The sequence below is a fragment of the Antechinus flavipes genome, chromosome 4 (assembly GCF_016432865.1).
Source record: "Antechinus flavipes isolate AdamAnt ecotype Samford, QLD, Australia chromosome 4, AdamAnt_v2, whole genome shotgun sequence".
In the NCBI taxonomy this organism is placed as follows: domain Eukaryota; kingdom Metazoa; phylum Chordata; class Mammalia; order Dasyuromorphia; family Dasyuridae; genus Antechinus; species Antechinus flavipes.
The window spans coordinates 50,455,354-50,527,442 of NC_067401.1; the positions used below are offsets into that span (position 1 = coordinate 50,455,354).

The 72,089-nt window shown below is 36.8% G+C and overlaps 1 protein-coding gene across 1 annotated transcript; it reads right to left on the bottom strand.

Moving 5' to 3' along the window:
• Window positions 1–28,279: 28,279 nt before the first annotated feature.
• Window positions 28,280–56,156, bottom strand: LRIG2 (leucine rich repeats and immunoglobulin like domains 2). Its single transcript, XM_051993003.1, has 17 exons — window positions 55,170–56,156; window positions 53,428–53,502; window positions 52,837–52,971; window positions 52,353–52,496; window positions 52,098–52,241; window positions 51,411–51,554; window positions 51,056–51,199; window positions 48,837–48,917; window positions 47,739–47,810; window positions 47,504–47,572; window positions 37,555–37,718; window positions 36,607–36,927; window positions 33,834–34,115; window positions 32,943–33,392; window positions 31,813–31,962; window positions 30,460–30,753; window positions 28,280–29,457 (listed from the first exon to the last, which is right to left on the bottom strand). The coding sequence occupies exons 2-17, from the start codon at window positions 53,496–53,498 to the stop codon at window positions 29,231–29,233; spliced, it is 2,892 nt and encodes a 963-aa protein (XP_051848963.1). The 5' UTR covers window positions 53,499–53,502; window positions 55,170–56,156; the 3' UTR covers window positions 28,280–29,230.
• Window positions 56,157–72,089: the final 15,933 nt, after the last annotated feature.

Consider the following 72,089-nt stretch of genomic DNA (forward strand, 5'->3'; position numbering starts at 1 on the left):
CATGTATACATATATTGTATTTAACATATACTTTAACATATTTAACATGTATTGGTCAACCTGCCATCTAGGGGAGAGGGTGGAGGGAAGGAGGAGAAAAATTGGAACAAAAGGTTTGGCAATTGTCAATACTGAAAAATTACCCATGCATATGTTTTGTAAATAAAAAGCTATTTTAAAAAAAGAGATTTAAGTCTTTTTTACCAAGTTCTTCTCTTACCCACTACACCATATAAGGAGTCTTTCTGCTTAGATCTATTAACTCTGAAAGAATTTATATTAGCATTAAGCTAATGAAAACTAAAAATGGAGCTTTGAGTAGTGGAAAGAACTCAAGACTTTGAGTCAGAAGTTTTAGATTTGTTATTTATCACCCAGGTATCTATGGGCAAGTCATTTTATGTTGCTGGATCTCAGTTTCCCCAGCTGAAAATGTAGATAAACTAGATGATTTCTAAGGTTCTCTCTAGCTCTGCATCCCATGAATTATTATGAAACTTCCAACTGGATGACATGTAAGATATCTTTTAACTTTAACATCCTGTGATACTCTGGAAATGTAGAGTGACAATATTCACTTCACACTGTGATTCCTTCCTCGGCCACTGTGGACCCCAAAGAGATTGGCAGCACTTTTCGTTGCTATTGCTCATTTTGTGGTCAGAGCTGCCACCTGATAATTACCTTTCTTCCACCTGCACAGACAGCTCAGTCCTGGTCAGTCACTTTGGGAATGAAACTCAGTGGAGAGGGAAGAAAAAGAAAGGCAGCTTTAGGCAGGACTGATTGCTCTGGGAGAAAGCCTGTTCTTTTCCAGCAAATTTAAAGCATCGGGCAGATCTATTTGGGCCTTGTTCACTAAAATAACAAGAGTTATGGCTGTTGTATTGGAGAGTAGCAATATAGCTTGTTGGAAAGAGTCATGAATTTGAGTCAGGAGACTCAAGATTGGATCTTACTTCAGTACTAACTAACCCTGTATCTTGAGCAGCTCACTTCTCCCTGAATCTCAGTTTCCCCATCAATAAAATGAAAAAGTTAGTATCTATTGTCTCAAAGGTAGAACTGACAGGACTGACATAGTAATTAATTGAATATGGATACTGATGAGCCAAAAATATTTCTATATCTACCATATTCTTTGTGATCATCTGAAAAACCTCTGGCTTTTTGTGCCTAATCTTTTCTGGAAAAAAACTTGAAAAAAAATCTGCTTTAGATATACCTTTTCCTTGACTGAGAAGGACCTCACACTCCCTTTTTAGAACCCTCCATTTTTGTAAATCCCCATGCTCTATGCATCCTTGCTAATTAGTGCAAAAGTGGAGAACCAAGCAGAAGCAGGCATCTGACCTTCCTTAGATCACATCTGGCCTTCTTTTGTATCTGTGTCTCTATAGTGTAAGACTCAAGAGTTCTCTTGTCCTGAACTTGGAAAAGCAGTGGCGGTCTGGAATAAATTTGGCACTGGTCATGAGAACTGCCTCTCATGAGGCTATCGATCCCCCTTCTTCCTCTGTTGCATTCAAAAGCAAAACCCTGTGCTGGGCTGAGTTGTGCATGTATCCTGACCCAGAGGGACCCACTTATTTCTCTATCTCTCCAGTGAACTGTGATCCAGGAGCTGAATGCCCCAAGTGAGCTACAAGTCTTCCTTTGTGAGTTCGACTGCTGAGTACGGATCTATTGCTTTTAAAATTATTGGCTCATTTGGAAAACGTCTAAGTCCCCTCCCACTCCCCCAAGAGTAGCTGCAATGGCTTGAGACATTGTCCTATTAGATTATAAAGATCCTGCCTTATTCATTTCTGTGTCTTGTCGAGAGTCTAAGCAAAGCTCTGTGCATAATATGTACTTAATAAAAATTTGTTGAACTGAATTGAGATTTTAATCCAAGGGACTGGATGTCATTTTTAATGGAAACCAAGAAGACCTCAGTTCAAATCTCATTTCTATCACTTACCACCTATATATTTTGAGCAAATCTCTTGACCTATCTGGTCTGGTCAAAATGAAAGGCTTGCATTATATATTGTCTGGGGGCCCTCCCAACCCTAAATCTGCTTGGTTTGGGATTGCACAACCTCACGTTTTACAGAAAATAGTTGTCGTCAGACCAGCATTGGGTAGAATAATGGTCATTCCTGAGTATTTCACTGAGTGCAACATTTTTTTAAAATTTCTTTAGCATTTCCCATTTGCTTTCCTATAAAAAAAAATGAATGTCTTTTGTTTTTATATCACCTTCATTTCCAGATAGATCATTTGTTACTCCCTACTCATCATTCCTTATAAGAATTTTTTAAAGAGAAAAATGAAGCAGTTTAACAGAAATAACTGACATGTAAATTGAATTTAATAGTGTATGTAGTATTTCTTTAATGGGAGCAATACTCTTGAGACCCTGCTTCATGAAAGCAAGGCTTTAGTTCTGCTGAGTCATTTTTAGTTGTGTCCAACTCTAGGTGACCTCATTTTTCTCCCCACAAAGATCCTGGAATGCTTTGCTATTTCCTCCTCCCGCTCATTTTACAGATGAGGAAACTGAAGCAAGCAGGGTTAAGTGACTTGCCCAAGGTCACAAAATTAGGAAGTGTCTGAGATCAGATTTGAACTCAGGGATTCCTGATGCCGGGGCCACTTTATGTACTACAGCATCACCTAGAGTCCTGACTGCCCTGAACTGACATAATAGCTGAATCTCAAGGAGTATGGAGGAACAATAATCCTAAAACCCTGCCCCATAAAGGTAAGAAAGGTTTTTCCTCAAAACATCTATACATACATGAACTGATGCTAAGTGCAATGGCAGAACCAGGAGATCATTATATACCTCAACAACGACACTGTTTGAGGATGTATTCTGATGGAAGTGGATCTCTTCGATAAAGAGAGCTAATTCAGTTTCAATTGATCAAAGAAGCAGCTACACCCAAAGAAAGAACACTGGGAGATGAATATAAACTACTTGCATTTTTGTTTTTCCTCCGGGATTATTTCTACCTTCTGAATCCAATTCTTCCTGTGCAACAAGAAAACTGTTCGGTTCTGCACACATATATTGTATCTAGGATATACTATAACCTATTCAACATATAAAGGATTGCTTGCCATCTGGGGGAGGGGGTGGAGGGAGGGAGGGAAAAAATAGGAACAGAAGTGAATGCAAGGGATAATGCTGTAAAAAATTACCCTGGCATGAGTTCTATCAATAAAAAGCTATTTAAAAAAAACATCTGTACATAGTTTATATATGTTTGATGACTAACTGACAAAACTGGCTCAGAGAAATAAAGGTTCAACCATGACCTAATACCTTAGTGCCCTAAATATGAGACCCCGGGAGAAAGTATTGGTTTAGCTCCTCCCCTTCTGACACAAACTTAACCAATGATGCCCAATGGAATCATGTTTGCTGAATAGAATTGCCTTTGCTCAGAATCCCCTACTCCAGCTATGACCAATCACATCTCCTCTTATTAACAGTCAGCATCTCTGCAAAGAAGGGAAGGAAGGACATTTTCCAATTAAGATCCAACATAGACAATAGGCAAATCATTTAATCTCAGAATCCCAGTTTACTCATCTGTAAAAGGGAATAATAATACTTTTCAAGGAGGATAGTTGTGAGAATCAGAGAAGAGAATGTAGCAGGTTTCTCAAACTTTGAAGAGACAGTCAGTTATTATTATCCTTTCTCCTCATATTAGTTCTCTAATCTCTCCTTGGAGCTCCAGACCTTTTTCCAACTGCTGGAAATATTCATTTCCTGTCATCTTCTCAATAACAGCCTTTCTGTTTGGACCAGAAACTATACCCTAGAGGCCAGCTTCTTAAACTGTGGGTTATGCTCCCATATGGGTTCTCATAACTGAATGTGAGGGTCATGAAATTATGATTTAGCATCAGAAAATGTTTATTTGTATGCTTATTTTATATACCTACATATCTGGGGTCATATAAAAATTTCTCAGGTAAAAAAAGGTCAAAGTAAAAAAAGTTTAAGATACCCTATCCTAGAAGATTTAAAACTTAACCAATCTGGATCTTCCCCACTCCACACATTAATGACTCATAACATCTAAATCCAGCTCCATTTATGTTTCACATCACAGCTTAGCCACCTTCTAGACAGCAGCTTGTCACACTTTGCCCTCCCTACTTCCTTTCTAGTTCTAGAACTGTAATGGGCTGAGGCTTGAGATGATGCACTGAGGTCCCAAGCACATAGTGCATCATCTCAAGCCTCAGCCCATTACATAGAACCATAATCAATAAAACCTTGTTTCTGGTATGGATGTATTCATCTCTTCCCTTCCAGCTCTACTCACGATTCCTGTAGCCTTCCAAAACAAATCCTTCTTGTCTTCCCCTATTACAATGTAAGATCTTTGAAGGCAGGAGATACTCTTTGTCTTAGTATCCCAGAATTAAGCACTCCATCTCCAGACTCCAGGACTCCTGGTATCTTCACTGGATGTCCTCCAAGCCTGAAATTTCTCTCCTTCCTTATATTTGCCTTTGATTGCCCTGTCTTTGGTCAAGCCCTAACTTCTATAAGAAGTCTTCCTTGATCCCCCTAAAACCTAGGGCCTCTCCATTGATCTCCGTCAATTCACTCCATATAATTCTTGTTTGTGCATAGTTGCTTGTATGTTTTTTTTTGTTATACATGTTAAAAATATGTTAAATCCAATATAGGCAAACAAATTTATAGAATTTTCTTGCTGCATAAGAAAAATCAGATCAAAAAGGAAAGGAAATGAATAAGAAACAAAATGAAAGTGAACAACAACAGAAAGAGTGAGAATGCTATGTTGTGATCCACCCTCAGTTCCCACAATCCTTTCTCTGGGTGCAGATGTCTCTCTCCATCACAAGATCATTGGAAGTGGCCTGAATCATCTCATTGTTGAAGAGAGCCACATCCATCAGAATTGATCATCATATAATCTTGCTGTTGCCATGTACAATGATCTCCTGGTTTTGCTCATTTCACTTAGCATCAGTTCATATAAGTTTGTATTTTTCTCCCATTGGATTGTGAGCTCCTTGAGAAAAGAGACTGTCTTTTGTCTTTTTTTAAAAAAATCCCTAGCACTTATCATAGTGCCTGGCACATAGTGGGTGCTTAATAAATGTTTATTGTCTAACTGGCATATAGTGAGCAGTTTAAAATAGGTTTTCCACTTGTTCAAATAAATTTTAACTTTTATCTATCATATGTATTCATGCAGCTGCTCTTTCCCCTTTATCAGATTGCTAGGTGTTTGGGGGCGGGATGTGTCTTACTTCATCTTTATATAGCTATTGTCTAACACGGTACCTGACATACTCTAAGTGCTTTGTAAATGCTTGTTGAGTTGAATTGAATCATATTGTGCACAGTCCTGTCAGAGCTTCAGTTATGGAGAGCATAAAGTTCCTCTCCTTAAAAAATCCATGGTGACATTGCTGAAATCAAATGTGTCGAAAGACATTGGGAGGGAAAGTAAAAGCCTGGGTCTACAGCTTCCTAATTTCTCATAGAAGAAAGAAGCAGTAGCAAAAGGAAGAGGAAGAGATGTTTGGGGTCTCACAGCTGTAGATCCGTCTATCTCCTTCTAGTTACATTAAGTTTCCTTCTTAAGATCATGGGTGGACTTATTCTGGAAAACAATTTGGAATTATAGGAAAGACGTCACTGAACAATTCTTTGTCCCAGTCACCTCACTATTGGACATATACCTTAAGAAGGTAAAAACAAAACAAAACAAAAAGGCTCCATATACACTGAAATATTCATCACAGCCCTTTTAGTGGCAATGAAAACCTGAAACTGGCAAGGGTCCCCATTGATTGGGGAAATATTCAAACCAATTATGTTATATAAACATAGGAACAGAATTACAGAATATCAGTTCAGAGAAACAAAGATAGACTTGTATGAAGTGATGCAAAGTGAAACAAGCAGAATCAGGGGAACTACATATATAAATGATTTGTTCTTGTTGTTCATGACCCCATGCACTTTGTCCTATAAGTTTGGATTTTGGGGTTTGGTTTTTGTTTTGTTTTTTGAGGCAATCAGGATTAAGTGACATGGCCAGGATCACACAGCTAGTAAGTGACTGTCTGAGGCTACCTTTGAACTCAGGTCCTCCTGACTCCAGGTCTAGCAGTCTATCCACTTTATCGTCTAGCTGCTCCACATAAATGATTACAAAAATATAAACTAAAAGGAAACAGAACTGATTAATTGCAATGACCTGTCTTGGTCCCAAATATCTGATCTAGTTCTGGTTTATTGCAAAACAATAGAGTCTGAACTGATCACTTTCTAATTCTAATCATTTAGACTTCATTTTTATGAATTAATCTAAGCAGAAATTCAGTACGATTCAACTTATCATCAACACATAAGCAACTAACATATTATTCAGTTATGCTTGGTGCTGGTGATACAAGATAAAAATGAAATGGTCCCTGATCACAAGAAATATGTATTTTACTAAAGATTTCAGATATAGCTCTGAAAAGGTTCTTAGAGATCTGCTAGTCAAAACCTTCTCATTTTAACTGAGGTTTAGAGACATTAACTGATTAGTGTGTCTCTATAAGTTCACATAAATAGTTATATAAGTGTAAAAATATAAGGTGATAAGCATAATTAAATAATATATATGTATGTAGTAATATAAGCATTAAGTGACAGGATTTGAATCCAAGTCTTTTGATTCTAAATTCAGTGCTCTCTTCATTGTATTGATATAGCTCTCAACATGTAAGGGCTAGCAAGAATGTACACACAAAACTAAGACTGGAATTTTATGTAGCCCTCATCTTTGTCTTAACAACAAATAGCCTCTTTCTTTTGAGCAGCAATGGAAACAAAACCTTTAACCTAGCTGAATCATAGGGTCATAATATTATTAAAGTTATTAAAAGTTTTCAAAAAAACTTTGCCTAGAGAAAGTTGGCAAGGCAAATGGTACAAAGAATTCTATTTTTATTTTACAAATGAGGAAACTGAGGCTCAGAGAATCAACTGGTTAGTGTCAGAACCCTTCAAATGATCCCTTACAGCCCTCTGAAGAAGGCAATGGGACTACCATTAAGTAGATGTATGTCCTGAACTAAGTCACAATCTCTCGGGGCCTCAAATTTCCTCACCTGCAGAATAAAGGAATTGGAATAAATGATCTCCAAGGTCCCTACCAATTCTAAATCTTGTGTTTCCTACCTGAGAATTGCCCAGAAGTAGTGTTGAAAGGCAACATCACATAGTAAATGGGGACTAGACCTGGAGTTCAAATCTCATTTCAAACACTTATCCTCTGTGTGATCCTGAGCAAGTCACTTAACCCAATCTGCCTCAATTTCCTCATTTGTAAAATAAGGAGGTTGGATTTGATGGCTTCTACAGTTCCACTCAGCTAAAAATCTATGAACTTATGATTTACCTGACACGCATCCTGTTGTGTTTCAATATAGTACCTATGCATTCAATTCTTGACAAAAATCAAAGTGAGATACTTTGGAAGCAACTTGGTCCTGGGCAATATAGAAAGGGAAAGGGTCAACAAGTCAGGAAAGGAACCTAAACCATCAGGAACCTCTTTAGCTTGGTATCTGAGCATTCCAGCTTCTCTGTTCTTTTTTTGCTCCTTCAGGCTGATCCCATTCCCATGATGTTCTCCTTGCTCTGTCAGACATCACTAGGGAAGAGTTTCTACTCTTTGGGGACTGTATTGTCTCAAGTAGCTTGTGTTATTATCCTTCATACAGAAAGAGGCAGCCCCCAAGCTCCACGAGTCATAATAATTCCAACTCACACTTATACAAAGCATTAATATTTACAAAGAACTGTTCTTACTACCCAAGTAGTATGAGTATTGCCCATTTTTACAGGTGAGGACATTGAGTCTTGGAGAAGTTTGCCTAAGATCACAGAATTACCAAGAGTCAAAGCTGGAATTCAAGTTCAACTCTCTGAATGGTCAGCCCAGTATGCTGCCTCCCAGGAAGGGATGGATGAATTGTTACCATATCGACAGATCTAGGCTCCCTTCCAACAGAAAGATATAATACAGAGACATGATATCCATTCAGAGAAGGACAATCAACATGGTCAAGAGTTCCTTTATAAATTATAAACAGAGACAAGCTGCACGCCATGCTTGCACACACACATACACACATACACTCTAACTTGTCTGCAAAGACAGAAAGAATAATCAATATCAAAAAAACCATAAAGGCTATGGAGAATATAACCATAATTTTGAATACTCAATTGTACAATTGTAGAGTATTGGGAATGGAAGATCCATCCCAATTAATCTCAAAAGGCCCAGCTTGAATCAATCCATCAAAAGCAAATAAGTGTGATTTGAAGAGATTAAAAGAGACTTTGAGTCATAGGATGAAAGTATTTGATACTACACAGAAAGAGTCTTGTGATTGGTTGGAGATAATTAGTTATATCCTGTGGGAACAGCAAACAATTCAGATAGTCAGAGAAATGGTGATTGACTCCAGGGATGGAAGATACCTAAGAGAGAACTGACTTTGAGGCAGGGTGAATTTCTCTCTTCTAGGCCCATCGATCAGGAAAAAATCTTGTGAACTTCAAAAGAAAAGCTTGGAAGGGCTGCTGCTCCTGAGTGTTGGTGACCATGTCCACTGGAGACAATAATAGCATCTCCAGAATAGCAGTAGCTGATGGAAAAGACTTTATCAGGAACTAAAAGACACATAAAGGACAAACTAGGGGCACCAAGGAAAGACAATTGTAGGACTCTACAAGGGCACTGATCCTTAGAGTCCACTTTCATGAGGAACTTCATTAGGACCCCACAAAAGAAGAAAAGGATTTTTAATAACTCAAGTTGTGAATTATCATTTTGTTCCCTCTCCCTCTCCCTATACATGGGTTTCCTACACATGTACCTCATTACCATTTTACTATAAATTTGAGCCAATTTGAGCCTACTTTCCCATAGGGACCTTATGTACACAAGGAGAGAGTGTGCTTCAGTGTGGGGGAATTGTTTCTGTAACAACTATCTTTGTTATACCTGCTTAATAAATATCCTTTCTAAAAGCTGGTTATGTCTGACTGATAATCAATGGAAAGCACTCCAGTGGGGGCTTGTAAACAACAGTACAGGAAGCTCCATCCAATTAGACTTATCTCAGGAACCCTAAGAGAAGAAATAATCAGCCTCCTTTGGACACCAAGTAGCCAGTACCAAATGGGAGTTGAGGGAGTAACCCTGGAGAGGAAACTATATCAAGAACCACTAGACATGGAATCAAAGGATTTTGAATTGATAGAAATTTCATCTTATATGTGATGGAGCTTAGACTCAAGGAGGGAAGTAAATGTTCTTCTTGAAGCTTGAAAAAGATAAATTTAAAACAAGAAAAAGAAATACTGCTTTAAACAATGGGTAACAAAATTCTGCAGTTTGTCATCAATTATTCACTCAGCAAACATTTATTGAATCTGTATTGTATACCAAACACTATGTGGTAGGCACTGAGGAAAAAAGACAAAAATGAAATAGGAAGCTTATATTCTAAGCAGCATTCTAAACAACATGATAGATAAATATATACAAAACATATTTAAATTACTCAAATGCATCATGATCTCACTGATTCAAGAGTTCCCTTCAAGGATGCAGATTGCAGACCATCTGTGCCTGTCCATCTTATGAAATTCTTGTCTGCATTCTCCAAAAAATTCACCACATAGAATGCATCCATTGTGGAAGGATATAAGATATTTACTAAGGTTGAAGGTGGGAGGTAAAAGAACTCTTTGTTAGATGAAAGTGTTTGATCTGGACATTGATGGAAAGTAGGATTTTTAAGAGGCAGCAATAAGGAGAGAGTATATTCCAGGCATGGGAGACAGCTGGTAAGAAGAATGTTTATCCTAGGAGGTAATAGAGACTGAAGTACAAATTAGTTTAAGAAAAATTTTAGTACAACCTGAAGGGCGCACCAAGGCAAATTAGCAAGGGTGTTAAAAACCAATTTTAAAAATACATCTGTAATGCACTTTTATGCTTAATTTGCATCATTAACATTTTCTCCAGCATTTTCTTAAATCTTAAGTTGAATCAATAAAACAATAAATCAAGTCCTAATTTGTAGCATTTGCTGATATTCACAGTGTAAATACTGTTGATGGAAATTTAACAATCAGCTCTGGCAAGCCAAATATGAGCTGGCTCTAGCACAATGTTGGAAACTAAAGATGTTTGGGAAGATACATCCCTAATGGTGGGAGCATGCTAAGTCTGGCTTTCCTTGGCAACTGGAACAGATGGAATACAGGATCGGACAGAGACATATGTCTGGAAATGTATAATTATAATATTGTGGTGCTCCTGAAGAAGGGATAGATTTTCACTGATCCTTCATATTGTCTTGCCTAAAACACATTTAATATTGTACACAGTAACAGCAATATTGTGCAATGATCAACTTTAATAGACTTAGTTCTTCTCAGCAATACAATGATTTAAGACAATTCCAAAAGAATTGTGATGGAAAATGTGGTCCACATCCAGAGAAAGAATTATGGAGTCTGTATATAAATTGAAGCTTTTTTTTCTTTCTCACAGTTTTCCCCTTTTTTTCTGATTCTTCTTTTACAACATGTTTAATAGTATTGTATATATATATAACCTATATCAGATTGTTTGTCATACTGAAGAGGAGAGATGGAGGAAAAAAATTGGAAATCAAAATTTTATATAAGTAAATATCAAAAACTATCTTTAAAAAAATAATAAAATAAAAGTACCATATGCTGGTCTTACCAAGTATGTATTTCTAACTGATTAAGCTATGCTATACAAGGTTAGAGGTGAAATAAGAAGCACATTAAAAAAATTCTTTTTACAGATAAGGAAACAGGCTGAGGGAATTGACTTGCTAACTGCAATCTTGAAGCCTTCCATGATCACCTTTATCACCCCAAAAGAAATAATCTTTTCTTCCTCTGGCCCAGAAAATCCCTTTGTTTATCCCTCTCTTTTGGACTTGATAGAATGGAAAGACTGCTGGGCTTAGGGGCAGCAGAGATTTGAGTTCAAATCTTACATTAAAAAGCAGCATTTCAGATGTGGCTCTCTTTAACTATGAGATGATTCAAACCAGTTCCACGTGTGCAGTGACGAAGAAAGCCATCTACACTCAGAGAGAGAACCATGGGAACTGAATGTGGATCATAACGTAGCATTTTCACTCTGTCTATTATTTGTTTGCATTTTGTTTTCTTTCTCAGTTTTTTTTCTTTCTTCTTGATCTGATTTTTCTTGTGCAGCAAGATAACTGGATAAATATGAATACACATATTGGATTTAACATGTATTTCAACATATTTAATATGTATTGAACTACCTGCAAGCTAGGAAAGGGGGTGAGGGAAGGAGGGGAAAATTTGGAACAAAAAGTTTTGCAAGGATCAATGTTGGGAAAATTATCCATGCATATGCTTTGTAAAGAAAAAGCTTTAATTTTTTTTAAAAAGCAGCATTTCATTATGAATCAATTATTTCACATTTGTGAATTTCATTTTCCCCAATTGTAAAATCAGTGTATCTTCACTATCTACCTCACATGGTGGATGTAGAGTTTAAATGACAAAGTAGGGAAAGATCTCTGCACACCTTAAAACACTTTATAAATGTCATTTTTTAAATTACATAATCTGTATTCAATTTTTTATCATAGATTCTTAAGTTTTAGAAACCTGTCACATGGAACAACTAGGTAGTGCAGATAGATAGAGCACTGGGCCAGGAATCAGGAAGGCCTGAGTTAAAATCTAACCTCAGATACTTATTAGCTATGCAACCATAGGCAAGTCACTTAACCCTCATCTATAAAATGAGCTGGAGAAGGAAATGGCAAATCACTCGAGTGTCTTTTCCAAGATACTGGTCACAGAGAGTTTGAAATGAACAGGGAGAGGAAGGAGAGAATAAACATTTATTAAGCACCTACTATGTGCCAGGCACTGTGATAAACTCTTTAAACATATTATCTGGCCTGGAAAGTAGCTGCTATTATCATTATCATTTTACAGATGAGGAAACTGAACCAGACAGAGGTTAAGTGCCTTGTCCAGAGTCACACAGTTAGTAAATGTCAAACTCCAGTCTGACTCCACTTAGCTTAGGTTTGTTGGCTTTCCTCCTCCCTCCCTTCCAAAGTGAAGCAGAAACAGTGGATGGAAATTCCAATTAGGTTTGATGGCTAGGAAAAAATATTTGACAATTTGGACTGTTGAGTGTGAATGGGTACTGTAAGGGAGGGAGGGAGGGAGGGAGGGAAGGAAGGAAGGAAGGAAGGAAGGAAGGAAGGAAGGAAGGAAGGAAGGAAGGAAGGAAGGAAGGAAGGAAGGAAGGAAGGAAGGAAGGAAGGAAGGAAGGAAGGAGGGGAGGAGGGAAGGAGGGAGGGAGGGAGGGGAGGAGGGAAGGAGGGAGGGAAGGAGGGAGGGAAGAAGGAAGGAAAGAAGGAAGGGAAGAAAAAGGAGGGGGGGAAGAAAGGAGGAAGGAGAGAAGAGGGAGGGAGGGAAGAAGGAAAAGAGGGAGGAAGGAAGGAAGAAGGAAGGGAGGAAGGAGGGAGGGAAGAAGGGAGGGGAGGAGGGAAGAAAAGAGGGAATAAGGAAGGGGGAAGGAAAGAAAGAGGGAAATGGAGGGAGGGAGGAAGGAAGGGGGAAAGAGGGAGGGAAGGAGGGAGAGAAGAATGGAGGAAAGGAGGGAAGGAAGGAGAGAAGAAAGGAGGGAATAAGGAAGGGGGAAGGAAAAAAAAGGAAAAGGGAGGGAGGGAAGGAAGGGGGAAGGAGGGAGGGAAGGAGGGAGGGAAGGAAGGAGAGAAGGAGGGAAGAAAGGAGGGAATAAGGAAGGGGGAAGGAAAGAAAGAGAGAAAGGGAGGGAGGGAGGAAGGAAGGGGGAAGGAGGGAGGAAGGAAAGAGAGAAGGAGGGAAGGAAGGAAGGAAGGAAAAGAGGGAAGGAGGGAGAGAAGAAGGGAAGAAAGGAGGGAAGGAAGGAGGGAAGGAAGGAGAGAAGGAGGGAATAAGGAAGGGGGGAGGAAAGAAAGAGGGAAAGGGAGGGAGGAAGGAAGGAAGGAGAGAGGGAAGGAAGAGTGAAAGCAAGCTCTTTAAGGGGCCCCGCTCCCTGCTGCTTTTTCCGTGGCGCTGGCCCTTTAAGAGTCTCGGGAAGGGGCGGTTCCCCTTTTGCGGAGCTGGACGAGGCTGGGCCCTGGCCCGGGGGAGCCAGGAGCGGGGGCCTAAAGGGCTCTGCCTCCAGGTTTATGGCCCGCCGCCCTTGCCTTCTCCAGGTTAGCGCTCCGCTCCTCAGGCAGGCCGGACGCTCTCCGCAGCCTCGGGGCGCGGGCCTGGGGCAGCAGAACCGCCCCCTTCCGGAGCCCGGGAGAGGGGTCTCGGCCGAAGCCAGGCCTCCGGGTCCCCGGGCCCGCCAGGACTGAGGCTGCATCCTCGGTGCTGAGGCGCCACCTAGCGGCACTAGTTACCAAAGGCACGAGACATTCCCTAACCGGACGCGAGAAAAGGGGCCGACGGGAACGGGGAAGTGGGCAGAAAGATCAGAGGCCATTGGGGGGGGGGGAGCTCCGCAGCCCCCAGACCGAGGCAGAACTGTCCCGGCTCAGCGCACGTTTGTGCGGCCTCGGGCCGGAGAGGAATCATCCGGCCCGTCCGGGTCACGGACCCCACCCTTGTGGCGCAGCCAGTGCGTTCGCTCTGCGCCCCCGGGAAGCGGGACCAGCCTCCAAGGAGCCAGGGTTCCCGCAGCCCTAGACCTTGATACACTCTCCAGTTGTATAGAGCGCAGCCCTGTGTGCTCGGCTGCCCAGCTTCTTAGTTGACTGATAGGATACATTAAATTCTATCCAGATTGGATCAACTTGAATCCAATCTCGTCAGGAAAGCGTGATTATTATCCCCATTTTACAAATGAGGAAACTGAGGCACGGAGGTTAAAAATGACTTGGCTTAGAGTCCAATAGCTAGAAAGGCAGAATTTCAAGTCAAGTCTTTCACATTCCCGATCCAATTTTCTATCCGTTAAGCCGCCTGGCTGCCTCAGAACAGTTCTATTTATTCAATTCAATCTGATACTTGTTAAGTACCTTCCATAGTACTATTCTAAGCAGCTGGAATAGGAAGACAGAAATAAAAGTCTCTGCCCTCAAAGGGTCTACATTCTAAAAGGAGGAAGCATCAGAGAGAATGATAAAGTAATACAAAGTGAATTAAAAGTAAATTCTAGAGATCTAGAAAAATCAGCTCAGGGGAATCAGGGGATGAAGGAATGAACGAATGGTTTATTGAAAGCTTACTATGTGCAAAACACTGACTGTGCTAAGTAGAAAAGTGAACTAGCCCCAGTCCCCAAAGAGCTCACATTCTAATGCAGGACACAACATATATTTGGAGGTTTCAGCTACAAGTCAAATGGAAAAGTCCCAAGAGCTGCCTCAGGAGATAACGAGTTTCTTCTTTCTGGAGATCTTCAGACAGGCTGTATAAACAATTTGTTTGACAGGGATGTTTGAAGAAGAGATTCATATGCAAATACAAGTTGGAGCAGAGGTGCTCCCAGGTTCCTTTTCAGGACTGAAATTTGTGTTTCTGCAAAATTGGTGATCCAGTTCTCAACCAGAAAAGGCCCAATTTTTTTGTTGTTGTGCTGTTTCAGTCACATATGATTCTTCGTGACTCTATCTGGGGTTTTCTTGGCAAAAATATTCTAATGGTTTGTCATTTCCTTGTCCAGATCATTTTACAGATTGAAGCAGTTAAGTGACTTGCCCAGGATCAAACAGCTAGCAAATGTCTAGGGCAGAATTTGAACTCAGGTCCTCCTGACTCTAGGGCTCTAACCATTGTGTCCCCTAACTGACTCTGAGATACTAGGATTGTGATTTACCCAGAGAAACACTAGTCCGAGGTCAGATTTGAACTTGCAAAGAAGACTCAGGTCCGGCACACTATCCACTGAGCCACCTAGCTGCCCCAGAAAAAAAGCCAAAGGAGAGTTCAAATACTACATTAATGAACTCAGTACTATGACTTGTCCAAATTTCTCTCCAGGCTGTACTGTAGGTCTCTGAATTTTCTCAACTAAATCACAGAAGCTCCTTCACTTGGAAAGTTAACACCATCCCTTGGACTTGTCATGTTGGAAATAATCTCTGTCCCTGAATCCACTTCCTCCAACTAGCTGATTCTTCCCAGATTCTATATTCCAGATTCTGGGCTTTCTCTATCATTCTCTCTCTTCCATACCTGTCTCCCCTTTTAGCTTCCTTTTTATGTATTGTCTTCTATCATTAAAAGACTTGCCTTTCATTTTTCATACATTTGAGAAAAATCATTATTTTTCTTTTATGCTAATAACCAATTTTTAAATTGGGACAAAGTTTCTCCTTTCTATTTCCGTATTCAGGGAAGTCATTGAGCCAATCTCAGAAGCACAAGACATAGATCAGATTGGCCTAATTCAGGGTACATGCTCCAAGAGCTTGGGAAGGGACTCCACTCAATTAGTTGATCTTACTTTTGTTTATAATGTAAACAGAATCTAATCTAGATGAATTCCTGCCCCAAAATGTCAAATCCATGCCCTTGAACCCCTCCACTGAAATCTAGACTGACCCAGCTCATGAAAGAGAAAACCACTAAGAGCATTTGGGTAGAGATGGATTCTTTTGTCCAGAATGCTGGAGTCTCATGATCAAGTCAGATTCTCAACAGGAGCTGAAGGCTTTCAGTGAACCTTCTCATTAATATGTTCACCCCTTCATTAATCAACCAGAATTGATTTTTATCTGTCAGGGGAACCCTTTTTTTACAATTCAAACATTTGGTGATCTACATGGTTTTGTCTTTGCTTACCAAGAGAAACAGATGAGGTGAATAGACTCCAGTTGGACCTCTTCAAAACCACTGACCAAACAATTTATCAGTTAGCCTAATTAATAAATTGATTATTAATTACCCAGAAACTCTTATCTCTGGGCCTTTTCATTCATCTCAATTTGTATCCCCAGTGCTTAGCCTGGCATATAGTAAGCACTTAATAAATGCTTATTAACATGAAATATAGGGATAGGGGGTTTGGGAAACCATATGTTTAAATATTTTCTGTCCTTAGTTTCTTTATTGGAAGTTATTCTCATAATTAGGAATAGATGTTTTTAGTTTTTAAGTAAGGTTGGAAACAAGATAAATTTACTATTATTCATGATTCCCTCTTCCACTACAGTTATACCTGCTGTTCCTACTAAAATACAATAGAGTCATGTAGCACTCAGTTGTGCACAAAAGTCCCTGTTGGAGGCAGTCTTCTGATTTGGAAGATCATCTAGGTCAGATCCCTTCTTTTTTTGCCTAAGAAAACTGAGGCCCCAAAATGAAAAATGACTTTTTCAAAGCCATCATACAGCAAGGAGCAGAGGTGGAACTTCACATTAGGTTCTATGCCCTTCACTCTTTTGATGGGTTTCTGATACATGGATCTTATTAAGAACATAAAGTTTAATGAGGCAAGATAATGTCTTTTCTAAGGACTTGCATAGTCCTCAGAAAAAGCCCTAATGCTTTTTATCTGTTTATTACTTATTAGTCTTTATTAGAGGTATTAAGGTAGGAGGCAAACTCCAATCTACTGATAGGATGAAGGGACAAAAGAAACATCAACTGCCTTTCCTTTTGCTCCATATCCAATCAGTTGCCAACTTTTGCCAATGCTTCCTTCAGATCTCAGTCTTGCCCCCTTCTCTCCACTCACACAGCTCCCTCCCCCCCCCCCCACCCAGTTCAGGCCCTGATTACCTCTATCTTAGATGATTGTAACAGCCTATTGTTCTCTCAGTCTAAAGTTTCTCTTCTTTCCAATTCATCTTTCAAACAGCCATCAGTGAAAGTGATTTTTTTCCTTAAAATTTTTTTTTAATGTAAACAGTATTTCCCCCCCCCACAATCATATTAAACATGTTTCCACATTAGTCATGTTGTGAAAGAAGAATCAAAACAAAAAGAAAACCCTTCAAAAAAGAAAAAAACAAAAAAAGTGAAAATGGATGTGTTTTGATCTTCATTCAGAAACTCCATGGTTCTTTCTCTGAATGGGGATAGCATTTTCCATCATGAGTCCTTTTTAAAATTATCTTGGATCATTATGTTGCTGAGAAGAATTATCTATCATAGTCAAACACTGCATAATGTTGCTGTTACTGTTGAAGTTGGGAAAGGGACGCCAAAAATTTGGGGTCATAGACCAGTGTCAGGAGGTGGCTCATAAGAATTTGCAGGCTTGTACCCATTTCCTAGTCAAGGGGCTAAGTTTTATTGTAATTACAACCCCATTACAGTAAGCGGACTAAATTCCAAGAGAATTAGCAAAGTCCTAAGACAGAAGAGACCTCTTTATTCACCTTTTTATCACTAACATGCTAATTCTATGGCCCAGAGGAGTGGTCTTGGGAATTTGGTTATCACTGACCAGATCATCAGTCAGCAATGAATTGAGAAGTAAACTATTCAGAATCAGACAGATTGTTGTTCTTAGATTGGGAGTGTGGGAAGTCCCTGAGGCAGACTCCCAAACCAGAAGATTTAAGATTTACTGACATTGTTAGAACAGGGGGCCACAAAATCATATTACATTATTACTGTGCAGAACCATCTTCTGGTTCTGCTCACTTCACTCAGCATCAGCTCATATAACAAGTCTTTGCAGGTTTTTCTAAAATCTACCTGCTCATGATAGAACAATAGTACTCCATTATATTCATTCACCACAATTTGTTCAGTCATTATCCAATTGATTAGTATCCCCTCAATTTCCAATTCTTTGCCACTACAAAGAGAGCTGCTATAAACATTTTTGTAGATATGGGTCTTTTTCCATCTTCTTTGGAATACCTAATAGTGGTATTGCTGGATCTGAGTAAGCAGTTTTATAGTTGTTTAGGTAGTTTCAAATTGCTGACCAGAATGGTCAGTTGAATTGTTTCACAACTCTATCAACAATGCATTAGAGTTCCAATTTTCCCTTATTTTTTCAACATTCATCATTTTCAAAGTGATATTCTTAAGGATTGTTTGACCATGTCACTGCCCTACTTACTAAATTCCAATAACTCTATTACCTCCAGCATCATATACAAAGTCCCCTAATTAGCATTTAAGCCTTTCACTCTCTGGCTCTAACCTACCTTTCCAAGTTTATCACATATTACTTTTCCAACCTTCCTGCCAACACAGACTCTTGAAACCCTTTCAAAGGAAAAGGGCTAGGAGAAGGATGAGTCTCCAATCAGAAAAACAAAAAAATCCTTACCATCAGTCCCATTACTGTGCCTTCCAGCACTCCAGGTACATAGGAGCTCACCCAAAGAACTGCTGGGCCTCATTCTGACCTAAAATGAGACCCCTTAGATCATGGGACCCTTTTGTCTGTGCTGCAGTGAATCCATCTAAATGCATTGTCATCCCACTTAGAAGATGAGTGCGCTGAGAGGACACACTATATTGCGCTTCTATTTGTTGCACCAGAACTTAGCACATAAGTGCTTAAGAAATGTTTTTTGTTTTTTTTTTAAGTACCAAAGAATTCAAAGAAAGGGCTAGAACAGAATCTATTGTGCATCAGATGGAGTACAAAAGGCAAAGCAAAAATAGACCTAATTAAAAGAGAGAATCATGGAAACCACATTTTGTTAAAAGATACCACAAACTAGGACTTCTTAAACTTTTCCCACTCACACCCCTTCTTCACCTTAGAAATTTTTAGGCAACTTCAAGTATATAAGGATATGAAATAGGTTTAAAAATCAAACATATGCTGATAATAAATCATAATTTTGTGACCCCCATATTCAGTTGTGAGTCCCCATATGGAGTCTTAAACCACAGTGTAAGAAGCTAGGCCATAGACAATAAAGTACAAAAACATTTACAGAAAGTTTGTCTTATGAAGGCCTTTTTTCTCAAATATAGAGAACTGAGTCAAATTTATAAAAATAAGAGCCATTCCTCAATTGATAAATGGTCAAAGGATATGAAGAGAAAATTTTCAGAAAAAATAGATCAAAGATATTTATAGACATATGGAAAAATTCTCTAAATTGTTATTTAGAGAAAGGCTAATTAAACAAGTCTGAGGTATCATCTCAAATCTATCAGAAATGACATGCTCAAGAGGATGAAGGAAAATAGGTATACTAATAAACTGTTGGTAGAATAGTAAACTAATTAAAATCATTCTGGAGAAAAATTGGGAACTATGCCTAAAGGACCATAAAGTTGTATAATATCCTTTGACCCATCCATACCACTATTAAGTATGTACCCCAAATAGATCAAAGAAAAAGGACCAAAATGTACAAAATGTTTACAACAGCTCTTTTTGTGGTGGCAAAGAATTAGAAATTAAGGCAACACCAATCAATTGGGGAATGATTGAGTGGCACAGGACAGTGATGTAGTACTATTGTGCTATAAGAAATGATCTGGGGGACAGTTTCAAAATAACATGGCATGACCTATATGAATACTGATGCAAAGTAAAGTAAGAAAAACCGGGAGATCATTGTGCATAGTGACAACAATGTTGAAAGACTTGGCTAGTCTGATCAATACAATGATCCAAGACAATGCCAAAGAACTTATGATGACTTCACCTTCAGGGACAGAGCTAATGAACTCTAAGTGAAAATTGAAATACAATTTTCTTGCTATATTTTTTCCAATATAGAAATGTTTTGCATGATTTCATATGTATAACATATCATTTTTGCTTGCCTTCTCAGTGTGTAGGAGAGGAAAAGAATTTTGGAATCAAAAATTATTTTAAAAAAAGAAAAAAGAAAGTTTAAAAATAAGTAAATAATGATAAAGTATTTAAAAAGAAATGCTTTTTAAATCATTCCTGAAATCAAAATAGTGTTACCCTCCACTGGAATAGTAAGAGGTAAAAGGAAAGATAATGAATTCTGATGTGGACATATTGCTTTTAAAATGTCTTTTGGACATACAGTTTAAGATTTGTGAAAGCAGTCGGAGATGCAAGATTGGTGGTCAACCACTAGCGATTGTCAAAGGCTGCTTAGAGGTTAAGGAGAATGAGGATTAAGAAAAGGCTATTAACTAAAAAGTCATTGCTAATTGTAGAGAGGACAAATTTGGTAGAATGATAAAATTAGAAACCAGATTATAAAGAGTTAAGAAAAAAATAAGAGGAGAGTAAACAGCAAGACCTAATGTAGATGGCTTTTCAAGGAGTTTAGCTACAAAGGGCAGAGAGACATAAGATGACAGTTAGTGAAAATCCCAGTTCCAAGCTCCTTTACTAATAGCATGCATATTTAGTGAGCGCACGGCTTTCCAAGTCAAGGATTCAGGTCAGAGAGATAGCAGTTATTTCTGTTTGAGGGTGACAGTTCTCATTTACACTCTGCAACAGCTTGACTTTTTTTTGGCTGTCAACACACTCTAAAGTACTTGTGCCTAGTGCCCCTAAAACAAATAATTCCTACTAGGATGATTGCCATTGACCTTGACCAATTTTTTTCTAGGAAGATTTAAATTTACTTTGATGAAGCTTAAATAGCTGATCTTGTGAATAAGAGAGCAAACACTCCACTCATATTTAAATATCAAATTTCTCCTGGGCTATGTTTATGAACCTTATAATCTGAAAGTATATAGTTTTGACTACTATATAACTCCATGAATTGTTCCTAGACCTATTCTACTGATTATTTCTTCTATGGTTCTCTGGGTTCCTAAATGTTGTCCATGGACCCCTATTTGGACTTTGGTGTAAGGTTGAGAACATGCAGTTTTTCAAAGAAATAAAACCTACTGGTTGGGTGCATCCATTTAGCTTGTCTCCTGGTGACAGACATTTAAAAAACGAAGGCTTGTATCTGAATAATGGAGGCAGCCTTAGTTTCAGCTCCAAATAATAATCACTTCAAATACAGCCAGGAGTTAAAAATCCAGTTCTTTATTGTTTCTTCCAAAATAGCCCGGTAAGCTTTCCTTGGTTCTGAGAGCTCTTCCAGCTTCTGCCTATCTCCAACTCCCGACTCCTGGCAATCTTCCAAACTCACTGATTTCTGGCTTTCAATCTTTTTCACTGACTCCTACTCTGACTCTGTTCCTTTTTATGCTCTTTTAGAGGTATAAACTCAAAGATTGACTCCTCCTCTGAGAGTGGGATTATGGGAAGTGTAAATTCGTGAAATCTCACACTGAATACTGAAATCTCCCATCTTGTGAACTCCAACGTGTGAGCCAATGTGTGAACTCTCAAAGGTGTACGCATTGTTTCTATCAATTCTAGTGACTTAACACCTTTTAAGGATTCACTCTAATGTGTGAACCAATAAGCATTGTTTCTATCAATTCCATTGAGTTAACCCTAGGATTCTAACAATCAATCACTTACATGGATGGTCACAGGTCTCTGGATAATGCTGAAGTATCTCAAACAGTAGTCTGCAGTAGATTTATAGAGAGAAACAAACAAGCAGGCAAGTATGGGTTTGGATGTCATATTAACGAGAACAGACAAGTGTCAATATTTTGTTATCACTCAGGTTTTTCAGTCATGTCCAATTTTTTTGGTGACCCCCTTGGGGTCTTCTTGGCAGATACTAGAATAGTTTGCCATTTTCTTCTCCAGCTCATTTTACAGATATTAGCAAAGAACATTTAAGCTTTCGAAGTACCTGGCTTTGTGGAGTTTTTGTGGAAGGAGCACTGGACCTGGAGTCAAGAGAACAGCACAGATAGAATAGCAGAGAATCCCAGCTGTGTGATCTGGAGCAAATTATTTCATGTCTCTCTCTAGGCCTATTCTCTTTTATAAGATGAGATTAGACTGGATCCATGGGGCTCAAGTGGACCTTAGAGATCACCTCGGCAAGTAAATAAAGAGCATCACACCTGGAGTCAGGAAAACTTGAGTTGAAATTCAGTCTCATTTATTAGCTGTGATCCTGAGCAAGTCACTTACCCCTGTTTGCCTCAGTTTCCTTATCTGTAAAATGAGTTGGAGAAGGAAATGGCAAACCACTCAAGCATCTGTGCCAAGAAAATCCCAAATGGGCTCATGAAAGAGTTGGACACAATTTAATACTAAATGTTGATTTTCTAAATTAACATGTAGCTACAGAGATCCTTATGTATTGACTGAGTCTTCCCCTATCCCCCAACCCTGACTGTTAAAGGAAACTAAAACCCATGGTACAGTACAGACTTTTAGAGTAGCTTATCCAAAGTCCCAAAGCTAATAGGTAGAACGGACATTCAAACCCATCTCCTCTGGTTTCTTATGAAGGGCTTGTTCCAATAACATCATACTAGCCAAGTAACTTCTACAGTTCCTTATGGTTCTGCATATTAGGTTTTAGAGGAGAGAACCCAACAAGGATTTAACTATAAAGGACTTAACTATTTTAAAAAGTGACTTCTAGAATATATCTATCCTGGTGTGTATTCAACCTAATCCCTTTCTTCCCGACCTCCCCTTCCCCCCCTTTCCCCCATCTCTATTGTTCTGTAAAACAAATGCCAAATACAGGTTAAACCAGATTAAAATAGAATTGGGAAATATTTTACAAAATAAAAATACAACAGATATTAATTTGTGGTTTTCTAAGTCAATATGCCACCTCCAGTGATCTATTTTTATTCTGACACCATTTCTGGACAGTTAACTACTGGCACCCAGAATATTCTTTGCACTGGGTACATTTTATTCGTGCTGTTGACTACATTTCAGGAAAACCTGGAAGAGCAAAGAAATAGTATTTTTGAAAATGTTAACCATAAAACAAAATTTTTTGCACATTACTGAAGTTTAAATTTAAAAGATTCCTTCAAATGCCTTCCTCTGATCTTTGTATTGGAAACATTCCCTCTTCAATAATAAGTAATTATTGAGAATTCACTGTATCTAAGAACATGCTGTGGACCTTTTTTTTTGCTCATTCAATAAATATATACCACAGGGTACAAAAAGTCAGCTTTGCCTATGAAGAATAATTCTTAGGATAATAAAGCTATGAATGATAAAATATAGCAATGCACAACATACTATATAATAAATTATAATAATAAAGCTTTGAAACTTTATGGCTTGTAAGACTTTACATAATCTCACTTTAACTCTCTACCTTTCATCACCCCTAGTTTGTCGAGTTCTTAAAATCTTATGAGTGAAAGGATCCCCCCAGGAGGAATGCCTGAGTTTCAGTCTCAGTTCTTCTGCTTTCTAACACTATAATGTTGAACAAGTTATTCCCTTTCTGGAACTGTTTCCTCATCTATACAATGGAGGCATTGGCCCAGATTACTTCTGAAGTCCTTATAATCCATGATTTTAAACTACCATAAAACTAAAAGAACAGAACAGCCTCTCCTTTTTCCCTTCAACACAATTGGTAGTTTTTAAATGCCTTCCTCCCATGTATTCTGATGAAGTGGATTTCTTCAACAAAGAGAAGATCTAACTCAGTTTCAATTGATCAAAGATGGACAGAAGCAGCTACACCCAAAGAAAGAACACTGGGGAATCAATGTAAATTGTTTGCATTTTTGTTTTTCTTCCTGGGTTATTTTTACCTTCTGAATCCAGTTCTTCCTGTGCAACAAGAGAACTGTTCGGTTCTGCACACATATATTGTATCTAGGATATACTATATTTAACATATATAGGACTGCTTGCCATCCAGGGGAAGAGGTGGAGGAAGGGAGGGAAAAAGGCAGAACACAAGTGAGTGCAAAGGATAATGTTGTAATTTTTTTCAAAATAAAAAAATATATATTTTTAAAAATAAATAAATGCCTTCCTCCCTCAGAAGAATGAAATCACCTTAAAATGCTCTTTCACTCTCATATCGCTGGCAAAGTGACAAGGAAATCACAACGGTATTTTTGTTTTATTGACATATTACAGTAGACAAATATTACACATGCTATACAAAATATACATTCTTATAGGTGAGAAAATATAAATACCAGGAAAGGGCAACATCAAACTAGGACAACTTGACTTTTATACCTCTCTTTGGGTACAACTAGTTCCATAGCTGCTATCACTTTGGCATCCTCTGACAGGGCAGGGAAAGGCAGGCGAGCTGGAGACTAAGAGAGTACTGGAAGAAGGGAGATGAGTGTTCATTACAAACCCATTGAAATACCCTTGAACTCCATCTTGGACAGATACACACTTCTTGAAGATACACTAACAGCTGATTATGAAACAAAGTTCACTTTCCCTAATGTATCTTTAAAATACACATATACATGGAGGTTCCCAGACACCCCTCTCCTGGTATTATCTTGAGTGGGATCAGATTTTGTCAAGGAGAGTTCACCATCTATTCCGTCCTAAAGGGGACCTGGGTTTTCAGGCTCTGATTGGGGTTATGAACTTCTAGAACACTAACTTGGAACTTCTCTTTTTATAAGTCAGTGAAAAAAGTTGTTTTAAAAAAAAAGACAAATCCCGCAGGCCAAATGTGGCAGCTGAGAATGTTTATCCCCCTCACTCAGGGCTATGAAGTTTCTTTATGTAAAGGCCCACAAAACAAAGGTTTTGTTTTTACTATAGTCCGGCCCTCTAACAGTCTGAGGGACAGTTAACTGGCCCCCTATTTAAAAAGTTTGAGGACCCCTGATCCTAGATGGTTGTAATTCCAATAAATCAAAAGCTTTTGAGGGCAAAATCAAGGAATGTGGCCGGACAAAATTCACTTGCCAAGCTAAAAGGGAAATACTAAGTAAAATGAAGTATTATTTCCAAATAAAGAGATATCAGATGTTGGCTCAACCTTACACGGGTCAACTATGTCATTGTGACCTTTAAATAATGTAAAGCAACAAAGCAAAATAAACTAAAGCATGTGAAATGAAGGTAAATGAATTCTTAGCATTGCATTTGCATTCTGGCATTTCTGGATTTCAGCATGTAAGCAGAAAAGGGTTAGAAACAATTATCAGAATATGTGAGTACAGCACTGAAGAACACAAGTTTTGAATATTACCAACTGTCATAGATATTGTGTTTCATTTACCAGACAGGTACTTGGATGAGATGATCTGCAAGGTTCCTTTTGGATTAAGGAGCAGCATGGCACAAAGAAAACATATGATCAATTATGCTTTTTAAAGCTGGCTCCTAATTCCACTTTCCCTACCAATGTCACATTTTTTGGAGACTCATAGGCTTAGAACTAACCTGGTAGGACCTCAGAGCTTGCCTAGTCTACAATTCCCTATTTTATAGATGAGAAAACAAGAGAAATTAAATGACTTGCCCTAAGTTACAAAGATAGGAAACAGCAAAGCCCAGAATTTGAACCTCATTCCCCTAATGCCAAAACTTCTCACTTAAATCACATTTTGTGGATTTTAAGACTAAGATACTTAGAGGAAAAAAAAAAAAAGCCATGATTTTATACTGGGCAAAATCCACATGGGAGAACAAGAAAATGATGGGATTATTAAAATCCCCTGGAAATGTGGGAATTTCATAGAAATCATAATTGGAAGAGACCTTAAAGGTCACCTTTGTCAAACCTTCTTCCTAATGTAGGAATGAATTTCTTCTATAATATTCCTAACGGAGTGTCATCCAGCCTTTACTTGAACAATTTCTGACTCCTTTGTGAGGCAGATCACTCCATTTTTGTGTAGTTATCAATTAAAAAAAACCAAAACACAAAACACCTTCTTCTTTATAGTGAACCGGACAAGGAGTGTGTTGAATTTACACCCATAGTAGCTAGGTTCAAATTTCTGTTTAGTACCTAGGTGACATTGGGCAAGTCAAACTCTGTAGGACTCATTTTCCTCACCAAGTGGTTGGACTAGCAGACAGATGAGGCCCCTTCCAGACCTAAACCCATGAACCCATCACCTAATACTTCTATTTCTGCACTGTTATTATATTATCTAATTACCCACTCCCTCTGCCCCCAACATTTTTGGTACACTGGAATGGGTGTGAACAGCCAGACCTGAAAATTCCTTTTCATCTTCAAAGGAATTATGGAAGAAATTGATCTTGCACAGGTTAATTACCTAATCCATACTGACCTATGTATTTTAAAAACACTAAAGATAGCACTCCAGATTTCCTAATACTATCTTAGAGAAATCTGAGTTATTTGAGAATGAGACTTAACAGGAAGTCAAATAGATTAGCTAAGCCTAAAAGTTTATGCTACAATAGATTTTGGATAACTAGGAAAAATAAGGTGTATTTTTTCCAGGTGAAATTAAGTAATCAATCAGTGAAGAGACACAAATGGATCATTTAGGAACCCTTGCTTATCCCTGTTGAAATGTAGTGATCAGAAAAATACAATCCTGAGCACTTCAGTTTGCCTGGGAGCTAAGTAAGGATGCCTGTCATATTAGCATTAGATGGACATTACACTATTTTGAACAAACATCAAGACCCACTAAATTTATTTAAACTATGTGGTTAAATTGCTTCTGGAACATTAGTACTGTCATTAGGTGAAAAATGTATGTACAATGAAGCCTCTGTAATGACCACTTCTAGTGCAAGCCTTGTCAAATTCACTTCTCTTTAGAGCTGAGCTGGCTATGCCCCTTTTCCAGATCCACCAAGTTACTGATGAGGAAAACTGGGAAGACTTACATGAACTGATGCAAAGTGAAATGAGCAGAATTAGGAGAACACTGTAACCCAGGAAGAACAATATTATACAATGATCAACTGGGAATGCCTTGGCTATTTTCAGCATTGCAATTATCCAAGATAATTCTAAAGGACTTATGATTTAAAAACAAAACAAAACAAAACAAAAAAAAAACCTATTCTCCTCCAGAGAAAGAACTGAACACAGATCTAAGTGCACTTTTTTTAAAACCTTATTTATCTTGGGGTTTTTTGGGGTGTTTTTTTTTGTAACATAGCTAATATGGAAATGTTTTTCATGAAATGCACATGAATAATCTATATCAAATTGCTTGCTTTTCAAGGAAAGGGAAGGAGGCAGAGAATTTGGGACAAATTTTTAAAAAACTACAGTTAAAAATTGTTTTTAGGCATAACTGAAAAAATATCAAAATATAAAAATCTTCACTTAAAAAAAATTATTGAAGGATCCTAAGGATCCCAGGGAAAGAATGCAAATACTTTAGGCTGACTAGTTAGAAGGTGCCCTTCTAATGTGAGGAATGAACTGCTGACTTGGATTAGTATAGATAATTCTTGAGACAATAGTGAGTGGGTAAATTACAGAATCAAAATAAAACCATGTGCTATCACTTTGGTTAACAAGGAAAAGCTTGTTATCATGCTATTATTCTTGCCATAGAGGAAGAGAGTCAGGTATGTTGGTACAAGGAGCTGACAAATCTCTTCCTATGTTCTAACCTTAAAGCTGTTCTACTTTTCTTCATGTAGTGTTGGTCAATCTTGGATGAGGAAAGGAGTCTTTCAAAATGGCTCATATTATAACAAGAGAGGGACAAGAAGGAGAAGGATAAGAAGTAGAGCTATCTTTCAAAAGTATTTTAAATAAAGACAATTTTTTGAGAGGTGATCTAAGTGAAAGGATACATTTGGTAGTGTTTTAGGGAAGAAAAGAAATAACAAGGGAAAGATAGTATCCAATCAAGAAAGTGCTGGTGGAGTAAGGAAAATATAAGAATTAAATTAACCAATGAAACATAGCTGAAATTACTGGTGGACAGCTTGGAAATTTTAATGAAGATCTAGATCTTTTTTTAAAAAAAAATCTAGATCCTCTTGAGAAGCATATTAAACAAGAAAATTTTAGTAAAGTAATTAATAACTGACATCCCTTTAAATGCTTCAAGCCATTATTGGGTATGGTACTGAACTTGACCATAAGAAGAGATTCAGAGGCTATAAGGAAAAGAAATATATAACATAATTTTTCTTTGCCCATTCAGAGTTAGCTTACAAACCATATCTTTAGTAATCAGAATTATTATTTGTAGGGAAAATTAATCTGCCTTAAATATCATTTACATAAACACTAAGTTAAAGACCTCATAGAGCAAGAGCTTCTCCTTCTACAGCTTCCTTGTACTGTACTTTCCTCTTCACCCAAGAAAAAGTTTTATCTATGTGTAAAACATTTTTGTTTAAAAAAAAAAAACATTCTCCATTTATTTTGAAAGAAATTACTTTGGTAAAATAGGTTGTTCCCTCAACCATACATATATATATATATATATATATATATATATATATGGCTAGTAGAACAGGACAAGTCTTTCTGGATCAAAAGCACAGTGCCACCTGTGTTACAAAGCAAAAGGCAGTAACTGAGGACAAACAATCTGTCTATAGAAGAAAATTGTGACTCTCTTCCAATGAAAAGAATACAAAAAAGTGTTAAGTTACATCAGGATAGCCATCTATGTGTAAATTATGAGGTACCCTGCTTACACACAGACTTCTTAATTACTAAGAAGTTTTCAATGCAAATTCTTTAAATTTTCCAAGTTCTACAAAATCCATTACTGGTCTGTTAAAGCAGCTGTCAAAATAACAGAATATTACATAATTTGGCATATTAAAAAAATATTTACATTAAACTGGCATTTTACATGAAGTGAATACAAAAAATATTTATAAGTGAAAATGTATTTACAACTTCTGTCCTGGTCTAAACAGGGACAGAAAACTTAAAAACACAAAGCCCTAAACTTGGTACCAGTTTGCCAAAACAAGGATGTGATTCTTGTTTGTTGCCATGAAAAAGAAAGCACCAGCTCAAAGTTAGGCTTACGGTTACAGAAAAACTTGATGTGCACTTTTAGAAGGGCTTCTCAGAAGACCAAGTAAATTAGCCAAGCTCTCCACATAGTAAGCAGCAATTTCATTCTTTCAAACTCTTTCAACTGCAAAGCTGGACACGTCCTGCTGGGTCCAGAAGAAATGGTTGTTGTACTAGTCACATACATGGCCTTCTCTCGGTCTGATGCAACCTAAGAGAGAAGTAAACTGGACTCCTCCATTCTCTCTAGTGACCAGCTTTCTTGGTCCTCTCAGTTGTACTTGTAAACATGACAGGAAAGCAAAGGTGAACCTTGGGGTTTCCTCTGAGCTTTGAGGTAGTACATACACAATTGGGGATTAGAGTGTGTGCCCACATGCCAGTCTGAGTGGAGCATTTTTCATGTAGCTTCACTGCCATCTTGTATGTTCTGAGTCCTGCTGAAATCAAAGGAGTGACCTTGTAGCCTGTGACAAGATCTGGGGGAAGCAGAATGGTCTTCGTCACTTTCTGTCAGGTTCTCACTTTGGAGAAGTCGTGGTGATTCAAGGACTGGCTGCTGGGAAAAATGAGATTGTGGAAGTCCTAGTTCTTTGTTTATGCCCCATAAAGGCCGCTGTGATGTTTCTGAGAATAAAATACCAAACAAGACAACACAAGATCAAAACTCCTCTTTTTAATGACTTTTCCCTGTTTCTTTCTTAAATTAAAAAAAAATATTTTTTTAAACAAGGCTTTTCCATATTCCTCAATAAAGAGATTCCTAGGGAAATACATTAACTGACCTTAATACATTAAAGAGACACTATTTATGGGGTTAGCACCCCATTCCATTCCCATTTACTCTGCCTAAACCAGGAGTGAAAGACTTTTCATTCTGGAATTCCTCTCATAAAAATACCATTTCCCCTGAAATACATGGAAGCATTAAACATTAGACCAAAATCCCAAATACTTGCAGAACTCAATATTGATTTAATTTAGAACATCATGCCATACATTATAAATCCCTTTTAAAGGTTCTTTTTGGGGAGTCCTAGATTAGTGAGAGCTTGGTTTCATTCAGTCAGTGAGTCATCTAACAAAGACTTACTAAGAGCCCAAGTACAAAATATAAAGTATTCTCTTTTGGCTGTGTTTGGGAAAATTATTGTCTCTCGCCCCCAGTCCTGAGCATATTCCATAAGAGAAATCAGAAAACTAGAAAGTGAAAAAAAATCTCATATTTATCTCATAGTATCTAGAAGCTGCTATGGTTAAATGAAACATTTTTTCTCTTCTCCATGAAACCATCAAAAAAGATTTTTTTAATCTTTCTACTACAATTTTTATACTTTACTTACTAAAAGTAAAAGATAAAAAATGGGAGCACACACATTTTTCTACTAAGCCCAAATTCCTATATACTCTGTGAATTTTAAATAGTGCCACCTTGTTATTCTCAGAGCTACAAAAACAGAAATCTAGTTTATTGCATGAAATTCAGCATTATGAATGTGGCAAATATTCCAGTAAACCAGTTCATTTTGTACAATGGCAATTGACAAGGCTAAACTCGATTTAAATTTAAAAACTCAAGGGAAAGAAAGTCATCCTTCAGAGAAGGAAAAAGTATCACATAAGCCTTACCACTGCTCATCTGTGTGGAGGATACAAGTGCCTTCTCATTTATCCTGTCATGGTTGGTGAGGTAGACGGTCATGTCTCTGTCTCCTGAAGATGTCAAGGTATCCACAGCCACAGCTTCTGGGGAAGGATGTGCCAAACAAGCCTCCTGGGGCATCTGGACCATGAGACTGGACAGCGTCTGGTCCAGCCCATCCTCCTCGGTGATGTAGGTATATGGACAATATTCTCTGGTCCTGGAGTAGATGTTGGCGTTGTCATAACAATCCGAGCAGATCACCCGGCTGCCGCTGCCACCTGATGATAACAAGAAAAGCCACCACATTCCTCACTTAAGTGAAGCAGCCACAGCCTCGAATCTCTGCTCCATCACGACTTTGTGAAACTATGATGAAAACCAAGGAGCTGAGATGAAGCTGGCATGGCAGCCGAAGACACAATTCTGACTCATTGCAACAAAGCAAGGGAAGAGGAGCTCTGAGCTCATTTCACAAAACCCTTGCATTAAACTGGCAATATAAGCTCTGCATGAAAACCTACAAGGAGACACAAACTCCACAAGACGGGTTACCAGCCCAGTTTTTTAAACACATTTTCCACCTTCCTGGAATAACACTTTGGTCTGGAAGTCCAACCAAAGCTTCATTCTGATCCTCACAGGCAGATTTCTTCTCTATTTCTGGCAATTAAAGCTTTTCTTTCCTGGAGTCGGCAGGACACAGCAGAAAGAATGCTGGCTTTATAGTCAGCAAAGACCTGGATTGAAATCTTGCTCCCCTAATTAATCCTGGATAAGTCTGAGGTAAATTCTTGGGTCCCCAGTTTTCTCCTTTATAAAATGAAGGAATTGTGCTAGGTGTTCTCTTGAGATCCCTGGTAGTTCTAAATCTAGGACCCTGTGATCTCTGCCTGCTCAGGATGTAGGATCCTGAAAGCAATCACGGATATGAGTCAGAGGGTCTGGGTTCCAGTCTCAGCTCCATCACTCACTACCTGTGAAACCGTGGTCAAGTCACTCCCTCTCTCTCAGTCTATACCATGAGGATGTTGGATTGGTGACTCAAAGGGGCCTTAGGGCTCAAAACCTGCGATTGTGATTTTTTTTTTTTTAAATAATAGAGATATTTTCCTGTGGCACTCAATCCTTGAAATAACACAAAAAATAAATAAATAAATAAATAAACGAATAAATAAATAAATGAATGAATGAACGAATAAATAAATAAATAAATAAATGCTATGCACTTCACAGAAATGTTTTCAAACCAACTTTCCCCAAACATGTCTTTTGTATACTGAAGGAAATGTGTACCAGTTAAGTTCAAGCCAGGCTGGAATGAAAACAGGTGAAGTTACCTTCTGGGCCTTTATGCATGAATCCGTTTGCAGGCGGCATGAGCTGCTGGTGACTCCCGGCCTCAGAGTTGCTGTAGCCCTCCTGCGGTTCAGACAGCGTTCCCTGAGAAGACAGGTAGCTGGGGATGTCAGCAGGCAGATTCAGCTCTTCTGTGGACACAGGGACACAAGCAACTTTCAAGTCAGCACTCAGAAAAACATTGAGCGTTGCATAGAGATACATATCAAGGTATGTCCAATAATCATTAACCAAGTGAATTGTCTCCTAGGTGCCAGCAATTTTACCACATCTCTCTTGGCTCAAGGTATTTTCTCTGGCTATCCCTGGGGCCTAAAATGCTCTCCCTCCTCTCCTGATTATTGGACCTCCCTAGTTTGCTATTGAAATTCCAACTAAAATTCTATTTTCTAGAGGAAGTCTTCCCCAACCCCACTTAATTCCAGTATCTTCCTTTTAAAAATTATTTCCCATTTAATTATGCTCTATACATATTCATATGTATTTGTTCACACACTGTCTTCCTCAATAGATTGGAAAGTCCTTGAGGGCAAGAACTGGCTTTTGCCTCTTTTTTGATCTCTGACCCTGGACACAGTGCCTGATATACAGTAAGCACTCAATAAATGTTTACTGACACCCCCACTCCAACTCCAGCCTATAAATTGCACTTAAGAATTATCACCACTGGGCAGTTACTAATTCTATTTCTCTCCTGTACAAGTTCTGGGGGGGGGGGGGGGGGGGGGAGAAAGGGGGGAGGGAAGGGGAGGCAAAAGAGGTAGAGGGGAAAGCAAGAATTCTATCATCCCTGATTTTTTCCACTTGTCTGCCAGGCAGACTCTCCTGGACTTTCAGCATAGTAGGTAAAATCAGTAAAATCACACAACTCAACTTGCACAATGTTAGGAATTTGTTCTTTGCACAAGGAGAAGTTTTGGAAGACTAATATTCACTTCAGAATGCTCCACAGACACAAACTTCCTGACCCTGACATATCAAAGTCAAAAAACCTCTTGAAGAAAAATGCTTTTCCTCACTGTATCCCTTAGATCACTCATGTTTCCTAACATTCCCCCGCACAGCAAGTACCAAAACCTAGGAGACGACCCTGCCTTCAGACACCCCTCACCTGTATTTGTGATGCTGTAGTCCTCATTCTTCCTCCTCATGTGGTAAATGACGATGACCCAGATCAGAGAGGTGCCCACGACGCAGCACACCACCACGATGATGACGATCCCCACGGTCGTCCAGCCATCGTCTTCGTGCCCAACGGTGCTTTGTGCCGAATCGCAATTGGAGGAGGAGATGACATTTAGGTAGATGTGACCCCGTTCCGTGCCCAGGGTGTTGGACATGATGCACGTGTACTTCCCAGCATCTTCCAGCCCAGCATCTACAATGATGAGAAGCTGATTGGCTGCTGCGAAGAAGTGTCTTTCCGTCACCATCAGAGGACCGTCGTCTTTTGTCCAATTGAGGCGAGGGGCTGGACTTCCTCCAGCGATGCACTGCAAGACAGCGGTCTCCCCTCGGGTTACAGTTCTATCCTCTAGAGGTCTGATGAAAGAAGGTGTTTCTAAAAGGGAAAAAAGGATGACATTTCAAGTTGGCATCCCGACTTACACCTATCATTAATAAATTAGGAAGAGGAACATTTTTCTAATATTTTTTTAAGCTCTTTGGTGCAACATCACCTCAAATCCCAATATAACCAAAAAAAGCCATTAGAAGCCAGAATTCGCCTAAAGCTAGACAAAGCAAACATTTAAGGGGTCTGTCCTTTGCCAATAGCAAAATCTTATCATGAGAGAACAGAACTCCCACCTCTTAACCTCTCTCTCAGGAATACGTGATCCACCCAATTCTGTTCCCCAAAGGAGGGCTGGGAGATCCAGGCTCCCAGCCCAGCTTGGAATGAATATGTCTCACTTAGGAGGCTCCCTTCCCATAAGGCCCAGGCAGCTCCTGAGTAAGGAGGCTTCAGCCAAACACGCCGAGCCAGAGAAAAGCAGCTCACCTAACACAGTTAAGGTAGCATTTGCCGAGAGACCGCCTGCAATGTTTTGGGCCATGCAGCTATAGATTCCCATGTCTTCTATCTTTACATTGGCGATGAAGAAGACGTCATCCTCGGGCATAACGTGCATACGCCTCTCTCGTGCTGCAGGGAAGTCTGTGCCACCATCTTTCTGCCAGGAGATCTGAGGAGCCGGATGACCCTCTGCAGCACACTCTAGTCGGGCCATGGCTCCGGTACGGATAGTTAAGTCCATTGGGGTTTTCAGAAATGATGGCAGCTCTGTACCCAAAAAGGTCATAGCGAGAATGAGATGAGGAATATAAATGCATGAAAAACTGGCATCCTTACCACACCCTTGGCTTGTGCTTCTGGATCGGGAGTGACAGATAAAATGAAAGGCAGCGTGAACCCAGCCTGGGATCATGCCCCTCGCACTCTGGGGGCTTCCAAGAACCTGATAAACACAAGCATCTTGTCCCAGCCTGGCCTCTGGCCCTCACCAGCCCAATTCTACCACAACCTTCCCAGAGGAGCTGAAGCTCCAGCAACTCCCTATTAACCAGCAAGGCAGTCTCAGGAGTCACAGACACAAAATACCCAGAGTCCTTGCTACCAAAACCCCTGGTATGGGTCACTGGGTCAAATTCAGAACGAGCATAACTCTATCAATCAGAACAACACCAGAGAGGTGAGTGTTCATCAGCCTGCTCTCTCCATGAGCTTCTAGATACTCTGGAATCCCTGTCACCTGTCTGCCTGTGGCTCTAAAGTATGACTGGACCTTCACACGTGCTGCAGTCAGCCCTTCATATCATGCTAGCTGCTGCCTTCTTCCATAGGACATCTTTCCCCATCAGAAGGGGAGCTCCCTAAGGACAGGCCCTGCCTCAATTCCCTCCATGCATTTTCCAGCACCTCTTTCCCCTCCAGCTATGTGGATCTGTTCCTAGCCTGGGGCAGGCCATCTCCCCTACTTCGGTGACTCTGCACTGCCCACCACACTACAAATGTTCTCCCAGGCCCCCCAGTTTCCTTCATGATTCACTTCCAATCTCCTTTTCCAGGAGACTCTTCTCAACTTCCACGTCAGCTCCCATTGCCAGGACCATCTCCTCTGTCTTCCCCAATAGACAAGAAGCTGCATAATGGCAGAAATGATTTCTCTTTGTTTCCCACAGGCAAACACTTAACCTGACTGCTCACAGATTATTGAATCAAAATAAAGTCTCATTCATTCTTTCATTTACAAAAGGGGGGAGTGAAAAGTAGAAGCATGTTTTTTATAGTGCCTACTATATGCTAGAGAGTTTGTGCTAAGTACAAATATTATCTCAATGGATCCTCCCTACTTTTTTTTTTAATAGCTTTTTATTTACAAGATATATGTATGGGCAATTTTTCAACATTGACCCTTGCAAAACCTTCTCCCTACGTTGTTAATCCCATTTTATAGTTAAGGAAACTGTAAGGCTGACAGAGGTTAAGTGACTTGTGCAGGGTCACAGTCAATGTCTGAGACTGGATTTGAATTCAAGTCTTCTTGACTGCAGGCCCCACTTTCTATCCTCTGCACCACCAGAACCTGAATTTTTGCAATGGAGAGGTACAGTAACTTCTAAAGGTAGCTGCCTACCCTCACTAACAGAAGGGAAAGCAGAATATTCAAAACTGCACGTACACACATGTATGTCTGTGTGTATATGTTTATATAAATACATGTGTGTATAAGTATACATGTATAAACACACACACACACACAATTTAAAGTCACTTGGAACAAGGTATTTTTATTGTTGTTTTCACCTACAAAAGGAGTGTTTTCTTCACTAACACTCTTAAAGTTGGGAAAAAAAAAATCAGAGATCGGGGCAGCTAGAAGGTACAGTGGATAGAGAGCACCAGCCCCTCAAGTCAGAAGGACCTGAATTCAAATCTGGTCTCAGACATTTAAACTTCCTAGCTATGTGACAATGGGCAAGTCACTGAACCCCAATTGCCTCAGCAAAAAAAAAAAAAAAATTTTTTTTTTTTCATTTGCTGTTCTTACCCCCACAGATACTACTTAGTGGAGAAATGCTGTGGTCAGGAGGTGATGATGCAGGAAGGCCATCAGGGTGGTGCGAGCTGCATGATTTGCATACAGCAAAAAACAAATAAATTTCCTGATCATTCTGTGACCAAACCCCATAATCACAACTAATTTATCAGCTTAGACACCAGGATGGAAAGAAAAATGATGGTGTTCAGAACTATGTTCTGGTTCCTAGAAATATCTCTCAATATATATGGGTATGGAGGCAGCCAGGCCCCTGTGAAAGGCAAGTTAGCCTAAAGGAAAGACCACCATTCTTGGATTCAAAAGATTGGGGGGAGGGGGAGGGGAGGGTTTCTGCCATTTACAAACTAGCAAATCCCTTAAGATTCTATACTTCATCATCTGTGAAATAAGGACAATAATACATGTACTACCTATATATATCATGGCATGTGAGGAAAGTACTTTGTAAATTAACAAGTACTAAAGAAATATACATTTTTTTACACTGTTCTTTTTAAAAATTCTTTCAAAAGTTATAAAACCCCTAAGGATAGTAAATGGACAAGTTAGTTCAATTAGGGAACCTACTCACTCACAAACATTTATTCTTACACTAATATTCTCCCACATATCAGGAAGAATCTAATTTTCTTGGTCAAGTGAATAAAGTTAAAAGAATAAGTTATTAACCATTCTCAAATTTAAAAGATATCAAAGGAGACAATTTCTTACCATTCACAGTTAATCGGGCTTTATGAGAATAATTAGAACCAAAGTGATTAGTAACAATGCACTGATATTTTCCTTCATCTGTGAAATTCACATTGAAAAGATGTAAAACAGTAGTGTATTCCAAGGCTTCTCCACCTTGTTGGCGATATCGAGCAAAATTCTCAATGTCTGCATCATACAAGATTTCACTATCTTTTCTCCATGCAGTTGACATTGGTGAGTCACTGCTGCTCACTGCAGTGCACGTAAGGGTCACATTGACTCCTTTTAAAGCAATTGTGGTCTCTGGGTGTGTCCTTATCTGGGGCTTAGGAAAATCATCTGGAAAGAAGCAACAGGAGCCAAATTAATTGATTTGTTTTTTGAAACAATCAATAATTCAACTAGAAACTGAACAAAGGACAAACAGTTAAATGTATACTCCTGTTGTTGTAATTTGTTTGAGCCTTCAAACCTTAATCTTGCTGCCTAGATGGCATTTCCATTACCTTTCTAATTACCATCAATTTGCTGGACAGAAGAATAAACAACTCTAGCTCAACATTCTAAGCTAGTCTCACCATTTGCTATACAAATCTAAGCAATCTTCAAATTCACAGTGCTAATTTCCTCATAGATAAAATGAGGAGTAAGCTCTTATTTTATTTCATAAAGATTAGCTTGTACTAAAAAAGTTATTTGAAAATATTACACAGGAAATGATCAAAGAAACTAGTAACTTGCACAACAGATCAATCTGTCTGGAAATTTCATATCATCTGAATATATAACAAAGTAAAATCTCCATTATACTTTAAAGGAAAAATATTTAAATATGACAAGATATAATACAAGTTTCAGTCAAAGCCCCAAGTAAGACCTCAGACTATACACATCAGGCAGGTAAGAATACATTTCTATAGATTCACGGTCACTTTGGACTTTAGACACTGAGTGAAATATACAAACCGCAGACAAAGTCTTTGGGATCCACGTTGAGGAGGCTCTGCCCAGCTAGCCATTCAGGGTGAGCACAACTCACATTCACAGCCTGTTCTAAGTGATTGTCCACTAGCCACTGCAGCAGCCACCTCAGCTGGCAGTCACAGAGCAAACTGCTGGTGTTCAACATCCTATACAGAAAGAGAGACAGACAGAAAATGAAGCCCTGTTCCTTCCACTTTTCACACTCCAAGTTTTTGCAGTGCCAAATGCTTGCTTCACACATTACCACTCAACATCTTCAGTAGGGAGTGTACTGTCATCCCTAATAAGGGAAGATTACTTTCAAATTCTTTCCACAAGACTAAATTACCTGGGGTCCCATTTCCAATCAGAACAAAGAAAATGCTACTAAAGGTGTGCTTCTGGCCTGCAAGAAACCTGTTAAACATGTCTAAAAAATAAAGATTAATGACTGCATTTCTACAACCTTTTCAGGAGCCCAAGGTGAATATTTATTAGAGTGTAATTCTGCCCAAATAAGACACTATATTCTTGTGTTTTCTTGCACATGTTGTTTTTCCAACTAGATAAGCTCAAATAAAAGGACGGGTTCTTCTATCATTTTTGTTATCTCAAACTAAGGGCCTTAGCATACTATTCTTTCAACAAATAAACATTTAAGCACCGATCAAGTCAAATGTAGAATAAGGCATTCGAGGGGATACATTTAGGTGAACCTTTTAAATAACAGTTCACTGAAAAAAATCTATGTTATAATTCAAGTCCCAACTCCGACCCAGCACAATGCCTGTGCAACCCTAAGTCACCTCACACACTCCCCAACCCCTTCTCCACGTGAGGCATCTAAGACTTTAAATTATAACCTCTACTTACAAGTTACTTCCCTGAGTGTTCCCTGTGCCAATGAAATCACAGCTCCAACCCTTATCCCCAATTAGAGTGTAAGCTTCTTGAGAACAGAGCTGTCTTGTTTTTAATCCTTAGCAAAGAGCCCAGCACACAGGAAACACTTAATGTTTCCCATTCTAATGAATGGGAATTCATTCATACTAATGGAATGGAGTCAAAGTCTAATATAGCTTCAGAAAAGTTAGTTCTTTTTGTCTTCCTAAGGAACTCAAACATAATTTTTGGAATCAAGTTGAACTATTAACTTTCTTCCTCTTTCCAAACAATACTTCAAGCTATTTATACAAGCAATTGAGTCAAACTTCTCAAATGACTCACTTTTTTCCCCCAGCTACTGCTGAATGTCCATATCAAGACTAGAAGAAATATAAATCTGGAGTTCCCACTATCCAGAACAAAAATCACTTTTTAATATTTTCATTTAAAGTATCCCTCCTTCTCTCCCCCTTCCCTGAGACTGTAAGCAATCAAATACAAGTTATACATCTGCAATAACATAAACATCTCCATATTAGTAACTCATTTTGTACAAGAAGACTTGAACAAAAGAAAAAAAAAGTGAAAAAATTGCATGTTCCAATTTATATTCAATCAAAATCAGTTCTTTCTCTGGAAAAGGATACTATGTTTCATCATTAGTCCTTTGGAACTATACTAAATCATTTTATTGCTGGAATACTTAAGATATTAACAATTTTTCATCAAAAAACATAGCTATTACTGTATACAATGTTCTCCTGATTCTGTGCACTTCACTTTGCATGAACCTGTCATATCTTATAGCACAAAAATACTCCATTATAATCATATACCATAGCTTGTTTAGCCATTGTCAATCGATGGGCATCCCTTCAATTTCCAATCTTAGCTTCCACAAAAAAGAACTGTTATAAATATTTTTATACAAATAAGGTTTATACAAATAGGTCCTTCCCACTCCCACTCCCTCTTTTTTTAATGTCTTTGGGATTCAGACCTAGCAATAATATTGCTGGATCAAAAAGTATGCAGTTCTATAGTCTTCTGGGTATATTCCAAATTATTTTCCAGAATGATTGGATTAATTCACAACTCCAATAGTACACTAGTGTCCCAGTTTTCTCAGATCTCATCCAATATCTAACATTTTCTGTTTTTATCATGTTAGCCACTCTGATAATTATGAGGTGGTATCTCATTGCTTTAATTTGCATTTTACTGACTAACAGTGATTTAGAACATTTTTTCATATGATTATAGTTTTGACTTGTCTAAAAACTGTCCATATTCTTTGACTACTTATCAAATTTTCTTTCCTTATGATTTTTTTTTTTTGCATTGGTTTCACTTGTGCAAAAACTTTTAAATTTTATGTATATCTGTGGTCCTAAATTTTTCTCTTTTCCATAAATATGACAAATAAACTATTCCACTGTTCTCTTAATCTGCCTATGGTATCACCCTTTATGTGTAAATTACATACCCATTTTGACCTCATCTAGGAATACAATGCAAGATATTGTTCTACAACTAGATTCCTGCCATATTGTTTTCCAGTTTTCCCAGCAATTTTTGAAAAATGTGTTTTTGTTTCAAAAGCTTGGATCTTTGGGTTTATACATGCTAGATTACTATGCTACTAATATATATCCCACTGATCCACCATCTATTTCTCAGCCAGTACTGGATTGTTTTGATAATTACTGCTTCATAATTTAGTTTGAGATCTACATAGCTAGACCACCTTGTTTCACGTTTTTTTTCCCATCGATTTCCTTTATGTCCTTGAGTTTTTGTTCTTCCAATTGAAATTTTATTTATTTCATTGATAGTAATGAGTATGGCACTGCATAGATTAATTCAGGGTAGGACTATCGTTTTTATTATATGGGCTCAATCTACCCACAAACAATATTTTCCCAGTTGTTTAAATCTGATTTTATTTGTTTTTGTATAATTCTGGGTTTGTCTTGGCAGGCAGACTTCCAAATATTTTATATCTAGAGCTATTTTAAAGGGAATTTCTCTTTCAATATCTTGTTGAACTTTGGTGGTAATAAATAGAAATGCTGATGATTTTTATGGAATTACTTTATATCCTGTAACTTTTTACATATAATACTTGCTGATGGTTTTAGATAAATATTATTTGTCATTTTAAGGTACGCTCCATTATGCTCCCATGTTTTTAATGGGAATGTATTTTGTCAAAGGCTTTTTCTGCATCCATGAAAATTATATCATATCTATTGACTTTGTTATTGATATAGTCAATTATGCTAATAGTTTTCCTAATATTAAACTGGCCCTGTATTCTTGGGATAAATCCTACCTGGGTCACAGTATATGATCCTTATGATATATTACTATAATCTCTTTGCTAGTGTGCTATTTAAAAACGTTGCAACTGCCCTTTCACCCAGCAGTGTTACTACTGGGCTTATAACCCAAAGAGATCTTAAAGGAGGATCAAAGGGACCCATATGTGCAAAAATGTTTGTGGCAGCCCTCTTTGTAGTGCCAAGAAATTGGAAACTGAGTGGATGTCCATCAGTTAGAGAATGGATGAATAAGTAATGGTATATGAATGTTATGGAATATTATTGTTCTGTAAGAAATGACCAGCAGGATGATTTCAGAGAGGCCTGGAGAGATTTACATGAACTGATACTAAGTGAAATGAGCAGAACTAGGAGATCATTATAAACAGCAACAACAAAACTATATGATAATCAATTCTGATGGACGTGGCTCTCTTCAACAATGAGATGATTGAAACGAATTCCAACTGTTCAGTGATGATAATGAGAACCATCTACACCCAGGGAACTGAGAGTGGACCACAACATAGCACTTTCTGTTATTGTTTGCTTGCATTTCTGTTTTCCTTCTCTCAGGTATTTTTTTTCTTTCTAGATCTGATTTTTCTTGTGCAGCAAGATAACTGTATAAATATGTATGCCTGTTAGATTTAATATATATTTTAACATATTTAACATGTATTAAATTGTCTGCCATCTAGGGGAACGGGTGGGGGGAAGGAGGGCAAAATTTGGAACAGAAGGTTTTGCAAGAGTCAATGTTGAAAAAATTACCCATGGATGTGTTTTGTAAGTAAAAAGCCATAATAAAATAAATATTAAAAAATAAATAAAACTAAAAACAAAAACGTTGCATCAATACTTGTTAGGAAAATTGATTTGTGATTTTTTTTCTCTGCTCTGGCTTCCCCAATTTTTCCAAATAATTTATATAAAATTAGGATTAATTGATCTTTAATTGTTTAGTAGAATTTGCATTTGAATCTATCTGGTCCTGGGAATTTTTCCTTAGAAAGCACACTGATAGCTTTTTCAAGTTCTTTTTTAAAAATTTGACTATTAAAGAGATTAAGGGAATAAGAATAGGCAATGAGGAAACCAAATTATCACTCTTTGCTGATGATACGATGGTATACTTAAAGAACCCCAGAGACTCTACCAAAAAGTTATTAGAAACAATCCACACCTTCAGCAAAGTTGCAGGATATAAAATAAACCCATCAGCATTCTTATATATCACTAACAAAACCCAACAGTTAGAGTTACAAAAAGAAATTCCATTTAAAGTAACTACTGATTGTATAAAATATTTAGGAATCTATCTGCCAAGGGAAAATCAGAAACTTTATGAGCAAAACTACAAAACACTTTCCACACAAATTAAGTCTGATCTAACCAACTGGAAAAATATTAAATGCTCTTGGATTGGGCGAGCAAATATAATAAAGATGACAATACTACCTAAATTAATCTATTTATTTAGCGCTATACCAATCAGACTCCCAAAAAACTACTTTGATGAACTAGAAAAAATAACAACAAAGTTCATATGGAAAAACAAAAGGTCAAGAATTTCAAGGGAATTAATGAAAAAAAAAAAATCAAATGAAGATGGCCTAGCTGTACCAGATCTAAAATTATATTATAAAGCAGCAGTTACTAAAACCATCTAGTATTGACTAAGAAATAGACTAGTTGATCAATGGAATAGGTTAGGTTCAAAGGACAAAACAGCCAATAACTTTAATAATATAGTGTTTGACAAACCCAAAGACACCAGTTTCTGGGATAAGAATGCATTATTTGACAAAAATTGCTGGGAAAATTGGAAATTAGTATGGCAGAAACTAGGCATTGACCCACACTTAACACCATACACCAAGATAAGGTCAAAATGGGTTCATGACCTAGGCATAAAGAATGAGATTATAAATAAATTGGAAGAACATAGGATAGTTTACCTCACAGACCTGTAGAAGAGGGAGGAATTTATGACCAAAGAAGAACTAGAGATCACTATTGACCACAAAATAGAAAATTTTGATTATATCAAATTGAAAAGTTTTTGTACAAACAAAACAAATGCAGACAAGATTAGAAGGGAAACAATAAACTGGAAAAACATTTTTACAATCAAAGGTTCTGATAAAGGCCTCATTTCCAAAATATATAGAGAATTGACTCTAATCTATAAGAAATCAAACCATTCTCCAATTGATAAATGGTCAAAGGATATGAACAGACAATTCTCAGATGAAGAAATTGAAACTATTTATAGAATATATGAAAATATGCTCCAAATCATTATTAATCAGAGAAATGCAAATTAAGACAACTCTGAGATACCATTATACACCTGTCAGATTGGCTAGAATGACAGGGAAAGATAATGGGGAATGTTGGAGGGGATGTGGGAAAACAGGGACACTGATACATTGTTGGTGGAATTGTGAACACATCCAGCCATTCTGGAGAGCAATTTGGAACTATGCTCAAAAAGTTATCAAACTGTGCATACCCTTTGATCCAGCAGTGTTTCTACTGGGCTTATACCCCAAAGAGATACTAAAGAAAGGAAAGGGACCTGTATGTGCCAAAATGTTTGTGGCAGCCCTGTTTGTAGTGGCTAGAAGCTGGAAAATGAAAGGATGTCCATCAATTGGAGAATGGTTGAATAAATTGTGGTATATGAATATTATGGAATATTATTGTTCTGTAAGGAATGACCAGCAGGATGAATACAGAGAGGACTGGCGAGACTTACATGAACTGATGCTAAGTGAAATGAGCAGAACCAGGAGATCATTATATACCTCAACAATGATACTGTTTGAGGATGTATTCTGATGGAAGTGGATCTCTTCAATAAAGAGAGCTTTAATTGATCAAAGATGGACAGAAGCAGCTACAGCCAAAGAAAGAACACTGGGAAATGAATGTGAACTATTTGCATTTTTGTTTTTCTTCCTGGGTTATTTATACCTTCTGAATTCAATTCTCCCTGTGCAACAAGAAAACTGTTCGGTTCTGCGCACATATATTGTATCTAGGATATACTGTAACCTATTCAACATGTAAAGGACTGCTTGCCATCTAGGGGAAGGGGTGGAGGGAAGGAGGGGAAAAATGGGAACAGAAGTGAATGTAAGGGATAATGCTGTAAAAAATTACCCTGGCATGGGTTCTATCAATAAAAAGTTTAAAAAAAAAAAAATTGACTATTTAAGTATTATATTTCTTCTTCTGTTAATCTGAATAACTTAAATATATTTCTGTAGATATCCATCCAATTATCTTAATTTCTTCTTCTATGGTGGCAAGTTCACCCCTTTCATTTTTGATACTAGCAATTTGGTTTTCTGTTCTTTTTTTTAAATCAACTTAACCAATGGTTTATCTATTTTATTGCTTTTTTTTTCCACAAAACTAGCATCTAGTTTTATTTTTTAGTTCAATGATTTTCTTTCAATTTTATCTTTCCTTTGATTTTTCAGGATTTCCAATTTGGGGCTTAATTAGGGGTTTTTAATTTTTTTCTTTCTCTAGGGCTTTTTTTTTTTTTAAGGTACATGCCCAACTCATTGATTCCCCCCTCTATTTTATTAATATAAGCAATTAAAAATACAAATTTTCCTCTAAGTACCATTTGACTGTGTCCTATAAATTTTGTTATGTTATTTTCTTTAATGAAATTATCAATTGTTTTTATGACTCGTTGTTTTACTCACTTGATTAGGATTGGATTATTTCCAATTTTGTAATCTCTTTCCTTGTCCATTATTGAATGTAATTTTTATTGCATTATGATCTGAAAAAATATGTTTATTACTTCTGCATTTGATTGTGAGGTTTTAAAGTACTAATACACGGTCAATTTTGGGGTAGGCATGTACTACTGAGAAAAGGCATATTTCTTTCTATGCCCATTCAATATATTCTACAGTTCTTTCATAGCTAACTTTTCCAGGATTTTATTAACCTTCTTAATTTTTCTTGTTTATTTTTTGGTTAGATTTATTTAGTTAGAAGAGGGAAAAATTAAGATTCTCCACTGATATACTTTTATTATCTATTACCTCTTGTAAGTCATTCAACTTCTTCAAAAATTTAGATGCCATACTATTTGATGCATATGTGTTTAATATTGATATGATTTCACTATGTTACTTTTCAATAAGATAGTTTCTTCTTTATCTCTTTTAATTATATTTACTTTTGTTTTTGCTTGTTCTGAGATCATGACTGCTATTCCTGCTTTGTTTCAGGTGAAGCATAACAAATTCTGGTTCAGTCCCTTACCTTTACTTGCTTCAAATATTTCTTGCTTCAAATGTGTTTCTTATAAACAACCTATTACAGGATTCTGATTTCTAATCCATTCTATCTGTTTTTGTTTTATGGGCAAGTTCATCTATTTACATTTATAGTTTTGATGACAATGTATTTCCCTCCATACTATTTTTCACTTATTTATCCTCCTCTCTCTTATCACATCCTCTTCCCCCAGCCCTTTCTTCAAAAACACCAGTGTTTTGCTTGGAATCACCACATTCCCTCCAATATATCCTTCCTTGAATCAATCTTCCCTCCTCCTTCTATTATTATTCCTCCCTTTTTACTTTCATATAGGATAAAATAGCTGTCTATGTCCAAATGAGTTGCACATTATTTGACTCTGAGCCAATTTTGATGAGAGATTTAAGACTGGCCTGCTGCCACCCCCACCCCAACCTCACCTTCTCTTCCATTAGCACTTTCATGCCTCTTTAAATGGAATAATTTACCCCATTCAATATCCTCCCTCCTTCTTCTTCCAGTACAATTTTCTTTCCCACTCCTTTATTTTTTATGGGTATCATCCCATCAGACACCTTATATCTACACCCTCTGTCTAAATATACTCCTTTGCACACAGAATAATAAAGTTAAGAGTTACAAATATTACTTTGCCATACAGAAATATAAACAGTTTAACTTTACTGAATTTCTTAAGTTTTTTCTTTCTTGTTTCTTTTTCACCTTTTTATATTTCCTTTAAATCTTGTATTTGCAGGTCAAATGTTTTATTCAGCTCTGGTCTTTTAACTAGAAATTTTTGAAATTATTTCATTAAATGTCAATTTTTTCCCCCTGATTTTATTTTACTGGGTAGGTGATTCTTAGTTGCAATCCAAATTCCTTTGCCTTTTGGCATGATTCCAATTTCTTCAGTTTTTTAAAGTTTAAGATGCAAAATCCTGCACAATACTGATTGTTGCTCCATATCTGAATTTTCTTTTTGGCTGCTTGCAATGCTTTCTATTTTTGTGCTCTATGAGCTCTGGAATCTATGATGTTGCTAGCAGTTTTCATTTTGGGAATTTTTTTTAATGTGGTGATTGGTGGATTCTTTCAATTTCTATTTTTCCTCCTAGTTCTATTATATCAGGGCACTTTTCTTTGACAATTTCTTGAAAGACATTGTCCAGGCTTTTTTTTTTTTTTTTTAAATCATGGCTTTCAGGTAGTCCAATAATCCTTTTATTATCTTTCCTAGATCTATTTTCTAGGTCAGTTGCTTTTGCAATGAGAATCTTCACATTTTATTTTGTTTACTTTTCTGATTTTCTTATATTCTACCTTGATGTCTTATAGTCATTAGTTTCTACTTATTCAATTCTAATTTTTAAGGAATTACTCTCTTCAGTGAAGTTTTGTATTTCCTTTTCTATCTGTCCAATTCTATTTTTTAGGTAGTTATTTTCCTTGATGAATTTTGGTATATCTCTTCCCAAGCTATTAACTTTTTTTCATGATGCTTTTATATTATATATAAAACTACTTTTCCCTATTTTCCTTCTACTTCTCTAATTTGTTTTTAAAAATCCTTTTCAAACTCTTCCAAGAATTCTTTTTGGGCCTGAGACCAAATTACATTTTCTTTTTGAGGCTTCACACTAAGTCACTTTGACACTAATGTTCTCGTCTAAATTTATACCTCTATCCTTCCTATAACCATATAAATTTCTATAGTCAAGATTTTTGTTTGCTTTTTGCTCATTTTTTTCTGTCTTTTTTTGGTGACTTGGTGTTTTTATGTGTGGGGACCTAGTCCTACACTATCCTAAGCTTTTTTTGTGCTGGTGGTCTGGGTCTTACTGCTGGCTATCACTGGACTTCAGGACTTAGCTGATTGCTTTTCCTGGAGGGTAAGCTTCCCTTCTGACTTGTAGCCTTCTCCTGAGTGTGAGATTTAGCTACTGGATTGCTATGGTAGTCTTTCTGGTGGCTGGTCCTGGACAAACAATATTGTTGTTCATGGGCCCAAGAGCAGGGTGTTTGGCTGACTAACCCTGGGGTAAGGCTTCCCTATTGATCAATAAAAGGGTCAAGCCCTTGAGGATGATTTGTGTTGGGGCCTTGCTGGCTGCATTCACCTAGGAGGGCAGGGCCTTGCTGGTGGGTTGTCCCCTTCCCTTCACACCCAAATCACAGCCTACAGAGCACCCATCAAAACCAAAGAGTAGGGGAAATGATTAGTGCCAGGATAAAAGGGAATAGAGGAGGACAAAGACCAAGGAAAAAGATCAGGTCCAAGGTAGCAACCCTGGCAAAGCCCATGCCTGGATATTTTTATGGACAGAGTTAAAAATCAATGTGATATCCAGTTTTTACTCTAACTCCAAATATCATTTTGGGTCAGACTTATAATCAAGACATTAAATGTCAGGGGCTGATGACAGGAAAAAAAAGAAGGTACTTACAGTTCTTTCAGATGTGTTTGTGCAAAAGCATTTTCTTGGATAGACATTATAGCATTATTGTTTAAGTCTCTACAACCAAAAGAAACAAAACATTTTTTACCTTTTGTCATTTGTACAATTGCAACTGAAACACTAAATAGCTTTGCTAACACTAAATAGCTTTGCTAATACTAAAAAATTTGCTAACAGCAAAAGTTATTTATTCAGTGGATCTTAATGTATGCAAACTACTTACAGATGCTCAAGAGCTTCAAGACCAATAAATGCCTTCTTTGTAACCGACTTAATATGATTTCCTTGTAAGATTCTGAAATACAAACAAACTTTGGTAATAAAATTCTCCAAGCCAAAAAAAACCCCAAACCGTAAATTAACTTATAAACAAGGCCAGAATGAACTTAAAACAACAACAAACACCTCTCAATTTTCAAGAGCTTTGAGTTTTAAACACAAAACCAAAAATAACATGAAGGCTCTGAACATCACTCTGACCATGAGGATGTCCTCCTAATTCTTTGTCTTTCTTCTCTGGTATCAGATCCAATTGCAAAGGGGATCCCAGATTCAGAGGGAACAGACCCTCAGCTGTTGTCTTGTCCAGCTTCTTCATCATAAAGGTGAAGAACCTGATGACCATTGAGTAACTAGTGAGAAAACTAAGTGCGTTTCCAATGCTGCACAGGAAGAAGCAAGCAGCAAAGCTGATGGGGACCTGGAAGCCCTGGCTTCTGTACTATGTCCCTCCTTAGCAGGCAGCTTCCCTTGGACAAGCTGCTGGAAGGCCCTGCCTAGTTCTATCATCTTTGTTTCTTACCTATAGGATTTGCTTAACATATGCTTGTTTAATCAAATTTACACATATTATCTCACAGAACCTCACATTCAGGAATGAAAATAGATCCAATAGCCCCAATTATTGTTAGAAAAACTGACAGAAGTTTTCATGTTAAATGGTTTTGTTCTTTTATTACTACTCCTTTTACACAGAACCTAATTTTTTTAACCTAAACACAAACAGCTTCACTATACAGGTGCCCACAGTTTTTATGGAAGGAAATTGAGATATACTCAGGGTCATCCAGCTAGTAAGTGTCAAGTGTCTGACGCTGGATCTGAACTCCAGTCCACCTGACACCAGACTCATGCTCTATCCACTGTACCATCTAAATGCTCTGGAAATAATGTTTTTTCAAAAGTAGAGGCCCAAAAAAGAAAGAAAATCTAGGAGTAAATTAATTTCCACTGAGTATCAATTTCAAAAGTCTCAGAGAATAGAGTTATTTAAAAAAATATGTATTTTTGCACAGGCACAGATAAAACCACGAATACATACAATTTAGTGAGCTTGTTGAGTCCTACAAATGCTTCACTTGCATCTTCTATGGCCCAGGAGATCTCATTGTTCCGTAAATCTCTGCAAGAATGAAAGCACCTTTTTGTTTTAGGGAAAGGGCAGAGACCACTAACATTAGGTTAACATGGTTAAGCATCCTAACATAGCCATGTCAAATAACCACTCTGGTTTGATCCTATCCCTAAAAGAAAAAAAAAAAATCACAGTTTTCCTAACTTCAAAGACTATGCTTTGAAATAGTTCCTTAGGAAGGAAATTCTGTGATCATTTGCAAGATAGACATGTGAGAGAGATTGCTGTTTGTCACAAGCTAAAAGAATCCAGAGGCAAGCCTGGATAAGTAAATTAAGCAACATGCTAAGAATGTTAATCTTCCTGGCTAACAGTTCCTAATTGTGTTAGCATATTAAAAGATTATAGGAAGGAGACTGTACAGGGCTGCCAGGCAGGCAGCAATAGGTTTTTTGCAAGTTCAGGGAATATAGTTCACAAATCTGGTTACTAGCTAATGGGATTTCTTTGTGACCTATGTCTATCCCCAGGGTCCTCAGCTTAGAAAGGCAGACTACAACTAATACCAATACAGCATTTCACAGTTCCACAGCAATTAGATTCTTTCCCCTGGGAAGCAAGGAAGACACATGTGAATAACAATGCCTACAGTGTTTTCTTTAAAATAAAAATTATGGATCTTTTAAAAATCCACTAGGCCATCCTCAAAGGAAATGTAGTTACATGAGTGCTATATGAAAAATGCCAATAAGAGAATATTTGGTATTTGGTATCTCTTCAAGTCTACTTATGCCAAAATACCAAAACTTTCTACTTTTACAGACTATTTTAAAGCTATGTGGATTAGTTAACTTTCCTAAAAATTAAGCACTAGGTCAATAATGGTCATCAATGGTCCACCTTACTCAAAATCTTGCTTCTAAACAAGACAAGTTTTTTCCCTCCTGCTTTCTATAACTCAGTTTCTTTAAGACTGCTCATTTCCTGCCCTTTTCCCCAAAGAAATGACCAGGCTCGTTCTCTGCATCTCCAGCAGCATAATGCTTCCTGCTGATCAGCTTCCCCATTTCCTCTCCCATCTCCCTAAAATGACCATCAACTAGCATGCCAGTGTGAATATTCACATGGTAGTTTAATTTCTTCCCTTTTCCCCAGTTGTCAAGATGCTGAAAGAAAGAAGCATACTGGTTTCAATTCTTTAAAATAAAGAAATATTTTTCTTTAGGATAACTAGGATAATTTCAACCCCAGAACCAGGACCTCCAAACTCTAGCTCCAATTCTGTCTTCAGCTTCTTTTAAAGGAGTCATAATGGTATGCAGGGAGTATCACCCCAGATTCTCCAGTTCCTTCCAGATAGTATCACCCTTATTCTTTGGTAAAGTATGTTGGGTTCTGGGAGTCAAAAGACTTGCTGGGATTTCCTTTGTCTTATCCTAAAATGGCTACACTAGGTAAATACAATGTAAACTATTAGTCTATTTACTCTGACAAGAAGACAGAAAGCTCTTGAAAAATCAACCAAATCCAAATTTGAAGGAAAACTGGCTCATCTATTTTAAAATTCAGACAAAAGCCTCTATATAAGATCTAAATTGCCATTCTTATCCATAGTTAAGCACCAATGTTTGTAACCTGGTCAATTGGCACACCACCTTGTCTTATTCCTTGTTTGGATTTAATGACCAGACAATTCCCTATTTAGGGTCCTTTAAGACAATAACAAATTCTGTTAATTAATCTTTGCTCACTCTCACTTTTGCTATACATTTATTAAATTATATTTCATTAAAATATTATTAGAACATGACAATTTACAAAAATCTCCTAAAATGTTGCTAATTAAGGCATTTTAATTAATCAACAATCAGGATGATTCATTTCAAATGAATTTGTAAGTGACAGATAAAAGTTCAGATATACTCTTGACTATTAAAGACCAAGTTTTTTTTTTTAGATAAGAATGGTGTGCTAAGCATAATGGTAGGCATAGAATGGAGGACCAACATATATTGTTGATTGATCAATCTAAAAGAGATTTGATATAGTTTTAGCCTAAGGCAAAGGAGCAACAAAATTAAACAATAATGAAATGATTATATTGCGAATATTTATTAGTTATTTTTATTTCTTCTGACTTTTTTTTATTGAAGCAAAAGCCAATTTTGTTGAACCAATATACTTACAATGTCTGCAGATTTGAAAGGTCTTTAAAAACCCCATCAGCAATGTGAGTGACCCTGTTGTCCCCTAAATTCAACTTCTCCAATAAGCTCAGTCCCGCAAAGGCAGTTTCATCCAGGCGAGTTAACTGATTATAGGATAAGTCACTGTAAATAACATTTTGGCAACAGTAAGAAATTCATTATACTCAAGTACAACTTTACATTTCACACCCTTCTTAGAAGATACCTATATTCTAGAACTTTTAAACTCCTAGAATATAGATTAGGAACTTCTAGACTTTATTTCGATGACAATTATTAATTTCAACCTGATCTAAAATGCAAAGTCATCACTGAAATTGAATTTAACACTTACAGTTCAGATAGTTGCTGGCAGAACTCCCAGGCATCAGGACTGATTCTGTCAATAGCATTCTGGCTGACATAGAGCTGTTGTAATGTCCTCAAGCCATAGAGCCAGCCCTTGTTCACTTCTATTAGGTTATTGTGCTCCAGTTCTCTGCAGATTTAGAGAAACAGAGCAGAAAATGGGTCATAAAACAAGATATTCAGTAAGAAGAATATTCTTAAATCTTCATTAAATCTTAGTCCTGGATGATATCTAGCCCAAGATCTCTTCTTCATCTAATCCTACAAATCTAAATTTAGGAGAACAATCAATGAACTTGATAGTGTATTTAAGGCTGGATAATGTAACAAGATTACTTAGGAACAGCAGATTTTCAAAACCTAAAAGCTGGAGTAAATATGACCAAGCTATGTTAACTATGCCTAATCTTGATGAGTTCTGATAGTCCTAATAGAAAAAAAGTAATTCAGTTAGCTTTAGATATGATACTTATGGATAGGGCAGCCAAATCCACTGATTTAGTATTTTACAACGCATGCCAACTTTGTACTTCAATTGCCTTCGGGATTAGAGAAAAGAACTACTTCATGGAAATTCTGTGTAATTAAAGACCCTACTCTAGTTTGCTGAGCTTTAGAATTCCTAATCAGAAGTCCTAGTCAACACTCTCCTGCTTTGATTCCCAGTACTTACAATTCTTCCATGTTAACTAAGCCAAAGAAAGCTCCATCCATAAGTCTGCTAATTCCATTCCGCTGCATTTTCAAAGATTTTAAGGACTCAAGCCCTTGGAATGTAAGACTTTCCACAGTTTTAATCCTGTTTCTTTTAAGTTCTCTTTAAGAGAAATATGAACAAAAGTTAATATGCAGTTGAGAATCATCTGCTTTAAAAAAAAAAAAAAAATAGTTGCACAGAAGAAAAAGCTCCCTCAAATTAGCTACTTACAAAAACTGAAGATGAGGCAGCTTAAAGATCTTGGGTGGAATCATGCTAATTCTGTTTCTATTTAACTTGACCACTATTAAAGAACTGGACAAATTATCAAAGCAACCAGCTTCCAAGGTGGCTATCCTGTTATTGCTCAGATTCCTGAAATAAACAAGGCAAAAATATATATTGAACAAGAATTCTACCATAAATAACTCTGCACAGATAATACTGCTTATTTTTTTTTTTTTTTGGTATAAATTTATTTTATACTGAAAAGCCAAAAATTTGGCAAATTTCACTTATTTGCTTTCTATACAACTACATTAGTAAAATAAACTAAAGATTAGCTTTAGAAATCACCTTCTCTCTCTTTTTTTTTCCCCTCACTAGGAATTACTATAATTTTGTTATCTTGGCAGAAATAAACATTAATGATTCAGGCTGTCATGTAACACACACATTAAAATCTAAATCTAAAATGGAACTTTTTAAAACTTACAGATATTTCAGTTGCATTCTAGGAAATGAAGATGTCTTGATTTCTGAGATAATGTTTGAGCTGAGATCCAGTGTCTCCAAAGAAAGGTAAAATTGAAGCTGTTCTGCACTTACTTCTGGAATTACATTGTGTACTCTGAAGACCAAAAAAGAAACTTTTAGAAGTTATCTGTTACTTATCCTTTAAGTGTTATCCATATAAATGGAGGTAAAAGAATTAAGAACACTATAATGTGTCTTTTAAAAGATTTAAGAGGTTCTTTTATTGCTTGCTTGCATTTTTGTTTTCTTTTTCAAGTTTTTTTTTAATTTTCTTTCTAGATCCTATTTTTCTTGTGCAGCAAGACAACTATATAAATATGCACACATATATTGTATTTAACATATACTTTAACATATTTAACATGTATTGGACTACCTGCCATCTAAAGGTGGAGGTGGGAGGAAGAAGGGGAAAAGCTGGAACAGAAGGTTTTGCAAGGGTCAATGTTGAAAAATAATTACCCATGCATATGTTTTAGTAAATAAAAAGCTATTAAAAAAAAAAAAAGATTTAAGAGGAAAACTGAAAACTGCTTAAATATTTACTTACAATGAAAGTAGAGTGATGTTAGAAGTTGATTCTCCAAAATAAGGAATTTCTGTTAATTCATTATAATTCATTTTCCTGGGGAGAACAAAAAAAGAAAGATTTGATTAATCAATTTTTTTCCTTGTCTAGTTCTCAACTAGAAAGTGTGCAGACTCTAGGACACACAGCATACTTAATAAATTTTTACTGATTGATTAGACTGACAACCAACATAGAAAAAAGTCCATGGTCCAAAATAAATTGAACTAGGACTAAAAATTATGATTCTTCTTTTTAAGCCTGCAAGTCTATTATCATTATAACCCTGGTAAACTCAGAAAAGAATAGGAAAAATTGTATAAATGTGTTTTTCTTAACTTTTCTACAGACTAATCATTTAGTATATATGTTTATGATATCCATTTTAGGAAATATTATAGATGATGTACATATACATGTACATGTATATGTGCACACATATATGTGTGTATGTGACTATGTATGCACATATACAAATATGAATGGATATGAACTATCAAATTAGCTATCTCACGTACTCCTGTAACTAGAAATACTCAAACAGAGAGAAGGTTTGATGATTATTTGCTGAGGATGTGACAGCAGGAATTCAGGATTGCACTGAATGCCCCCAAAGCTTCTGAAATAGTCCTATTTCTATAGGGAAAAGGTTTCTGAACATTCAAAATCTCTGCAACAATAAACTTATTTTTTTTATGAGTCTGTTTACTTTCATTTTATTTAAAATTAAAACAAAATTTGGATATGGAGTTCAGAAGAAAAAAATAAGAGATGATGAGAAGTAGGTAGAAAATGAGAGGTAGGTAACTTAGAATATCAAAAAGTTCAATGACAATAAAATAGTGAGAAAAGACAAAGAATTCATAACTAAATTATGTACAGTACTCCCCAAAACAAAGAAATGTGGGCCATTTTGGGGTCTTGGCAAACTAGTCCCATCCAAAAGTACATGCAAAAACATTTGAGGAATTGTAGTCAAAACAAGATTAAATTATTTTCAATACAGGGAAGAATAAAACTTTTTTTTTTCCTGAGGCAATTGGGTTAAGTGGCTTGCCCAGTGTTTTACAGCTAGGAAGTGCTAAGTGTCTGAGGTCACATTTGAACTCAGGTCCTCCTGTCTTCAGGGCTGGTGCTCTATCCACTGTGCCACCAAGCTGCCTTTAAAAAAAGTTATCTAAATGGACTATGAGCTCCTTGAAGGTACATGATATATCCTGCACACAGTAGGCAACAACTAAACATTTATTGAAAAGCTTAAGGAGGTGGGAAGGATAGGAACTTCAACTTCTCTTGAAAATACCCAAACAGGAAGGCCACAGTCGCCAAACTCTCAGATAAATAGGGAATTACTATAAATAAGTCTACTTTTTTATATTATTAATTTATTTTAAATGCTAAATATTTGGCAGAGCATATAAAAAGTTTACATAATATAAGAAAGTTTTCTAAGTCTGGGTAAAGAAAACACTATAACTTTACAAAGCAGAACATTTCACTTTGTGAAAGTATAGTGCAAACTGCAACTTTAAAGCAACAATACAATGGCATAATGCCCAGAGATTTTATAACAAATCCAAACAAACTGTTCTGATGTTTAATCACAGCTTTTAAATTTTAATTCTTTCCTACTCTCATCCCATTTTCTCTACCATGTCTGGATTGGCCATCCCCAAAACGACAGTGTTTATTAGGTTACAAAGATACAATTAAGAATAACTTACACTTCCTGTAACACCTCTGAGTCCAAGCTGATGTTCCAGTTAGATAATCGATTATGGCTCAAATCCCTAAAAAAACCAAAAAGTTACTCAATTTTCATGAGTCCTTGAAGAGGAATAGGGGCAAATGGAAAGTGAGTACAATTAAAGCTAAAGGGAAAATTCTAATGTTCACATTATATCGAGTGGCATGGGAAAAAATACCCATATGTGAAAACTCCTCTAGTGTACCAGCACTAAAGTTGGCAGTCCATATAACAAAGCTACCAGAGTTCAAACTAAATCCATCTTCCATAGGGATCTAATTCTAAGAAAGGGAAATCCATTTCATAAGATTACATAATTTAGAGCTGACCAAGGTTTTCCAAATGGAGTCTAATCCTCTCATTTTATACAGATAGTGACAGAACTTAAGGTTCAAAATCTTTTTTTTCTTTTTCTTGATTTTTTTCCTCTCATGGTTTTTTCTTTTGTACTGATTTTTCTCTCCCAACATGATTCATAGAGAAATGTATATTTAAAAAACATTAATATACGTGTACTAACCAGAGAAATAAAGAAAACAATTTTTTTTAAATCAAGTCTTTTGCTCCCAAATCTAACGTTTGTTTTTTTTCACTACTGCACAATCTTGTCAGCCCAGATTACATTAATAATAGAAGTGAAATGAATAAAATAAAAAGTAAATTCTATAGTTCATTTTTAGCTTAAGTACAAGTTAGTTTTGATTGAAGTTGCAACAAAAGCTAAATATTTAAATAAGCTTTAAGGAATTCCTCTCTTGCTTACTATATTTTGGCATCTCTACAAGGTTAGGTGGAATTGAGCCCACACAAGCTGTCTGCACAAGTGCTTTACTACATGCTACAATATGGTTGGCAATAAGAACATGCTGGTAAAGCATTACGGATCACTGCAAAAGGAGAAGGAAGAGCTTATCTCACTGTGCTACCAAACAGTGTTGACAGATGCACGCAGGTTTGAACAATGTCTTTATTACAGCCAAATGATCAATTTCAGCCAGAGTCATGTCTGTCAGTGAAACCAAGCACTTTCCCTCATAAACATGAATTACACCATAATATCACTAAGGACATGCCAAAGATCCTCACCCTTTTTTATGGAAAGGTTCTAACACCTTTGCTCTAGGCTGAAGTCTGGCAAGTTATCAGATCAAGGGCCTTAATGGGTGGAAAACAGGGTGCGGATGATAGAGGTGATGAAATATACCCAACAAAAAAACCTCGCTCAGATATTTCTGCCTCCAAGGTGAGAGGAGAATAACACAAAATGTCACACAATTGTGAAAAGCAACTTTAGTTTTTAACTCATTTTATTAGGAGATTTCAACAAGGATAGAAATTGCAAACCATGGATCTCCTTCAGGTGAGTTTTTTTATGCTCAACTCCTAGTAAGATGATGGTCAAGCAGACAGATCATATGAATACTATTCCTGCTCTAGAGGTCCTTGCCTACTAACACCTCTTATCTTTTCCCCCCATTAATGCTTAAAGATTGGACTTCTTTCTTTTTCATTTAAATTATGTTCACATGATCCTCTTTCCTGCTGCTGGCTAAGTCTGTTTCTCTACACACTCCTCTGCATTGTCTACATGAGATGACAGTGTTTGGCCCTGCACTTCTGTCATGTACCTCACAGGGTCAGATTTAGAGCCAAAGGACCAGCTTATCTCTAACTACATCTTTTTGGAGAAGGCCAGCAAGATGAAATTATCTACATATGGTCACATGACTGATAAAATGGCAAAGGCTCAAGTCCTCTGATTCCTTCCTAATTCTAGTAGCCTTCCATATTACCAGTGATTTTCCTTTATTTTTCCCATTCTATTTAAAATTCTTCTTAACTATTCATTCAATTTTATCAAGCACAAGAAATACCAACACCTTCCATCACAGCCAAAAATTTTTAAATAGAAACATAGTGTTTAAACTTACTCCCAGTGAAAATAGTGTGTGTCACTGTTAGGAGAGAGGAAGAAAAGGTAGGAAGGACATAACTACTTTAACTACTTTTCTAATACCTTTCAAATCTAAATCTGGGGTTCTTTTCAATGCCATGGATCCTTTTAGCTAGTTTAATTGAAGCCTAAGAATCTCTTCTCAGAATGTTTTTTTAAAAATGTAAAAAATTCATGGGATTACAAAGGAAACCAAACACAGCAAAATACAATTATGAAAATATACATGTCTTTTTAAAGTTTACTAAGTCCAAGTTAAGCAACCCTCATATAAAAGAAAAGGAAGGGATGAAAGTGATAACTTACACTGTGAAACTAGTAGTCTCATCTAACCCTTGAAGGTTTTGAGGCCTTTTTCCATCCAAATCCCATCTTACACCACAGCTAATACTGTATCAAGATAACAGGAGACTAAGAGCCCTTTATTTATAAAACAACACATGCCACAAAGCAGGGAACACAATGTGTCTGTAATTAACATGTACTGGAACAACCATCCTTCCTGTAGCAGGATACAAGCAATCACTAATCTAACATCTAAATCCTCCCTTCTAGTTAAACTAACATTATGTGGATTACCATGTACTAACTAGTAGAATTTATTTTATACATGTATATCTGTAGACATAAAGAAAACTATAAATCAGTTCCAGTGATACCTTGAGAAATTAAAAGCTTCAGAGTTCAACTATCCTATGCCTTTTGATTGAAGATTTTGAAATCCAGGGAATTTGTTGGCTGTGCTCAAAATTTCTTTTTCCCCATAACAATAACACACATAGGCACAACTGTTATTAAATTAAAAAAAAAAAAAGGAGAAAGAAAACAAAAAAATCTCCAACATACCATACAGTGGTTTCAAATTTATGTGTTTCTGGAAAAACAACTTAGGGTAGTTTACTGTGAGTTAGCACTCAAAAAAGTAGGTAGTCTTCACTAAAATTTCAACCAATGCAAAGCATATCTTTTTTTTAAATATCAAAGTTCTAAACCTACTTGAAAACATATTGTTTTTTCTCCATTGTTTTTTCTAATAGGATGCTACAATACATTCAGGTACTTAATGCAATGACCTAGTGGTATTGAACTAAATCTAAAAAAGCTCAGTGTTGCAATGGTCACTATTATTACTTAATATCTCATCTTTTCAGCTCTCAACACTACTGGTATCTGAATATTTATGGGAAAGATAATTGAAAAGTAGAGGTCTTAAGAGCCATCCTTATCATTGTTGTGAACTAAGCTTCCCCTCATGCTAATCTACAGGGATAGAGCTGTAATAAATGATGAATTATTAAAGTTCTTGATATCCTGTGGAGCCAGAGGTGCCATTAATGTAGTCATTTAGTGCCATCAGAGTATAAATAATTTATAGGATCTGCAGAGCAATCACAACAGGTTAGAAAAGGAAGATTCTGCTCCACAAGGTAATTACAAAATCTTTAGGCAAGAGAGAAGTATTAGGGTTTCTTCCAATCACAGAAAAGCAAATTTCTAAGTCACCTCAGTCATTTTTTACTTCTAGTACTAGGCAACATTAGTGAACTGACCCAGATACTTTAGGGATAATCTTTCAGGGGGGAAAAAGTAACCTTCTTTGCAAAAATTAACAGGGTTAATAAATAGTATTTGTAAAGAATACTTATGACCAACTCCTTTTTTTAAAGTTTTGTGTATTTATATTTTATTTATTAATGTATTTTCCAGAATCATCAGAGACTGAGGTTTGGGGCTTAAGTAAACTGACAAAATAAGTGCTTATCATCTTGATGACATAAGACATCATTTTACAGTAAAGTCTCAATTAACTAAAATAGTTCTCTCTCCCAAACCATCCAATTCCAATATACTTCTAAGAATCAAAGCTTTAAAAAACCCCAAAAACACATTTTCTAATTTTCTTAGGCCTCATGTTTAAATGATCTAAGGACTTATCCAGGTTTAGATCACAGGATCATGAAAAAATGGTTATCTTAAATGTACTCAGGGCTTACCTGATTTCTTGGAGTAAATTGGCCATAATTCAATATTTTTCTTGAAGACCTAGAGGTATTCATTATACAAATCATCAGACTGTGTTACGTTATAATAATGTTGGCAGGGAACATAAGGTTATGTGTAGTCCCAGATTGCTGTATTTTTAAAAATTCATTAATTTGGCTTTTTTAAAAAAAGTTTTTCAGTCTCTGTTCTCAATATCAGATTGTCAAATCTGTTTCCTGTTACTCTCCATGTAAGTAACTTTAGCAGCCTACAATCTAATTCAAATCCATAGCTTGGGAAACCAAACAATTAAGATATATGGGTAGGATATGATGAGATAAGAGTGGGAGAAATATCTGCATTAAATATTATCAATAAAAGTCTGACAATTAAAATATATAGGTACACCCAAAAAGAGGACTGTGGAGACTGAGTGTGGATCACAACATAATATTTTCAATTTTTTTGGTTGTTGTTTGCATTTTGTTTTCTCTTATTTTTTTCACTTTTTGATCTGATTTTTCTTGTGCAGCGTGATAATTAAAGAAATACATATAGAAGAATTGCACATGTTTAACATATATTGGATTACTTCCCACTAAGGAAAGGGACAGAGGAAGGGAGAAAAAAATTTGGAACATAAAGTTAATGGGTTAATGGTGAAAATTATCTAGGCATATGTTTTGAAAATAAAAACCTTTATTAAAAATATATATAGGGAATTGGCACAATCACATAATTATCATCAAGAGCCAATTTCCAATAGATTTATTTAGATGAGTAGTCAAAGGACATGACATTTTCGAAAGAATTAAAATCTATGCATGACCATATTTTTAAAATGGCATAAATTACTATCTCTAAGAGACATGCAAATTAAAATATATCTTTGAGGTTTCACTTTACACCATGATAACTGATGAAAATGACCCTTCCCCCCCCCCCAAAAAAAAAAAAAAAAGGAAAAATCAATGGAAGCACTGTGGGAATTTAGGACATAATTTGTTGCTGGTGGGGGTTGTGAAATGATCCAACCATTCTGGATGTCAATTTGAAATCATACAAGAACTAAGAGAACTAAATTTTCCAAACCCTTTGACCCAGCAAATCCATTATTGTACTTAAGCCCTAAGAAAGTCAAAGGTAGAAGAAAGAAGAGCCCAATATTCATGAGACTATCAACAACAATAAGTACTACTTACAATTGCAAAAAACTAGAACAGAAGTGGCTACCCAATGACTGAGGAAGAGCTAAAAGAAAATAAGCATGGATTATCACCTAATGGAATTTCTAAGCAGTAAGAAATGACAAATATGAAGAATTCAGGGAAATAAGGACAAATTTATTTAAATTGATGTGCAGTGAAATAAACAGAAACAAAAGAAAAAGATTCACAACCATGAAAGGTGAGTAATGGGAAAACAAATGAAGATTACTCAGGAAAGATCATGAAACATTCCCTCTCCTTATCCTAGCAGGGAGCTAGGTGACTACAAGGACAGAGTATGGCATATAGTGATAGCTATGGCCACTGAAGGATATTGTTGCTGAGTGACGGAAGATTTTCCCTTTTTCAGGAATGACCATGATATAATAAAGATAAAAGGCATTAATAAAATATGCTTATGGTCTTAGTTATTTTTGATGTTCATTACTAGCTTTTTTTTTTGTTTTACCTTCATTTCTACACAAATTCTGCCCCCATTCCCCTTGCAAAAAAGTTCAGTTAAAAAGCAATTAGCAAATCAACCAAAACCTCAACAATCTCTAACAGCAAATGAAAATTTCCACATCCTTAGTCTCCTTTCCCTTACTCCCCACTCCTTCTGTAATGAAGAGAGGTGCACTATCTGTGGACACAATGTATATTCATGGTAACAACCAAGCATTGGGCTTTTTTTTGGTAGTTGTTCATTGTATCTTGTTTGTTTAGATCTCCTGACTTCACTGGAGTTCAGCTCAGAAGCATTCCCCATTTCTCCAAATTTTTCATATTACTTCTTAGAGTGCAGTAATGTTCCCTTATATTTATGCACCCACAACCAAAGGACATTTATTCTATTTCAATTTGTTTCACCCTGCTTTTCAGTTCAGCTGAATTAATTTACAACTCTATTGACAGTGTGTGCTGCTGCATTTGTCTTATCACAACCTCTACAACATTGATCTTTCTCACCTCATCTTCTTTGCCTCATTAGTGAATGAAGAGTAAAATAGAACTATTTTGATTTGTCTTTCTCCTATTTTTAGTGATTTTAAGCAATCCTTGTAGTAGCAATCCTAAAGTAGCTTTAATTTGGGTTTTTTTGCTTGTTACCATATCACAGGTAGTTTAGGTTGCAGTTAACAAGCTATTGTAACAGGAAGAATTTTTCTCTTCAAACCTCTATTTACCTTTTTGTCTAGTATGATTTTTCTGCAATGCTTCCAATGGCAATGTTGATCTACTACTAGGAAAAAAAAATTTCATGTGATAGAACTCAAGAATAAAACACTAAAGGTGTTTTATTCTTAAATCTTTATTAAGAAAATTATTTAAGGAAATAAGGCGAGCAAATATTCACTGATTTACTATGGGTTTAACTGAACTACTATCACTTTCTCCAAAAGACTTTTAGGGAAAATATGCTCATTAAAACAATAACAACAACAATCACCACCACCACCACCACCACCACCACCACCCCGTGAAACAAGCTACTATCTTCTCACCTACCAAAGCCCCTTCTATCATTTAACTTTCAGCAGATATGCTTATTTTTATTCATAAGACTCTCCCTCTGTTGCAGTGAATCCTTTCTCTTTTACTTTTCTCACCCATCTGTTCCTTCTCAAATAACCTTTGCTGAGCCACCATCTTTGTTTCCTCCTATTAAACAGTGTGTATTTCTCTGAAGCATAATCCTCTCTTTTTCTCTTTCTACACATATCTACTATCATGGGTACACATGATCTTGCTTGGGACACATATCACTTGCAAATTTATATATTCAGTCTAAATCTCTTAACTCCAGCTCTTTGTTACCAAATGAGAAATGGAGACAATTTCTTATTTTCCACAAAATTCTATGAAGCCGGAATTAGAAAACTGAAAAGGACATATTATTTATTTAGGAAGGACATAGACAAAGTTTGCTTTGTCTTTCTACCTACAAAAACTACTTTCTGAATCATTATGCCACAAATAACGGCACTAAAAACTAAGACTTTGTGTGACACTGGATGAAGAATGAAATGACTGACACTTCACAAATGATGGACAGACTAAAAGCACAGATATCTCTATTTCAACAATCTTGCTGTTCCATAAACCAAGTTAGATAGTACTTCAATTTCAGGATATTTTATCCATCTTTCAGCAGCATGATGTAGGAAAAAAATACTATCCTGGGAATCATTAAGACCTGGCTTTGAAACTTGGGCCTCTTACAACTCTCTAACTTTAAGCTCTCTAGATTTCATTGTTTCCTCAACCATAAAATAGTGGAACTGATCAAGATGACTTCTCAGGTCTCTTACAATTTGAACTTTATTCTCCTTTTCTTCCTGTCACTTTTTAAATTGACCATAAAGAACAACTTTATAATATCTATTTGCTCCTATGTGATCAACATTCCTATTCATCTTTCAAATAAAAAGCAACTGATAATTTTGCAATTGTGGAACAAATGGCTGATATTCATAAAAAACAAGAAAGCCTTTAATATTTTTTAATCATCACTATAAAATATTTATTAGGCACCTGGTTTTGTACCTGGTGATAACAGTAATTACTTAGGTATTTAACCAAAAAGGTCTTTAGGAGTAGCTAGTTTTAAAATTAGGCATTGTACTATTCCCATTATGACTGGCAGAGATTTAATCTTAGTCAAGTATCTGATAAATCTGTTACCAGAGTAATCTGTCATTCCTTATGACACTGCATTACCTGGCAAAATCTAATACCATATTCCTCCAACAATTGTTCTCAGAATTAGATACTCTTCTCATAGCAATCTGCCAAGATTTTTACTTAACCAGATAAGCAAGTTATCTTGCCAAATGTAAAAATGGACATGTTAAAAAAGAGATTTCTCATAGAAATCCCTGCTCAAATATAATCTGAAGGAGGATTAAAAAAAAAAAAAAAAGGTCTCATACATTTGCTCACTTCAGCTTTTTCTGTCATCTTCCCTGGCAAGAGGACCACTAAGCACAAACAACAAAGTTATTAACAGGGTGAAGAAGGGAAGGGCAAGAGAATATGGGGACACAACCATAACATCAACAATAGCAGCAACAACCAATTAACCAAGTATGAACTAAGCATTTGGTAAAATGCCAACACCACTTTAATTGATATGACCAAATGATGGGACTAAGATCTTATAATAATAGACTCTATATTTTTAGAATTTACAAAGAACTTTTCTCCATTCCTGAGGAGGGGTCCATATGTTTTCCCTGCTAATCAGATAAGGAAACTGAAACTGAGGCTTTGAGTTAATGAATCAAAAATTTCAAATTGCAAGTATACCTGCCCCAAGCAAATTCCGACTGGAAGAAAGGAAAGGCTTCTTCACTGTGAGAGGACCTATCCTAACTTGTGTTCAGGAAGGATAGAAATTCTTAGTCTGAAGGTAATAAACTCAGCTTGGCATTCAAGACCCATCTTCAGTAAGATACCACTTCATCTTTATCCTATACCACCTCCCCACATGTCTAAACTCTATCCTTTCCAACCTGTCCTTCAAAATTAACTTTTTCTCTCATACAACTCATCTGCCTGGAATCCCATCCACCACTTCCTTTTAGGAAGCCTTTACCCAGCCTTTCAGTTATTAATGACCTTTGTTATGCCAGTGACTTTGCCTAATACTACACATGCTTTAATCCAATGCCCTGAAGAATTACTGCCTTGGAACTAGATGGCATCATGAATAGCATGCTGCAGTTTGAGTTATGCTGAGTTCAAATCTTGCCTCAGATATTTATTTGCTATGACACACTATTTTTCTCCACTTCAGTTTCCTTAACTGTAAAATGCAGATAGTATAGCAACTACTTTGCAGGATTGTTGTGAGGATCAAATAAAATATTTTAAGGTGCTTTGCAAACTTTAAAGTGCTCTACAAATGTATGTGAGAAAGATAAAGACAGAAAGGGGTGGGGGGGAAGGGAAGAAGGAAGTGAAGGAGGGAGGGAGGGAGAGACCAAAAATAATTGAGACAAAAAGACAGAGGAAAAGAAAGAGAAGAGAGACAGAAGAGACAAACATATAGAAAGGAAAAGAGAAACAGAGATTAAGACAGATAAAACACAGAAACAGGAAGAAACAGAAGGGAGACAGAGGAAAGAAAGAAAAAAAAGGAAGGAAGGGAGTGAGGGAGAGAAGCAACAGGAGAGACGAGAGATAGAGACAAAGCAAGGAGCACAATGAAAAGAGAAAAACAGAAAAGATGAGGGAAGGGAGAGAGGAAGAGAGGAGAAGAGATGAAGGAGAGAGAGGGAGAAAGAAAAGGGAATCTTGAGTGCAGGGACTCCATTTTATTTAAACTTTTTATCTCCTCAAGCATCTAGCCCCAAATTGGTGCTTAATAAATATAATAAAGTTGATATTAGTAGGAAGAGTATGTCGATAGTACTTCATGGCCCTGATATCAGAAGCCTGGATTATTGCTACAAGGCATTAGTTGATCATAGATAGCAAGGGAACAGCCCTCTTTGGTCTTCTCTTGTTTCTTTATTGGCCTTTATTTCTCTTTCCTGATTCCTCATCTCATTTCTACATTCAATTAAGTCCACCTTGCAAAGAACAAGATCTAAGGGTCAAAATCCTTGTTAGTAGCATAGGAAACCCGTAAAGATATTTCAGATTAGCTAGCATATCAGACTGAAGGAAGAATAGGAAGGTTTTTTTTTGTTTTTTGTTTTTTAAATAACTTTTTATTGATAGAACGCATGCCAGGGTAATTTTTTACAGCATTATCCCTTGCATTCACTTCTGTTCCGATTTTTCCCCTCCCTCCCTCCACCCCTTCCCCCAGATGGCAAGCAGTCCTTTACATGTTGAATGGGTTGCAGTATATCCTAGATACAATATATGTGTGCAGAACCGAACAGTTTTCTTGTTGCACAGGTATTCAGAATTCAGAAGGTATAAATAACCCGGAAAGAAAAACAAAAATGCAAGCAGTTTATATTCATTTCCCAGTGTTCTTTCTCTGGGAGTAGCTGCTTCTGTCCATCTTTGATCAATTAAGGCTCTTTATCGAAGAGATCCACTTCCATCAGAATACATCCTCAAACAGTATCGTTGTTGAGGTATATAATGATCTCCTGATTCTGCTCATTTCACTCAGCATCAGTTCATGTAAGTCTCGCCAGTCCTCTCTGTATTCATCCTGCTGGTCATTCCTTACAGAACAATAATATTCCATAACATCCATATACCACAATTTACTCAACCATTCTCCAATTGATGGACATCCTTTCATTTTCCAGCTTCTAGCCACTACAAACAGGGCTGCCACAGACATTTTGGCACATACAGGTCCCTTTCCCTTCTTTAGTATCTCTTTGGGGTATAAGCCCAGTAGAAACACTGCTGGATCAAAGGGTATGCACAGTTTGATAACTTTTTGAGCATAGTTCCAAATTGCTCTCCAGAATGGCTGTATGTGGAAGTTTTCTTTATTTAAGCACTTATTAAGTGCCAGACACTATACTAAGTACTTTACAAATATTTTTTCATTTGATCCTAAAAACAACCCTGGGAGGAAAGTACTATTATTATCCCCATTTCGTAATTGAGGAAATGGAGACAAACAGTATGCAGGGTCACACAGCTAGGAAGTAGTGTCTAAAGTTATATTTGAACTCCCATCTTCTTAACTCCAGGCCCAATGCTCTATCCACTGTACTACTACCTAGGTGCCTATTTAAATAGCACCAAAGCTACTGGGGATCTGAGTGGCCACCCATAAGTTTTTGGCCCAGGCCATTTGTTTACTCTAATGTTTAAAATAAGCCAGTACTAAGGCATACAATATACTTGAATGGTTTTGAAAAAAGTCAAGAATAAACTGGGAAAGCATACAAAAAAATAGTAAATGTAAATAATCTCTACAATCCAACTACAGAATTTTAAACATTATTTCCATTACTTATTGGAATCTAAGACTCCAACTGATTTTAAGGAATAAGTAGTGATTAAACTGGTATCTTTTAATACTCAGAATGTCAATTTCATCACAAGGGCATCTATAAACAGATCAAAAGGAATGAGTCCTCATGCCATATGAAAGATAACAAGATCTTTGGAGTCTGAGATATAAGAATTGTATCATGTTTGTAATTTGGGATGTACCATTTTAGCACTTGAAAGGTAACCTGTAGGTATTTTTTTTAATGTCTGTTCCAAAATGTCACCAGATAGCAATGGGGTCCTTGGTCTTAGTCACTTGGGCAGATTTAAATTTTATTAAGAACAGGTAGCTAAAATGGAAATGATGGTACTTATTTCCTATCTAAACTTTTAAAAGCACAACTATTTATTAAAACAAGCATAAATTTAGTATAAGGCCTTAGACAAGTCACTCATGCTCCCTTACATCCATTTTATCATCTGCAAAATGATAAAGACATTGGGATGAGATAGCTAATGACATGATCTCTAAGCTCTCTTTCCAATCTGTTCCAATACATGCCCGTTCCTTGGACTACTCCAATTGTTCTCTTCGCTCCTAGTCTCTCTCCTCTTCAATCCATCCATTTGCCAAATAATTCTTCTAAGGTACAACCTTACCATATCTGGTTGAAAAGTCTTCAATGGCTCACAACTGCCTTTAAGATATGAGGTCTTTTCATCTTGACATCTCATCCTAGACAAACCTCACTCCCCAGCCCCCCCAAATTCTGGCTCTCCTAGCTTTGCATCATACTATTTACTACCTTTCAATTCTGCACATTCCAGTCAATCTAGATTGCCATGCCCTTGAAACTGACACTCCATCGTGGCACTCCCATCAATTCTTCCCTGAATCTGTAACCCACTCATTTTTGTCTTCTTTCAAGGCTCAGTCAGACATCATTTCTTCTGGGAAATTTTCCCCAATTACCTCCAGTGTCTAGCAGAATGCTTTGTCTACTTTGGAAGAAGGAAGAGAACTAAATTGAGTCAGGGGACCTGAGTTTGAATACTGACTCTGGTACTACCAGGTTTGACCTCAGTTAAGGAAGCCATCATCTCTAAGCCTTAGTTTTCTCATCTCTAGATGAAGGGGTGAAGAAGATGATTTCTAAGATTCCTTCTAGTTACAATTCTATGATCTTATAATATGCTGATATGAAATCAAGAGATTCTTAACCAGGGGCCATAGACTGCCACCCTATTCTCACCTCACCTACAGGGCCATGTAAAAGATTTCAAAGGGTCTATGGACTTAAATAGAGGCAGGGAGAGAAGGGAAATCTTTTCATTAACTTGAGATTTTGTAATCCTATTTTACTTTATTCAATTTAAAAATATTATTCTGGAAAGGGATCCACAAGCTTTGCCCTATTGCCAAAAAAAAAAAAAAAAAAGGTTAAAAATCTTTGCCTCAAACTTCTGCAATACTCAGAAGAGCAGACTGGGGAAATGGGGGTTAAGTGACCACCTCATTATTATGCCTAAGAAGCAGAACTTAATTCTCCCTGACTCTTAAGACTAGTACCCTATTCACTATGCTAAGCTGGCTCAAGTTTTGCACACATAGTAGTCATTTAAGATCTGCTAAATGAATTGTAAATTATTTATGAAGAACATATGAGAAATTATGTAGGAAAAGGACTTCTCTGAGGATTTTCCTATGATTATCCTTAAAATTTCTATGTAGATTAACATAATAAACCTTTCTTCATATATTTTTGCTTACAAATCAATTCCTTTATTCTATCCTAAATACCTCTAATTTTCTCAGGAAGATATAATCAAAAATATCAAGCACCTACAAGAAAGCAAGGAATGTTAACAACTGAATTGTGGTAGAGTAAAGAATGAGATGTAGAATATAAATTTGAAATGAATGATACCAGAACCTACTACCCTCCCCTCAGAACAGCTTAAAAAAAAAAAAAAAAAAAAAAAAAGCAAAACACAAACAAAACAAACCCCAAATTTGAGGGGGAAGAGGAAGAGAAACAGAAGACAAGGAAGAGCTAAGGAAGCTGCAGAGAATTAGATGAATTTGGAATGGGAACAATCTGGTTGGGGACCCAGCCTGGTTTGAAGAGATGAAATCCTAGAAGCACAATAGTTACCATAGAGCAAACCAAGACCTGGGGCTTTAAATTTCAACTCTGCCCTGGAGATTCCAGGAGTTAAAACTAACTCCCTGGGCCTCAGCTTTATCATCTGGAAAATGAAGGTTTTAAACTAGATGCCTTCTGAGGTTTTACACCTAGCACTATGATCCTATGAAAGACACAAGGGACAACTAATGGCCAGAGTAGAGGAAGACTGGGTTGAGGATGGAGGATTAAAGAATTATTAATCATGCAGCAGGTTTTCCCTGTATAGTGGACCACTTCTTTCAATTAATCTCTGGACCAAATTAAAAGCCTTCTCACAGATTCCTTAATCAAATTTTTCATTGCATTTTTAAACTCTCCCCTTCATGCTTTATTTTTATAATTCTCTGTGCATGTCTGTCTTTATATTCCCATTGCTAAACAAATAGGTAGAAGACTTATTAAAGTATGTGTTAAATTAGAATTTTTTTTCCAAATACTGGATTATTCAAATATAGAAGACTGAACATAACAAATGTTGCAGCAAGCTACATTCTTTTTTTTTTCAATTGAAGCTTTTTATTTTCAAAACATATGCAAGAATAATTTTTCAACATTAACCCTTGCAAAACCATGTGTTCCAATTTCCCCTCCCTTTCCTCAACCCCTCTTCCCAGATGGTAAGTAATCCAGTGTATGTTAAACATGGTTAAAAAAAAAAAAAAAAGTAAATCCAATATAGGCATACATATTTATACAATTATCAGCAGGCTACATTCTTTTTATTTTGTTTTTTTCTGACATAATTGGGGTTAAGTGACTTGACCAGGGTCACACAGCGAAGAACTATTAAGTACATGAGACCAGATTTGAACTCAGGTCCTCCTGACTTCAAGGCTGTTAGCTGCCCCAGCAGGCTACATTCTTAAGAAACTTTATTCATTATTATGGACTATTATTGTTCTGTAAGAAATGACCAGCAGGATGATTTCAGAAAGGCCTGGAGAGACTTACATGAACTGATGCTGAGATGCAAAACAAGGAGATCATTACATATTTCAACAACAATACTATATGATGATCAATTCTGATGAACGTGGCCCTCTTCCACAATGAGATGGACCAAATCAGTTCCAATGGAGCAGTAATGAACTGAACCAGCTACACAGAATTCCCAATCCCTCTATTTTTGTCTGCCTGCATTTTTTATTTCCTTCACAGGCAAATTGTACACTATTTCAAAGTCCGATTCTTTGTACAGCAAAATAACTGTTTGGACATGTATACTTATACTGTATTTAACTTATACTTCAAAATATTTAACATGTATTGGTCAACCTGCCATCTGGGGGAGGGAATAGGGGAAAGAAGGGGAAAAGTTGGAACAAAAGGTTTTGCAATTGTCAATGCTGAAAAAATACCCATGCATATATCTTGTAAAAAAAAAAAAAAGCTATAATATAATAAAAAATAAGAAATTTTATTCATTAACTTTTTTCTCTATAACTGCACCAAAATGAAGTTTATTTTTCAGAAAACAAAGTGAACCTGAAGAGTCAAGTAGTTCATTCCCCTAACTTATTAGCCTTCTAAAATTTCCGAATATTTTGCAAATGAGAGTACTATTGTCCTCACAGTATCATTACAAAAGGTAGAACAGAATGAATTGCTGAATTTTCTGCCGTTTAAAAATGGAAATCCAATGATATCACAGAAGTTAATGGTGGATGGCTCAGGATTTTTGAAGAGCTAAAGAGTAAATCCCACCTAATAATAGTGATCTGAATTCAAATCTGCACCTCTAGCAAGATATCCTGGAATTCTGTAGTTATCGTCATTAAGAAATATTGGGGGCAGCTAGTTGATGCAGTAGATACAGAACCAGCCCTGAAGTCAGGAGGACCTGAGTTCAAATTCAGCCTCAGACACCTCCTAGCTGTGTGATCCTGGGCAAGTCACTTAGCCCCATTTGCCTCAGCAAAAGAAAAAAATATTAACCATGTCTTAGATGAAGACACAGCCAACATAAAGGACTCTGATAGGGCCTGGCCATATGATTAGTTTAGCCCATGCATTAGTTTTAGAGAGCTGCCCAGGGTTGTAACTAATATGTGACAGGTTGGACTTGAATCTAAATCTTCCTGGGTGTGAGGCAGCTTCTCTTATCTATTATACCATGAGGCACTTATCAGACAAGTAGATCACATGGATAAAAGAACCAGAACCCCAAAAGACCTGGGTCTTTCACGAATGAATAGCTTCAAATAAGTTGAAACTGAATATTGAAACAGTTAAGAGAATCAGATTTGAAGCCTTGAAAACCTAGATTCAAATTCCACCATTCAAATAACCAGCTGGTAATGGCTATCTGGCCACTGGATGGTGTTTCAACCTCTAGATCAGGATGTTTGACTGTGGGCCACATTAAAGCCCTGGAAATCATTTTTTAAGGCAACCAAAGGCAATGATGAGCTCAAAGCTAGGTAGAATAACCTCCCACTGCCCGAGTTCTATAAGTTGATAATTTTGTATGACCCACGAATGAATAAATATCCAAATGGGCTTTGGCAGGAAAAAAAAACCGTTCCCCACTCTTATTCTAGGTGTACTGAAGTAACTGTCAAGATAAGGAGCAGGCAAAGTGATAAATTCATATCACTGTTATGATAAAATGTTTAATATATTAGATATAGAATGCCTAAGTTCCATCACACATCTATTAGTTGTGTGAGCATGAGCAAGTCACAATCTTCTCCAGCCATAGTCACCTATAAAATAAAATAGCCATCACACAGCAGCTTGGGTGAATAAAGGGCTTTACCCAACCTCAGATGCTACATAAATACGGTGTGTGTGTGTGTGTGTGTGTGTGTGTGTGTGTGTGTGTGCATGTGTGCGTGTGTGTGTAAAGAACTTAACCTCTCAGTAGAGACAAGGTACAGAGGAGTTACCAATTTGTTTCAATAGTTTTGACAATGGGTAAAGTGACCTATTGTGGAGGGGAGGAGGGGAAATTCAGGATTGATTTTGGAAGGGACCTAATAAACTATCTATCTGAACCTTTTATTTTATAGATGAAGAAATTGAGGTCCAGGAAGATTACACAAGTAATCTTAATAAAGTTCAAGGTGATACAAGGAATAAGCATCATAAGTGGAATTTGAACTCAGGACCTTTGACTCCAAAACCAGCTCTTCCCAGAGCTCGTCTCCATCTTATTATCATAAAATCAACAAAAATGCAAACAACTTGCAATTATCCTTAACAGGAATGTGGGGAAACAAGAAACAATATTGAAATTTGCCTTTAAAAAAATTTTAATTCTGTGTATAAAATCAGTCACAAAGCAAAATATAACCTTAAATTGTAAAAAAACTTAAAATAAGAACATTTATCAAATACACTACATTAAAAAAAAGTACTTTTCTAAGAGACTTTGTTCAGAATCACAGAATTTATATCTGTAGGCCCTCTTAGCGGCTACAAACATGAATAGCTGAATTCTAATGGCTACTGTAATTCACATATGACACATCTTACAAATTCTAATTTTTACAAAATCTATTTGCATAGTTATATATCTAACAAGTACCAAAAAGCATGTCAGAAGTCTCAATTAAAGCCAATACAAATCTACCCTTTTATATTCTAAGAGTGTGATTCTATTATTAGATTTTATTCCAATCACCTTTTTAATGACAAGACTA

Bases quoted from the DNA above. Each gene is read 5' to 3' on its own strand.
- LRIG2 (XM_051993003.1), bottom strand. From the start codon at position 53,498: ATGAATTATAATGAATTAACAGAAATTCCTTATTTTGGAGAATCAACT. The intron at 52,242-52,352 runs GTAAGTAGCTAA...TTTCTCTTAAAG, and splicing joins CTGCCTCATCTTCAGTTTTT to AGAACTTAAAAGAAACAGGA. The intron at 51,200-51,410 runs GTAAGTGTTAAA...TGTTATTTACAG, and splicing joins TGCCAGCAACTATCTGAACT to TGACTTATCCTATAATCAGT.